Source organism: Spinacia oleracea, chromosome 6, assembly GCF_020520425.1.
Source record: "Spinacia oleracea cultivar Varoflay chromosome 6, BTI_SOV_V1, whole genome shotgun sequence".
Classification (NCBI taxonomy): Eukaryota; Viridiplantae; Streptophyta; class Magnoliopsida; order Caryophyllales; family Amaranthaceae; genus Spinacia; species Spinacia oleracea.
Genome location: NC_079492.1, coordinates 45,062,997 through 45,135,085, shown reverse-complemented (window position 1 = coordinate 45,135,085; position 72,089 = coordinate 45,062,997). Strand labels below are relative to the sequence as shown.

Here is a 72,089-nt window from a genome sequence, read left to right as displayed (position 1 = left end):
AAAATTGCTGATCCAGCCGACTCATATTCTCAATGAGTCCAATCATTTTGAGAACATGTGGACTTACGGGCTCGCCTTTCTTAAGCTTGGTCTCAAGAATTTGCCTATGAGTCTCGAATCTTTCGACTCGAGCCAGATCTTGGAACATGTTCTTCAACTCACTGATGATTGTGAAAGCATCTGAGTTGATGAACGTTTTCTGCAGATCCGCACTCATGGTGGGGAGCATTAGACATTTCACATCCTTGTTGGCATCAATCCAACGATTGAGGGCAGCCTGAGTGACCCCGTCGCCAGGAGCTTCGGGCATCGCCTCATCTAGGACATACTCCTTTTCTTCCTGCATAAGAACTATTTGCAAGTTCCTTTGCCAGTCAAGGAAGTTTTTCCCGTTCAACTTCTCCTTTTCGAGAATTGATCGAATGTTGAATGAATTGTTGTTTGCCATATTAAAAACTACAATTGAAAAGAATAAACAAATAAATAACCATTCACAGTTTCTCTTAATAAACTTAAATTCTAGCATACATGCATAATTCAATGTTTATTAAGCATTTTATTCAAGTTATGTGTTCCGGCAGGTGTGAATAAAATGATTCCAAGATCCTAAAATCATTGAAGAACTAAGCACAGTTTGTCGACTTAATCCTAGAACATCTTAGGTAAGCAAAAGCCTTTTGCTAATAGTCTAGAAACTATTCTTGGTTGATAGGTACGTCTAAGAACTTATTAGGTAAACCTATCGAATTTGCCACGACATAAAAGGACTCCTTACTTATATCGTTGAGTTTCACCAAAACTAACATGTACTCACAATTATTTGTGTACCTTGCCCCTTTAGGACCAATAAGTAACACCTCGCTGAGCGAAAACTATTACTAGATTGATGTAAAGGATATCCAAGCAAGTGTATATTTTGGCATGGCACCTTTTAACTCAATTTTTAAGTTTGGAACTTTAGGCTCTTACTATGTTGGTTAGATTTTAAGTGAACTAAAATCCTTAATCATGCAACATAATCAAGCTTTTGATCTCATGCATTTTAAGACATATTTAAAGCAATAAATAACTTAAAACATGCATAAGATATTTGTGATCTAGTATGGCCCGACTTCATCTTGAAGCTTCGACTTCAAAGTCCGTCTTGAAAATCTCCGTGGGAGGCACCATTTTCTTCAAATAGGATAAGCTATAACTAATTACAACTATTTGATGGTACGCAGACCATTTTGAATTGAAAAATAACTTTGGTACTTTAGACCAATTACATTCAAATTAATGGTACGCAGACCATATTTTCTATCCTATTTGGGCCATACTAGTCACTTCATAACCTGCAAAACAGTACATATACAATATATACCATTCACCCATTCATTATCATGAATGGCCCACATAGCTGGTTAGTAAAACACATTATGCATCACGTAAACATTTGCAGTAATTAGTCAAGGGCACCAATAATCTACCAATTATTCAGTCCTTATTAATTCTAATCGAGTTGTTTTAACCTTAAGGATTTGTAGACCTAATCAAGAGTTTATGACTAAAAAGCGCTCCCACTCAAACCAATAAATTCATATGCTTTACTAATTTTAAACATAAAATTGTATTTCTAGTCTAACCGGAAACATACAAATTTAATTAAAATTTAAAGCTCATATAAATTTATAATTGAATCCAAAAATTTAATTTAATTTCAGTCGCATTTAAATTAATTCATGATTTTAATTTTAGTAAAATAATTAGAATAAATTCCATTTATTATAATTATAATATTCAAAATTAAAATCCAAGAAATTAATTCAAATTATTAATTTTAAAATTAATTAAAATTACGTGAACTGAAATTTTCAAATTAAACATTCAAAACGATCTAATCGTAACGCAAACACCCTACGCGTTGCACGCCCATGGGCCGTACGCACACAGCCATTGCTGGCCATGTGCGCGCAGCCCATGCGCTCGTCGCATAGCTGCTGCTGTCTCATCGCAAGCCTCCGCACAGCGCCCCATCGCACGCGAGCTATCGCTCGCAGTGCGCGCGCGAGATCGCTCGCTGGGCGCGCTGGCTTACTCGCTGTGCGCGCGAGCCATCGCTCGCTGGGGCGCGACATCGCTCGCTGGGCGAGCGACATCGCGCGCGAGCCATCGCTCGCTGGCGCGAGCCATCGCTCGCTGGTGCGCGACATCGCTCGCTGGGCGAGCGACATCGCGCGCTGCGCGCGCGAGCAGTGCTGGGCGCAGCGCTCGTGGCACGCGAGCTTGCGCTCGCTGCGCGCGAGGCTGCGCGCACTTGTGCGAGGCAGCGCGCGTTGTGGCGCAGCTCGCTTGCTGCCCACACGCGACTGCCTTGGCTCGCCCTTCGCCCATGCCCATTCGTTCATTGCTCGTGGCACACGACACAAGGCAGGGCTTCTGCCTTGTGCTCGTGCACTACGCCCTTGCTCATTGCATTCGTGCCGCACGGGCGACGAGCTCCCTTGCTCGTCGTCGCATGCCCGCATTATACAACACCCCTTAAGGGTAACACGAAGCGTCCATTGCTTCGTGCGTGCAAGTTATTTGAACGAATCGCATAAAATTTAAAATTTATATTTAAAATTAATGACAAATTAATAAATATTATTAATTTCATAATTTTAGGGCGAAAAATCGAAAATTTATTATCCAATTGATTTCCGATTGATATGGATTCAAGTCTAGGTCATAAAAATTTAAAATTTATCGTAAATTTACAACTTTTATGGTGGTTTTTAATCATAGGTTTCTAATTAAATTACAATTAATTATGAAAATCAAATTAATTCTAAATTATTCTAATTTTCAACAAATTAATCATAATTACAAATTAGATTGCATAATTAACAAGACTAGGCATTCAAACTTGTTAAACATATGCAGTAGGTCAATCAAAAATTCAAGATTTATCAACAGGAATCGCAAATATTTAATTTAACATCTTAAATTTACGAAATTTTGCATTCGAAAAACTAAAACCTTCGAAAAGTCATAGTTAGGCTTCGAATTTGAGAATTCTGGGTTCGGCAGAAAAATACTGTTTTTGTCAAAATTTTAGAATGCCTTTTACATGCGGAATTGACACAAAAATCACTCAATTCGGATGAGTAATGAAGAAACTGCCGAAAAACTGCGTACGTATAATTAAATAAACGCAATTTGCAATTAATTAACAATTACGAAAATTAATCACCCCTTTTAATTCTTGCAAATTTGTAATATTTAACCATGTTCATGCAATTTAGATTATGAAAATAATAAGGGGCTCGTGATACCACTGTTAGGTTATGATACATATGACATTACATAAATCATGCGGAAACAACCATTAACCCAGGACAACATATTATTTACACATAATCATATAGCATAATTTAGATGCATACTCTTTGTTGCGTGCCCTCCCTAGCTGCGCCCGAACCGAACAAGAACAAGTCTTTTAGGACTCCAAGTGTCGTCCCTCCGTAGATAGTCCACAGCACGTCCGGATCCGCCTTAAGATTGACCAACTAGAATCGCCCTTAAGGTACTAGAAAATTTCGGCACTTTTGAGCAAGATGTGTGTTTGATTTTCTCTCAAAAACTCACTTTTGAATACTTTGAAACTTGTGTATAAATTATGACCCCTAGGCCTTTATTTATAGAGTTATGGAAAAGGAATCGTAATCCTAGTAGGATGCGAATTAATTGGAATTAGAATCCTACATGAATTCTATTTAATTAATTTATCCAATTAGGAATAGAAACTTAATCATACACTGACTCTTGTAGATTCAGGAATCACGCATGAGCACAAACTCACACACACACGGCAGCCTCAAGGGCTGCCCATGCGCGTGCGAGCAGCAGCCCGCGCAGCACGGCCCACGCAGCCGTGGCCCTTGGCGCGCGCTGGGCCTGCCTTGCGGTAGGCCTGGGCGCTGCCTTGGCTGGGCTTGTGGCGCGCATGCTTGCTGGGCGATGGCCCCGGCTTCGTGCTGGGCCTTCGTCCGGCAAGCCTCGTCCGATGCTAATTCGTACGATACGCTTCCGATTAAATTTCCATTTCCGGAATCTATTTCCGATACGAACAATATTTAATATTTCCGATTCCGGAATTAATTTCCGTTTCGAACAAATATTTAATATTTCCGTTTCCGGAATTATTTTCCGATTCCGGTAATATTTCCGATTCTGACAATATTTCCGTTTCCGGTAATATTTCCGATTCTGGTAATATTTCCATTTCCAATAATATTTTCCGATACGTACCATGTTTCCGTTTCCGGCAACATCTACGACTTGGATAATATTCATATTTCCGATACGATCCATATTTCCGTTTCCGGCAATATCATCGTTTCCGGAGTATTCATTTCTTGCCTGTGACGATCTTAGCTCCCACTGAAACCAAGATCCGTCGGTTCCGAATATTCATAGATGGAGTATTTAATGCCATTAAATACTTGATCCGTTTACGTACTATTTGTGTGACCCTACGGGTTCAGTCAAGAGTAAGCTGTGGATTAATATCATTAATTCCACTTGAACTGAAGCGGCCTCTAGCTAGGCATTCAGCTCACTTGATCTCACTGAATTATTAACTTGTTAATTAATACTGAACCGCATTTATTAGACTTAACATAGAATGCATACTTGGACCAAGGGCATTATTTCCTTCATAATATATTTTAGTTGTAGGTCCAATCAATATTGTCCTGCTAATCACATTTATTCTTTAGCAAGCAAATATGATTACTAAAATAATTAACTTATTATCTTCATAATTAATTCCTATTTATATTTAGTAATTGCCGGAAATGTCTAAGGACATAATTCCTTCAGTAAGCCAGTTCGGACATTCAGATCACGAAGGCCTTGCCACTTTATCTTCGAAATTCATTCCTACTCCCAGCTTTTGGCATCTCTGAAGAAAGCCAACATGAAATTTTTCGAGACACCAGAATTTTCTGCTGGAGGCGATAAATGGTATATTTTCTCTGTTCTATAAATATCACACCATATTGTTTTTTACACTATTCATATTAGACATTTGGTCATTTTTTTACCATCAACGCGCTATAATTTCACTGTGAAAAACGAAAAAAATAGAAATTACAACAATATTATACTAGGTATTTTTAATGTAATTAAAAAATATAGTTGGCACACATATTATTGCAATTTGCGACCTTTTATCCACTTTGCATTACATTAGCTGGTTAATATTGTTATTATTTGTTTGGTAATTGAGGACGATGTGCTTCTATCCTAATGGAAATGAGGCAAGAGGTGGGACGGGCTTCGTCTCCTTGTACTTGAGGAGGCAAAAGACTCCTGGTAGTCGAAGCAAAGAAGCTAGTGTTGCGATGAAATTTTTCGTATTGGAACAAAACTCGGATGAATATCTTGTCATTGAAGGTATGCTAGATAATTTTCTCTATTTTCTGAGCACATTATAAACTTGACCGTTTTCGTTTTATCTTTAATAAAATTAATTATATGAAATGAATGCAGATTTGGGAGAAAAGCAATTTGATATCCGGGGAAAAGAATGGGGAATTCCGCAGATTCTGGAGATTAATTATTTTAACGAGTCAGACAACGGATTTGTTGTTGATAACACTTGCACCTTTGGAGCTGAGATTTTTATTACAAGCAGTGAACCTAGTTTCTCTAAGACGTCGCTCGTAAAAACCATTTCTAAACGCCTCTTTGAGTTGTCAATTACACTTGATTCTTCAGCCACGGATAACATAGATTCTATACCCTTCGTCACTAAATTCGATGGTGAAACTTACACCTGGTGCGTATCGATATTTTTTTCTTCCTATCAACCTTTATATTTAGGTAGTGATGATTAAATTTATTTTTTCATATTTATCACATTTGCAGTTAATTTGGAGTTTTCGTATTTATCACTTTATAAAATATACGGAGTAGTTCATAATTACCACCATAATTTTATAACAAATTTCATAATCAGCATTGTTTAACGATCGAAGTTCATTCGTGTGAGCTCCACTTAACCAACTTCTTTAATTTTCCTCCATTTTCATTCATTTTTCAATTAAAAAAGTTTGTTAAATAAGGTTCACACGGACCGAAAATTGTATGAAAGCCATTCAGAAAGGGTGAATTTAAAACATTATAAAATTAAGGTGGTAAGGTGGTAGATAAATATAAAATCCTGAAACTTAAAAGATAATAAATATCAAAATTCCCTTAATACTAAGAGATATTCTGATCCGTCCTAAAATAAGTGAACCCTTGTATTTTAATTTTTGAAGAAAGCTGAATTTATATCAAGATGGATACGCAGAGGGGAACTGACAGTCATATTTCACTATATCTGGAGCTTGATGACGTAAAGAGCAAGCTTTCCAATGGAAGAAAAATGTTTGTTGATTTTGAATTAAGCCTGAAAAATAAAAGAGTTGGAGTCTACGGTAATGAGAAGTCTGGTAAGTGATCGATTTTCAATAATCATTCTTCCTTGTTTATTTTTATTTTATTATATTAATAATAATAATAATAGTTTTACTTTTGTCTCCTTCTTCGATCATCTGTTGCAGCTCTTGACTGGTACCATGCCGGAAAGAACACATCGGGTTTTCCTGAGTTTATTGAAAGAGATGCCTTCATGTCTGATCCGTCAACCAAATATGACTATAAACAAACTGCAAACGTCAAAGTCATTTTCAATACTGTTTACATACTCAACGACGCTGAAGGTTAAGATTTAAGATGGTCGTTCACAATCATCGATCATGCATACGTATGATATGAACCAAGCTAAGGTCGTCTCCTACGTACACAAGGCACGGTTTTCTGATATCGTGTTATATATCCTTTTAATGCTTTCGGTAGTGTTGCATGGTTTTACTTTGCTCTTAAAGTGAGGATTTTACATGTTTTTTTGCTTTGTTTCTATTTGTTTCTGAATTTAAGATCGATCTACGTGTTATCTCAACATTACGATGTAATATGTAACAAAGTTGGACCTTTTTCATAAATTTCAGAGACTTGATTAATTGTTTCTTACCAAGTATTTGCTAATTCTGCTCTGATATATTATTTTTCTAGTGTTTGATGTCCTTTTATTCTTCGGATTTAGGTTACTTGATTGTTTTTAAAGGAAGTATGATGCTTGATTTTATTCATTAGCATAAACGTGTATTTATACAAAGGATTGATACTGCTAAACTAGGTAAACAACCTAAATTATACCCTAAATATATTACACGAATATATGCTTAATTAACATAATTACATAATGAGAATCAATTTGCATATATTCTACCACACCCCCGCAGTTGAAACGGGAGGTTTCCATACGCTGAGATTGTCCCGAAAATCATTAAAGAATACTAGCGGAAGCCCTTTTGTAAAACTATCTGCAATTTGATATCGGGATAGGACATAAAGGACACGGACATGACCTTTTGCAACTTTTTTGCGCACGAAATGAATGTCCATTTCGATATGTTTAGTGCGTTGATGTTGAACATGATTGCCAGAAAGATAAACCGCACTTACATTATCGCAATAGATCGACCAAGGTTGCTTTGTTAACTGGACAGAGAAGCTCCAAAAGTAAATTTCGAAGCCAACAAGTTTCAGAGATGACATTGGCGACTCCTCTATATTCGGCCTCCGCACTGGACTGAAATAAAGTGGCTTGACGTTTCGAGGACCAAGAAATCAAATTGACTCCTAGGAAGACACAATAACCGGACGTAAAGCGTCGCGTATCAGGACAACCACCCCAATCGACATCTGTGTAAGACGTGAGGCTAGTGACCGAAGAAGGATATAAATGTAAGCAAAGGTCCAACTTACCTTTTATATACCGGATCACGCGTTTGAGAGCGTTCATGTGCTCTTGCCGTGTGACAGGCTTAAGTCGTATCACCTAATCAAAAATAAACCTAAGTCCACTAACAAGATAGTAAGGGAAGTAGGGATCGAATCCACAGGGAAACATGCGTTCTTTCTATTACTAAATCTAAGGTCTAGACTACTGCGAACAAGATTTTGGTTGGTTTTGATATTAAAACTACGACGATAATAAAATAGGAATAAATCAGAATTTAAAGGTCTAGGGCATAGGTTAACCAATGAACAACAATCCAGGATGATAAACAATCAATAATAATCAATAAAGAAGTTAATTAGACTAGCATGCTCTCTCGAATCGATACAATCATAGACTTAGAATTAACGGGCTCTCGCTACGTATTAATTCCAATTCTACCTATTGAAACAATCCTAAACATCAAATTGCATCTCTCGAATCTTAACTTGATATTGCTTGACTAATACAATTAAACCTGTGCATATCTAATTGCATAGTAAATGAAACCAATCAATAGGAATTAATCACAATACCAACAATCAACAACATTCAATCATCCCTTTATATTAATTCATGGATCCCAAAACCCTAGAAAATTGACTACTCACACATATTTAATTTTAATTTAAACAAATCAAACATGATTAATGAAAACATAATTAAAATTGAATAACGAAAGAGAGGAATAAGAAATACCAAATTGAAGAACAAATGATAGAAATTTAAAGATTGGAACTTGAATTGAATAAAAGGTAATTAACAAAAGTTTAGAGAGAGAATAAAACTAAGTAATAAACTAAGAGTCTAAAAAAATGCTAAAAATAAGATGTCTAAGGGCTATATTTAGAGTCTTGCCCAAAAAATAGAAGAAAAAATCGGAAACATAAGCTAAAAACCGCGCCCAGGGGTTGTCGTCGCCCGATCGGGCAATGGGCCGCCCGATTGGGCGATCTGCTCGTCAAACTGCACGATCCCGTATCTTAAAAACACCATATCTCCTTCGTTATAAGTCGGAATTAGGCGAGTGACCACTTGTTGGAAAGCTCTTGAAGTCTAGAATCCAACCCAATTTGAATCGTTGCATTTGGAATTGTATAACTTGAGGTATGATCAAAATAGTGGACGACATTCAGTTTTCTACTTCTTTCACTATTCGCTTTGCTTGAAAATTCTCCCAACTCAATGTTTGCGCTCTCGTATGTAGATAATCTCTTGTATTGATTCAAATGAGTAGGAAATGTACAAAAATATGCTAATTCCTACAATGATGAACCTGAAACTACAAACACACTACCAGGAGCACATTAGTACTAAAAATCGCTCCGAAGAGCTCATTTGAGATCAAAAATTACTAAGGGACGGGGGTAAAAACGCTATAAAATATGAACATATCACCGTGGATCATGCATGAATAGACAAATTTGTTGTACATCATAGGCGATGTCCGGTCTTGTGAAAGTGAGATATTGGAGTGCTCCAGCAAGGCTGAGATAGTGAGACGGATCATCCGTGGGAGGACCGGAAAGAGCACTCAACTTAGACTTGGTGTTAACTGGAGTAGAAGATGGCTTACAAGAAGCCATTCCTTCTCTTTCAATGATATCGGTGGTATATTGTTTCTAAGATAAGAAAAGACCTCCCCAGGGACGAGTAACTGTAATGCCCAAGAAGTAGCTTAAAGGACCCAAATCCTGAAGGAAATAATGCCCTTGGTCCAAGTATGCATTCAATGTTAAGTCTAATAAATGCGGTTCAGTATTAATTAACAAGTTAATAATTCAGTGAGATCAAGAGAGCTGAATGCCTAGCTAGAGGCCGCTTCAGTTCAAGTGGAATTAATGATATTAATCCACAGCTTACTCTTGACTGAACCCGTAGGGTCACACAAATAGTACGTAAACGGATCAAGTATTTAATGGCATTAAATACTCCATCTATGGATATTCGGAATCGACGGATCTTGGTTTCAGTGGGAGCTGAGATCATCACAGGCAAGAAATGAATACTCCGGAAACGATGATATTGCCGGAAACGGAAATATGGATCGTATCGGAAATATAAATATTATCCAAGTCATAGATGTTGCCGGAAACGGAAACATGGTACGTATCGGAAAATATTATCGGAAATGGAAATATTGCCGGAAACGGAAATATTGTCAGAATCGGAAATATTATCGGAATCGGAAAATAATTCCGGAAACGGAAATATTAAATATTTGTTCGAAACGGAAATTGATTCCGGAATCGGAAATATTAAATATTGTTCGTATCGGAAATGAATTCCGGAATCGGGAATTTAATCGGAAGCGTATCGTACGAATTAGCATCGGACGAGGCCCGCTAGACGAAGGCCCAGCACGAAGCCAGGCCATCGCCCAGCGAGCCAACACACACCATCGCATGCCAAGCCTCGACCAGGCCCAGCGCAAGGCCAGGCCCAGCCAAGGCCTGGGGCGCGCGCGCGAGAGCACAACAGCAGTGGGCCGAGCGCTGTGCGCCTAGCGTGGGCCGCAAGGCTTGCGCGGGTGTACGGTGCTCGTGCAATGCTTGTGCGAGAATCCTAAAGCAATCGGGATTCGAAATATGATTAAATCCTAAAACTATTAGATAATGTTTATTTAATTAGAGTCCTAGTAGGGTTATAATTAAATAAATTAGTATCCTAATAGGATTCCAAATCCTTTTCCATAACTCTATAAATAGGTGCCTAGGGTCACATATTTACATAGATTATTCAAGTATTCAAAGTGAGTTTTTGAGAGAAAAATTCAGTCACACATTTGCCTAAAAGTGCCGAAAATAATAGTACCTTAAGGGCGATTCTAGTTGGTCAATCTTAAGGCGGATCCGGATGTGCTGTGGACTATCTACGGAGGGACGACACTTGGAGTCCTAAAGACTTGTTCTTGTTCAGTTCGGGCGCAGCTAGGGAAGGCACGCAACAAAGAGTATGCATCTAAACTATGCTAAATGATTATGTGTAAATAATATGTTTTCCTGGCTTTATGGTTTTTCCGCATGATTTATGAATTGTCATATGTATCATAACCTCACAGTGGTATCACCAGCCTCTTATTATTTTCATAATCTAAATTTCATGAACATGGTTAAATATTACAAATTTGCAAGAATTAAAAGGGGTGATTAATTTTCGTAATTGTTAATTAATTGCAAATTGCGTTTATTTAATTATACGTACGCAGTTTTTCGGCAGTTTCTTCGTTACTCATCCAAATCGAGTGATTTTTGTGTCAATTCCGAATGTAAAAGGCATTCTAAAATTTTCGGAGGTTTTAGTTTTTTGAATGCAAAATTTCGTAAATTTAAGATGTTAAATTAAATATTTGCGATTCTTGTTGATAAATCTTGAATTTTTGATTGACCTACTGTATATGTTTAACAAGTTTGAATGCATAGCCTTGTTAATTATGCAATCTAATTTGTAATTATGATTAATTTGTTGAAAATTAGAATAATTTAGAATTAATTTGATTTTCATAATTAATTATAATTTAATTAGATACCTATGATTAAAAACCACCATAAAAATTGTAAATTTATGATAAATTTTAAATTTTTATGACCTAGACTTGAATCCACGTTAATCGGAAATCAATTGAATAATAAATTTTCGATTTTTCGCCCTAAAATTATGAAATTAATATTATTTATTAATTTGTCATTAATTTTAAATATAAATTTTTTAAATTTTATGCGATTCGTTAATATAACTTGCACGCACAAAGCAATGGACGCTACGTGTTACCCTTAAGGGGTGTTGTATAGTGCGGGCATGTGACGGCGAGCAAGGGAGCTCGTCGCCCATGCGGCACGAATGCAATGAGCAAGGCCATGGTACACGAGCACAAGGCAGCATCCCTGCCTTGTGTCGTGGGCTATGAGCAATGGACGAATGGGCGAGGGCGAATGCAAGGCACATCAGTCGCGTGTGGGCAGCAAACGAGCTGCGCCACAACGCGCACTGCCTCGCGCGCAGCGAGCGCAAGCTCGCGTGCCACGAGTGCTACGCCCAGCGTCGATGCCTCGCGCAGCGAGCGCTGGCTCGCATAAAGCGAGCGCTGGCGAGCGAACGGAGCGAGCGATGGTTCGCTTGCATCGAGCGCTGGCGCGCGCGCAGCGAGCACCAGCTCGCGTGGTGCCTTGCGAAGGATAGCAGCAGCAGCGATGCGACGCAGCGCATGGGCTGCGCGCACATGGCCAGCGATGGCTGTGTGCGTGTGGCCCATGGGCGTACGTTGCGTAGGGTGTTGCGTTACGATTAGATCGTTTTGAAATTTTAATTTGAAATTTTCAGTTTACGTAATTTTAATTAATTTTAAAATTAATAATTTAAATTATTTTCTTGGATTTTAATTTTGAATATTGTAATTATAATAAATTTTATTTATTCTAATTATTTTACTAAAATTAAAATCATGAATTAATTTAAATACGACTGAAATTAAATTAAACTTTTTGGATTTAATTATAAATTTATATGAGCTTTAAATTTTAATTAAATTTGTATGTTTCCGGTTAGACTAGAAATACATTTTTATGTTTAAAATTAGTAAAGCATATGAATTTATTGGTTTAAGTGGGAGCGCTTTTAGTCATAAACTCTTGATTAGGTCTACAAATCCTTAAGGTTAAAACAACTTGATTAGAATTAATAAGGACTGAATAATTGGTAGATTATTGGTGCCCTTGATTAATTGCTGCAAATGTTTACGTGATGCATAATGTGTTTTACTAACCAGCTATGTGGGCCATTCATGATAATGAATGGGTGAATGGTATATATTGTATATGTACTGTTTTGCAGGTTATGAAGTGACTAGTATGGCCCAAATAGGATAGAAAATATGGTTTGTGTACCATTAATTTGAATGTAATTGGTCTAAAGTACCAAAGTTGTTTTTCAATTCAAATATGGTCTGCGTGCCATCAAATAGTTGTAATTAGTTTTAGTTATAGCTTATCCTATTTGAAGAAAATGGTGCCTCCCACGGAGATTTTCAAGACGGACTTTGAAGTTAAAGCTTCAAGATGAAGTCGGGCCATACTAGATCACATTTATCTTATGCATGTTTTAAGTTATTTATTGCTTTTAAATATGTCTTAAAATGCATGAGATCAAAAGCTTGATTATGTTGCATGATTTAGGATTTTAGTTCACTTAAAATCTAACCAACATAGTAAGAGCCTTAAGTTCCAAACTTAAAAATTGAGTTAAAAGGTGCCATGCCAAAATATACACTTGCTTGGATATCCTTTACATCAATCTAGTAATAGTTTTCGCTCAGCGAGGTGTTACTTATTGGTCCTAAAGGGGCAAGGTACACAAATAATTGTGAGTACATGTTAGTTTTGGTGAAACTCAACGATATAAGTAAGGAGTCCTTTTATGTCGTGGCAAAATCGATAGGTTTACCTAATAAGTTCTTAGACGTACCTATCAACCAAGAATAGTTTCTAGACTATTAGCAAAAGGCTTTTGCTTACCTAAGATATTTTAGGATTAAGTCGACAAACTGTGCTTAGTTCTTCAATGATTTTAGGATCTTGGAATCATTTTATTCACACCTGCCGGAACACATAACTTGAATAAAATGCTTTATAAACATTGAATTATGCATGTATGCTAGAATTTAAGTTTATTAAGAGAAACTGTGAATGGTTATTTATTTCTTTATTCTTTTCAATTGTAGTTTTAAATATAGCAAACAACAATTCATTCAACATTCGATCAATTGGCGAAAAGGAGAAGTTGAACGGGAAGAACTTCCTTGACTGGCAAAGGAACTTGCAAATAGTTCTTATGCAGGTAGAAAAGGAGTATGTCCTAGAAGAGGCGATGCCCGAAGCCGCAGGCGACGGGGTCACTCAGGCAGCCCTCAATCGTTGGATTGATGCCAACAAGGATGTGAAATGTCTAATGCTCGCCACCATGAGTGCGGATCTGTAGAAAACGCTCATCAACTCAGATGCTTTCACAATCATCAGTGAGTTGAAGAACATGTTCCAAGATCTGGCTCGAGTCGAAAGATTCGAGACTCATAGGCAAATTCTTGAGACCAAGCTTAAGAAAGGTGAGCCCGTAAGTCCACATGTTCTCAAAATGATTGGACTCATTGAGAATATGAGTCGGCTGGATCAGCAATTTTCTCAGGAAATGGCTATAGACACCATCCTCCATTCTCTTCATACCGGGTATGATCAGTTCAAACTGAACTACAGTATGAATAGTTTGGACAAAACGCTCACTGAGCTTCACGGTATGCTGAAGACCGCTGAAAAGACGCTCAAAAGTGATAAGCAGGATGTGCTTATGGTGCGTGGGGGCAAGTTCAAGAAATCTGGAAAGAAGAGGAATGCTAAGAAAGGTGGCAACAAGGCCAGCCCAACTAAGCAAACTGGCGCCAAATCTGTAAAGAGGAAGGTCAGTCAACCCACTTCTGAATCCGAATGCTTCTACTGCAAGAAGAAGGGGCATTGGAAGAGAGATTGCTTGAAGCTAAAGGAAGATCAGAAGAACGGAACAGTCGTTCCATCTTCAGGTATTTTCGTTATAGACTGTATACTTGCTAATTCAACTTCTTGGGTATTAGATACAGGTTGTGGCTCACACTTATGTTCCAATCCACTGGGACTAAGAAGAAGTAGAAAGTTAAGCAAGGGTGAAGTCGACCTACGAGTGGGAAATAGAGCACGGATTGCTGCATTAGCTGTAGGAACTTACTATTTGTCGTTGCCCTCCGGGCTAGTTTTGGAACTGGAAGAATGTTTCCATGTTCCAAGTCTTATTAAAAACATCATTTCAGTTTCTTTCTTAGATGCTAAGGGATTTTCCTTTTTAATAAAAGACAATAGTTGTTCGTTTTATTTTTAAGAGATGTTTTATGGATCTGCTAGATTAGTCAATGGACTTTATTTATTAGATCACGACAAACAAGTATATAACATAAATACCAAAAAAAGGCCAAAAAGGATGATTCAGATCTCACCTATCTGTGGCATTGTCGATTAGGCCATATAAACTTGAAACGCTTAGAAAGACTTCAAAAGGAAGGAATTCTAGAACCATTTGACTTAGAGGATTATGGTAAATGCGAATCATGTTTACTTGGCAAAATGACAAAGCAACCTTTCTCTAAAGTTGGAGAAAGAGCAAATAAACTATTGGGTTTAATCCATACAGATGTATGTGGACCAATGAGTACAAATGCTAGAGGTGGTTTCAGCTACTTTATCACTTTCACTGATGACTTCAGTAGATATAGTTATGTCTACCTAATGAAGCATAAGTCTGAATCCTTTGACAAATTCAAGGAATTTCAGAGTGAAGTAGAGAATCAATTAGGCAAGAAGATTAAGGCACTGCGATCTGATAGAGGCGGTGAATATCTGAGCTATGAATTTGATGACCATCTGAAAGAATGTGGAATTCTATCAAAATTGACTCCTCCTGGAACACCACAATGGAACGGTGTGTCAGAACGGAAAAACAGAACCTTGCTAGACATGGTCAGGTCAATGATGGGTCAGGCCAAACTTCCATTAGAATTTTGGGGACATGCACTAAATACAGCTACACTCACTATAAATAGAGCTCCGTCTAAAGCTGTCGAAAAGACTCCATATGAGTTATGGTTTGGAAAGCCTCCAAATGAGTCTTTTCTTAAGATTTGGGGATGTGAAGTATACGTCAAACGATTAATTTCAGACAAACTTCATCCAAAATCTGATAAATGTATCCTTGTGGGCTATCCAAAGGAAACAAAGGGGTATTACTTCTACAATACATCTGAGAACAAGGTGTTTGTTGCTCGAGATGGTGTCTTTTTGGAGAAAGATCACATTTCCAAAATGACAAGTGGGAGAAAAGTAGACCTCGAAGAAATTCGAGTCGAACAACAAACTCTAGAGAATGCTCAAGATGACATTCAGAATGAAACTCAGAGATCTTTAGAAGAATCTGGTGAGAATCATGGTCAATCTAGAAATGTTACCCCGCGTAGATCGCAAAGATATAGATCTCAACCGGAAAGGTACTTAGGTATTTTGACGAACGAGAGCTATGACGTTCTATTACTTGAAAGTGATGAACCTGCGACTTACAAACAAGCTATGACGAGCCCTAGCTCCAAGCAATGGCAAGAAGCCATGCAATCTGAATTAGACTCCATGTCTGAAAACCAAGTATGGGATTTGGTCGAATTGCCAGATGGCTACCAAGCCATTGGAAGCAAATGGGTTTTCAAACTAAAAAAGGACAAGGATGGGAAACTTGAAGTTTTCAAAGCTAGATTGGTTGCAAAAGGTTACAGGCAAGTCCACGGTGTGGATTACGATGAAACCTTTTCACCAGTTGCAATGCTAAAGTCTATTCGGATAATGTTAGCAATCGCTGCATATTACGATTACGAAATATGGCAGATGGATGTCAAAACTGCTTTCTTAAACGGCGTTTTAACAGAAACTGTGTTTATGACACAGCCTGAAGGTTTTGAGGATCCAAAGAATGCTAAAAAGGTATGCAAGCTAAAGAAGTCAATCTACGGATTGAAGTAGGCATCCAGGAGCTGGAATATACGTTTTGATGAAGCAGTCAGTGACTTTGGTTTCATCAAGAACGCAGACGAATCTTGTGTATACAAGAAGGTCAGTGGGAGCAAAATTTATATGAGCTTTAAATTTTAATTAAATTTGTATGTTTCCGGTTAGACTAGAAATACATTTTTATGTTTAAAATTAGTAAAGCATATGAATTTATTGGTTCAAGTGGGAGCAATTTTAGTCATAAACTCTTGATTAGGTCTACAAATCCTTTAAGGTTAAACAACTTGATTAGAATTAATAAGGACTGAATAATTGGTAGATTATTAGTGCCCTTGATTAATTGCTGCAAATATTTATGTGATGCATACAATGTGTTTTTACTAACCAGCTATGTGGGCCATTCATGATAATGAATGGGTGAATGGTATATATTGTATACGTACTGTTTTGCAGGTTATGAAGTGACTAGTATGGCCCAAATAGGATAGAAAATATGGTCTGCGTACCATTAATTTGAATGTAATTGGTCTAAAGCACCAAATTTGTTTTTCAATTCAAATATGGTCTGCGTACCATCAAATAGTTGTAATTAGTTTAATTATAGCTTATCCTATTTGAAGAAAATGGCGCCTCCCACGGAGATTTTCAAGACGGACTTTAAAGTTGAAGCTTCAAGATGAAGTCGGGCCATACTAGATCACATTTATCTTATGCATGCTTTAAGTTATTTATTGCTTTTAAATATGTCTTAAATATGTATGAGATTGAAGCTTGATTATGTTGCATGATTAAGGATTTTAGTTCACTTAAAATCTAACCAACATAGTAAGAGCCTTAAGTTCCAAACTTAAAAATTGAGTCAAAAGGTGCCATGCCAAAATAACACTTACTTGGATATCCTTTTTTTTCATCGATCTTAGTAATAGGTTTCCGCCATAGCGAGGTGTTACTTATCGATACTAAAGGGGTAAGGTACAAAAATAATTGTGAGTACATGTTAGTTTTGGTGAAACTCAACGATATAAGTAAGGAGTCCTTTTATGTCGTGGCAAAATCGATAGGTTTACCTAATAAGTTCTTAGACGTACCTATCAACCAAGAGTAGTTTCTAGACTATTAGCAAAAGGCTTTTGCTTACCTAAAAGATTTTAGAATTGAGTCTAAATACATAATGTGCTTAATTCTTCAATGGTTTTTAGGGTCTTGGAATCATTTTATTCACACCTGCCGGAACACATAACTTGAATAAAATGCTTAATGAACATTAAATTATGCATGCATGCTAGAATTTAAGTTTATTAAGAGAAACTGTGAATGATTATTTATTTGTTTATTCTTTTCAATTGTAGTTTTACTATGGCAAACAACAATCAAAACATTATCATGGGTTCTGAGCTTATGGTCAAGCTGAACCTAACAAATTTTCTTGAATGAGAAGCTAAGCTAGTTGAAATAGTCAGACTCAATGGACTTGAGTATGTACTGTTACATCCCATGCCAAGCTACTATGCCAAAGACATGCCCCCTGAAAGATTTACCGCCTGGGATGCGGATCTCAAAAAGGTTATGAGTCTCATGCTGAGCAATATCCCTGATGAATGGGCTAGAAGGTTTGTAGCTTACGAACCTTTTACGCTCATCAAAAATCTGAGGGATATCTGTCGTGGAAGCACGGAGGACTGGGACCTGAACGTCCATGAGTTGATTGAATCAATGACTGGTCTAAAGGTTAGTTCTGCCAACAGGTGTTATAGGATGGAAGTCCAAGAAACACATGCTCAGCTCCTTCGCACTAAACACAGGGTAGGCGTCCCTATAAGGTTCCATGTGGAGCTTATGCTTTCATACTGATCGCCTATGTCTACTAGGAACACCAATGAGCGAGAGGATGGCAGTCTCTATCTTGCTCAATTCACTACACAGTGGGTTTGGTCGCTTCAAGCAACTATACCTCTAAGTGAACAAAGAGAAGAAACAGTTGCAGAGTTTGTTCACCTTGTCAGAAAGGCTGAGATAGTACTCGACTGTGAAGCCAAAGATTTACTCAAGGCTAGAGGGAGACACTTCAAGAAAAGTGGAAAGTCCAAGGGCAATGCTGAAAAGCAGGACAAATCCACATCAATTTGTCTTTATTGTGATGGAATTGGCCATTTCAAGAAAGAATGTCCAAAGCTGAAGGAAGATCAGAAGAACGGAACAGTCGTTCCATCTTCAGGTATTTTCGTTATAGACTGTACACTTGTTAATTCAACTTCTTGGGTATTAGATACTGGTTGTGGCTCACACTTATGTTCCAATTCACAGGGACTAAAAAGAAGTAGAAAGTTAAGAAAGGGTGAAGTCGACCTACGAGTGGGAAATGGAGCACGGATTGCTGCATTAGCTGTAGGAACTTATTATTTGTCGTTGCCCTCTGGGCTAGTTTTGGAACTGGAAGAGTGTTTCCATGTTTCAAGTCTTACTAAAAACATCATTTCTGTTTCTTGCTTAGATGCTAAGGGATTTTCCTTTTTAATAAAAGATAATAGTTGTTCATTTTATTTTAAAGAGATGTTTTATGAATCTGCTAGATTAGTGAATGGACTTTATTTATTAGATCACGAGAAACAAGTTTATAACATAAATACCAAAAAGGCCAAAAAGAATGATTCAGATCTCACCTATCTGTGGCATTGTCGATTAGGCCATATTAACTTGAAACGCATGAAAAGACTTCAAAAGGAAGGAATTCTAGAACCATTTTACTTAGAGGATTATGGTAAGTGCGAATCATGTTTACTTGGCAAAATGACAAAGCAACCTTTCTCTAAAGTTGGAGAAAGAGCAACTGAACTATTGGGTTTAATCAATACAGATGTATGTGGACCAATGAGTACAAATGCTAGGGGTGGTTTCAGCTACTTTATCACTTTCACTGATGACTTCAGTAGATATGGTTATGTCTACCTAATGAAACATAAGTCTGAATCCTTTTCAAGGAATTTCGGAGTGAAGTAGAGAATCAATTAGGCAAGAAGATTAAGGCACTGCGGTCTGATAGAGGCGGTGAATATCTGAGCTATGAATTTGATGACCATCTGAAAGAATGTGGAATTCTATCAGAATTGACTCCTCCTGGAACACCACAATGGAACGGTGTGTCGGAACGGAGGAACAGAACTTTGCTAGACAGGGTTAGATCAATGATGGGTCAGGCCGAACTTCCAATAGAATTTTGGGGACATGCACTAAACACAGCCGCACTCACTATAAATAGAGCTCCGTCTAAAGCTGTTGAAAAGACTCCATATGAATTATGGTTTGGAAAGCCTCCAAAAGTGTCTTTTCTTAAGATTTGGGGATGTGAAGTATACGTCAAACGATTAATTTCAGACAAACTTCATCCAAAATCTGACAAATGTATCCTTGTGGGCTATCCAAAGGAAACAAAGGGGTATTACTTCTACAATACATCTGAGAACAAGGTGTTTGTTGCTCGAGATGGTATCTTTTTGGAAAAGGATCACATTTCCAAAATGACAAGTGGCAGAAAAGTAGACCTCGAAGAAATTCGAGTCGAACAACAAACTCTAGAGAATGCTCAAGATGACATCCAGGATGAAACTTAGAGATCTTTAGAAGTTTCTGGTGAGAATCATGGACAGTCTAGAGATGTAACCCCGCGTAGATCGCATAGATATAGATCTCAACTGGAAAGGTACTTAGGTATTTTGACGAACGAGAGCTATGACGTTCTATTACTTGAAAGTGATGAACTTGCGACTTATAAACAAGCTATGACGAGCCCTAGCTCCAAGAAATGGCATGAAGCCATACAATCTGAATTAGACTCCATGTCTGAAAACCAAGTTTGGGATTTGGTCGATTTGCCAGATGGCTACCAAGCCATTGGAAGCAAATGGGTTTTCAAAATGAAAAAGGACAAGGATGGAAAACTTGAAGTTTTCAAAGCTAGATTGGTTGCAAAAGGTTATAGGCAAGTCCACCGTGTGGATTACAATGAAACCTTTTCACCAGTTGCAATGCTAAAGTCTATTCGGATAATGTTAGCAATCGCTGCATATTACGATTACGAAATATGGCAGATGGATGTCAAAACCGCTTTCTTAAACGGCATTTTAACAAAACTATGTTTATGACACAACTTGAAGGTTTTGAGGATCCAAAGAATGCTAAAAAGGTATGCAAGCTAAAGAAATCAATCTACGGATTGAAGCAGGAATCCAGGAGCTGGAATATACGTTTTGATGATGCAGTCAGTGACTTTGGTTTCATCAAGAACGCAGACGAATCTTGTGTATACAAGAAGGTCAGTGGGAGCAAAATTTCTTTTCTAGTATTATATGTCGACAACATATTACTTATCGGAAATGACATTCCTATGTTGAACTCTGTCAAGATTTGGCTTGGGAAATGTTTTTCGATGAAGGATCTAGGAGAAGCACAGTACATATTGGGCATCAAGATTTACAGAGATAGATCTAAAAGGATGATTGGACTTAGTCAAAGCACTTATATCAATAAGGTGCTTGATAGGTTCAAAATGGCAGACTCCAAGCGAGGCTACCTACCCATGTCTCATGGAATGACTCTAAGCAAGACTCAGTGCCCAAAAACACTTGATGAGCGTAGACGAATGAATGGGATTCCATATGCATCATTGATTGGTTCAATAATGTATGCTATGATATGTACACGCCCAGATGTTGCGTATGCACTCAGTGCTACGAGCAGATACCAGTCAGACCCAGGAGAGGCACATTGGACTGCTGCCAAGAACATTCTGAAGTACCTGAAAAGGCACAAAGATGACTTCCTGGTCTATGGTGGAGATGATGAATTAATTGTTAAAGGCTATACGGACGCAAGTTTCCAAACCGACAAAGATGATTTCAGATCACAGTCTGGGTTTGTCTTCTGCCTCAACGGAGGAGCAGTAAGCTGGAAAAGTGCTAAGCAAAGCACCATTGCGGATTCTACAACTGAAGCGGAGTACATTGCTGCACATGAAGCAGCAAAGGAAGCTATATGGCTAAGGAAGTTCATAGGTGAACTTGGTGTAGTCCCCTCCATTAAAGGACCAATAGCCCTGTATTGTGATAATAACGGAGCTATTGCACAAGTAAAAGAGCCTAGACACCACCAAAGAGTCAAGCATGTACTTCGTAGACTTCACCTTCTACGAGAGTTCGTTGAAAGAAAAGAAGTCGAGATAAGCAAGATTGGAACTGATGACAACATATCAGATCCATTAACTAAACCTCTGCCGCAGGCGAAGCACAACTCGCACACTGCAGCTATGGGAATCAAGCATATTGGAGAATGGCTTTGATGTCCTTGTTTAATGTTTTAAAGTTTTAGAGTTTAATACTTTGTAAAACATTATTGGTTAATCATTCACAATAAATGAATAGAATTCATTTTTCCATTTAATTTGTGGTTTATTAAATGATTAGTCCCTTCAATTTGACGAAATATTCAAAATAGACTGTCAGGACCAGTCCTGTGACTAAGAAATGTCTATCAAGTGAACTTGAATGTCAAAAGTTGAAAATGGTCCCTGGTCGGAGTTTTCTATAAGGATAGACGCATAGAAAACGTTAGACGACTAGAATGCAAGATGACTAGTAGTTCTGTTTCTTGAACTATGTGGACATGACAATGCGTAATCATTTGCATAGATACTTACTTTGGGAAGACTAGTATCGGACAGACCTATGAAACTTTACTGTAAGAGATGAAAATCTGTCATAAGTAAATTTCATTAAAATTATTAGACACTAAATCCTCAATACCTGAGTGATTTAAGATTACTTATTTGGGAACTGCTTACTTTGACGTTGATCAACCGTCGCACCGTAAAAGGAGGCTATAAAGGCAACGCTCAGGTAATCACCTATCAAACGAAGTCTAATCTCAATATCGCAAGATTGGGATTGTCCTCCCATAAATCGGGATGAGATGCTTAAAAGTTGTACAAGGCCACTCGGAGAGCTAGAAACTGTAAAATGCATGGCCGTGCTCGGATGAATCATAGGCTATGATTATCTGTTTATTTGATCAGTTGAACTCTGAAACCGAGAAACACCTCTGGACATAATAAGGATGACAACTCTTACCTTATGTTCAAGAGCAAGCATCGATCGACAAAGGAATTAGGAAATGCACACTTGTCCCTAAGGACAAGTGGGAGACTGAAGGAAATAATGCCCTTGGTCCAAGTATGCATAAAATATTAAGTCACTACTACAAAAACTCACATTCACGACCAAACATTACGACCATAAGCGTTTCTCGTCGTAAAAAATCAATATCAACGACGAGATTTAGAAGTGGTCGCGAAAAGTTTCATTAGTTACGACCAGCCTTTAATCTCGATGTAATTATAAATATTCTCGTCGTAAAAAATATGAAAATTCCTCTAAAAATAAAGCGGGATTTTTTCCCGGGTCTGCAATAAAATCTACGACGGCCAAATTTTTAATTACGACAAGTAACTCGTCGTAATTGTGAAAATTATTATTATTTTTTTAGAAAAAGCTCCAAGTTAGCAGAAGAACAAAAAAAAAAAGAATATGAACAAGCAAAACAAAACCCTCGTCTCTTTCGTATCTTCTTTCCTCTCTCCACCAAAATGGCAGCCAAATTCTTGATACCCTAATTCTCACCACTAAACAGTGTGAATTTCTCCCCCAAACCTCAATTTTTTGCTCTATTCGAATAGATCCAGTCATAATTCGTAGTTTGAATTCAGTCATATTGAGTGGGAGATTTCAATTTGCTTTTCAATTAGCGAATTCTGAAGATAGGTGTGAAATTGGCTCTCCTTCGAGGAGTTGGAACCGTTTTAGAGGTATGACTAGTTTTTAATTGTGTTAATTATGCTTTATTTCCTTTTCATTACTATCACCAACCCTCAATCCCAATGAACTAGCAATTTCGAAAATGGGTCTTCTAGTACTACATGAGTTAATCAAATTGGGGATATTCACATTGGCTTGATGTTGTTTTTAGGTAATTTTACTGTATAAGTAGAAAATGATGTTTTGAAATGTATGAATTCTGTTTGCATAATTACTTGGTGCTCATACATAAGTCTCGAGTTGTGTTGTGCTGCTACTTGTTTTGTTTAAGATGTATTTGGTTAGATAATAGAGTGTAGTCTACTTGGCTTAGTGGATGGCCTTTCTTGCAAACATGGCATTGTCTTTGTTTGGCTTGGTGATGTATATAAATATATCTGCTGAGAACTTGCTGAAGTTCGTTCAATTATTCACAAACTGCTCTCTCTTTTTTTATTTTCCTTCAATGTGAATGGTTCTCACAGCTGCAGGGTCGAGGAGAATGGTAATGAATTAGATGTTAATTTAGAAGGAAACTCATATGCCAAAGTCCATGGTTACAACCGTAGACTGTTACAGTAAGATTACATTATTTAATGCATAAAAAGATAATAATGTTAATGTGGCACATTTGGTGGTGCTTAGCTAATTATACTTCACAAGCTATCGAATTATCAATATTGGTGTACTAGCAGCATATTTGATTATCTATATGCAAAGATAATGATGGTTGACTAATGCCAACTTTAAGATTTGTAATTTGTTTAAATTTGGATAAAAACTTGAAGATTTGAAGATAAAAAAGTTGTATTATTCCATTTAATAACATTGCTGGTTGCTGTGCTTATTGCCTGAATAAAATTTGAACCTAGGACTGTTGGTTATTGCTGTCAAAGCTATAAACAAGTCTCCGAGAATAAGAAATGGATTTGGTTATCTATTTAGTTAAAATAGAACAATGCTAGATTAGTCGATCGTCTTTGTTAGTACAAAGAGTTTACAGGAACATACAGTAAATAGTATTTGTATTTCATGGTTTGTGTAGACCATGTCTAGGGCTATAAAATCGGGTCTTAGGTCGGTTACGGTTTGGGTATAATCGGTTCGGGTGTAATCGGATAATATAGTTGTGCGGGGTCATTGTGCTTATGCGGATTGAATGTGTGAATTTTTTCTGGGTCAATTCGGTTTTTAGTTGGATCGGGTTATTTTTTGACATCCCTAACCATGTCTATGTCGAAAGAGCAATTCTTAATCTTGACATAACAACAAATATCATTTTCTAACTCTTTAACTTGAATAATAATAAGTAAATAACTTTTTAAAGCCATTTTCTTGTCAAAGGCTTTTTACATACTAATTAAAGGAATATGTAAATAAATTCCGGAGTTACATTTCTCTTTCACCTGTCTCTCTCTCTTCCTCTCTCCTCTCTCTCTCATGGCGTTTTCTTAAAATTGGTTAAAAGAGGGATTGAATTTACAGAAACAATAATTATTAAATGAACCCAGAAAATTAAAAACAGGGTAATATTCATTTGTGTTTTAGAGCATCAATTGTAACCTAGCTCTTATTTTCCTCCTCTTAGTCTCTTTACTCAACTACCTTACCACCATCTTTTAATAAGGGTTATCCATAAAAAAAACCAAGAAATACATATCTCTTATTTACTATTCTGTACCTCTTAACTAACTTCTTACATGTTTTCCCTTTATAAAAAGAAAATAAAAATTACAAAACATACACAAACCTCCACCTCAACCCCTCTCTTATTTCTAAAAACTACCTCTTAAGGATGGGCTAAAAGTTACCAAATTTTAGCTAAGAGCTAACTATTAAGGAGAGATAAAATTTAAAAGGGGGCTAAGAGTTGTCTAATATATATATATTTTTTGACAGCAACAAATAAGAAAAACACACACTAGGACCCTTTTCTAGCCTTATGGGCCAAATCATGGGCTGATTGAACTATGGATCTGTTAACATGGATACAAACAAAATAAGCTACAGTAATTTAGTTCATACTTTTGAAAGGTTAAAGATATATTTTGTTTGACGGTAATTTATTCGTATTATTTACTTGGATTGTGACTTACTTCTGTGTAGGCCAACCGAAGGTGGAGACGTTGTGGCTGCTTACGGATCACTACTCACTATTTAGTTTGCGGTATAAATTTTGGACTATCCATGTTGTATGTTTATGATTCTCCTTGTTCTCAATTTATGTATGCTTTAATTTGTCTTTCTGTGATATATTTTGTTGTTGATAAAGGGAAGTCTTTGTTTGATGGTTGGTTACTTATGTTTCTTATGGTTTTCTAAAGTATGGTGTTTTCTAGGATGCAATTTGTTTTTATTTGATCGTGTATTTTCAGTGTATTATCTTTCTTTTTATCCAGTTAATAATACATTTCTCTTTTCAGTCATTAGTGAATGGAGATGGTTATACATTATCTATTTAATTACCTTCGTGAATGAATTGTATATATGTTATTTCATATGGAAATCGGTAAGTAAGGACCTGAGCATTAGGGTATTGGAAATTAGAAATTGAAGTTTAATACTTTGTTATTGTGTGTTTTATGTGTTAAGGCTTATGTCTTAGGGTACTTTTCTTGATATGTTGTAGAGTAAAAAAAAATTAAGGGTAATTTAAATTTGTAATTTCAGAAATATGGCGCCTTGTAAGCAATAGATGAAACTTGCTGGAGACGATCGTTTGAATAATGAATATGAAATAGGCGTTGAATATTTTATTAAGTATGCATTTGGAAAGACGGGTGAAAAAGAGAAGATCAAATGTCCATGTGTTAAATGCAAAAACTCATCATTTGGATCTCCAAATATGGTTAGAGATCATTTATTAACTTTTGGCATCATTCAAAGTTATAATTTTTGGTATCATCACGGGGAAAGGGTGGGTGAGGATGCATTTGAGTCACCAACTGTAGGAGATGATGATGGATTAATAGAAAGTGATGGTGAAGATGAGATGGAGACACCGCTAAGGGATTTTTTTCCTAATAATTGTGGTTTTGCTGAAAATGATATGCATGATGGTTCATCGAGTACTAGACGTGAAGATCCTAATGATGAAGCAATGAGATTCTATAGATTATTTGATGATTTTCAGAAACCTTTGTATGAAGGTGTGAGGGGGTCGAAAAAGCGCGAGGCTAATGCGTGACCTTGTCCCTCGTGGGTGTGACGATTCTTTTTATTCAATCAAGTGTAATTGGATTTCCTGTGAGTATACACCCAATTGACTAGTAATATAGGAGTCGCCATTCAGTTTTTAACAACAATGAGAAAAACTGACAAAACCCGGTTATCGTGACATAAAGGGAGTGCAATTATGTTTGACCACGACGGCCGTAGATTCCCTTGTGATCCCTGGTGTGGGGATCTCTCAATATACACCCGCAAGGTAGAGATTGAGGGTTCGGGGGACTGTAACTACCGAGAGGAGTAATTCGCTCGTCGATAACTCCAGAGGCAGGATATCCTTACTAGCTCAGCATAAATAATTGAAGGGACATGCGTTAACTATTAAACTAATCTGAATTGATTTTAGCAATATGCAGCATATAATACTAATTCGATTGTGATTATCTGATTTAAATAGCATTAAGGGACCTAGCATGATAATCCGATTTCCCAAAAATATTATATTTATTAGGCGTGATAGAACAATCATATTAGGTTAGTTTAACAGTTCATAAAAAGGGCGAGGAAAGCAGTTAAATCATCGAAAAGGGACACATTACGACGCACCCTTGAGAGGTGCGTCACGGTTCTCAGAAAACTAACCACTTTGACTTTGCTATTTCTCCTTTTTATTTAACGAATCTCGATTATGGGACAGGATACGTTCTGTTCGATTTATGGATCGATTGCGACAGAACGCGTGAACAGTTTCGCAGCGAGAGGCTTAGGCTAAGGGGTTTAGAGTCAATACTCAGAGTATATTATGTGTTGTTGTGTCACGTCGAAACTAGGGGCCTATTTATAGGGAAGAGTTCGTGGAAAGATAGAATTGCAGAGGTCTAATCCGCAAAGAATTAGGAAAAGAAACGTACCCGGGTATTTTCAGCGCCCAGGCCTGGGCGCCGAAGATTTTGGCGCCCAGAGCCAGGCGTTGAAAATAGGGTCTGGGCAGTTTTGTTTAGTCAGATTCGGATTCCTAAAATCCGAAGAGTTTGAGATTAATTCGAGTCTTTTAGCGCGTATCAATTTTGTGACGGAATGCGTCTGGGCCCGTTATGAACTCTAGGTTCGTTAGGATTTTAATTAATACGTAACTCTTATTTCCGAATCCTTTTAGGAATAGGATTCTCGCAGTTTTCTATCTCATTTAGGATTTATGTTGGAATGCAACACCTAATTCTGACAGGTTTCCTATCTTTTATGATTTGCCACTTTTAGACGCTACCTTTTACGGCAGTTACTATTTTTAGCAGGTTTCCATAAATAGCAGGTTTCGGGTAAAATGAAATAGGGAATCGAGATTCGTTTATTTTATAGGAGATGCGTTGTCAAGTGGAGTTTTTATGCTTTCATCATCGAACCTTTCCCTTGCGGGAATGGGGACAAAAGTAGGTGTCTACAGTTAGCCCCCACTTTGACTGAGTCTTGGAGTAAGACGATGGTCAAAGTATTAGACGGAGTGCGTCACACAAGCCATGGTGTATGTGACCTGTTTTGCGAAGGGTCTCACGAGCCCCCGAGTGATAACATTTGACTTAAGGGTCATCACTTGATGTGTCGACATATCCCTCACGTGTCATTGGGATTTGTCAACTGATAGTATAGAAACTTCCTCACTTGTCATTGGAAGGATCTAAAGATGCGTAGAAACTCCCTCACTTTGTCATTGGGAGTAACTACAGATGTTTTCGAAATTAAAGCTGTAAAGTGTAATTGGGCCTGGCCAAGCCCAACCACGAGGTAAAACGTTTTTTAAAGATTCTCATTTTCAAGGCTAGCTAAACGAGAAAACCCCCTTGTTTTTATAGGATGTAAAACGAAGGAAAATCCAACAAACCAATCCTTTAATTCTTGGAAAAAGGGAAAACCAATAAAAGTTATCGCTGCAGCGACTAAGGACCTGCGCTGTTAGTGACGCAGACCCCGCCCGCTGAAGGTGGGCGAGCCTGTCCTCTGAGGGTGGACCCCCCGTCCGATAGAGGTGGACGAATCTGTTTGATGTTTTTGAAAATAAGGACCTACGCGGTTTGTGACGTAGACCCCACCCGCTGAAGGTGGCGAACCTTGTCCGCTGAGGGTGGACACCCCGTCCGATAGAAGTGGACGAATTTGTTTGATGTTTTTGAAAATAAGGACCTACGCGGTTTGTGACGTAGACCCCGCCCGCTGAAGGTGGCGAACCTTGTCCGCTGAGGGTGGACACCCCGTCCGATAGAAGTGGACGAATCTGTTTTGAAGTTTTATTTTGTTTTATTTTTTGAAAATAAGGACCTACGTGGTTTGCGCCGTAGACCCCGCCGGCTGAAGATGGCGAGCCTATTTTAAATTTGAAGACTTTATTTTTCGAAAACTGAGGACCTGCGCGGCTAGTGACGCAGGCCCTGCCCGCTGAGGGTGGGCGAGCCCATTTTGAATTTCTTATTTTGGCTATGTAGAAGAGCTTTTGGTGATTACAACCTGTTGGTGGGTCGTAATATTTCCTGATTAGATGTGTCCTATAAGTGGGTCCACATTGTGTATTTTTGTTTAACAATATTTTTTGAGATATCCAAACATGTTATGGTGCGTGGCACAGTCTGGGAATGTGATTTTGATTGGCGCTCCCTGTTGGAGTCCACTTTTCGCGAGCCCCCAAGTGTTGGGGCTCGTCGGTTGTTTTTCGCGTCTTGTAATCATGTTTGGGGTCACGCTCGTATGTGCGAGCGACCTCCTATAGTAGTGTGCTATTTTTAGTGAAGCCGTGGAGTGCGACTTTAGCTTTCAGGCGACATCCGGTTTTGGCTTGGCCCGGATTATCCCTTTGACAGACAGACATTTTCTATTTGGAAAACCAATGACTTGACGACACATATTTTTGGTGTTTCGAAGAATGACCATGATATTTAACTTGCTTTTTTTGAAAAGTGTACATGAGCGTTTTCTGAGATGAGTCTAAGTTTCGACCAAGTTTCACTATTATTATTATTTTTTGCTTATTTGGGAGCTAAAGGTGCTTTGGGCTTGATCTTACTTGCAATAGGGCCTCGTGTTTTAGCAACACGGTCTTAAGTCATTTCCTATTCCGTGTTTTTGTGAAATCTGGGCCTTGGGCTGCATTTTCAGCGCCCCAGCTCAGGCGTTAAAAATTCCGGCGCCCAGAGGTGGGCGCTGAAAGTTCTTTCCTGGTAATATTTGATTTTCGGATTTCTAAACACGTTTCCGAATGGGATCAGGATGTTTATTGGGTGCGTTCAGCTATATATAGGGGCTAGGTACGTCCTTATTTTCCACCATTCTCAAATTCTTTCTCTCTTTTTTGCTGTGCTCTAATTATTTACTGCTTTTGCCATGTCGATCCCTACTTTCTCACTCCAACGGACTGTTAGGCGTTGGCTACGAGCCCTTACTCCCACAGAAAAAACTTTGTTAAAAGAATACCACTTAGAGGCACTTTTAGGCTTACAACAAATTAATATTGATTATAATTTTCTGCATGCTGCTCTAAACTTTTGGGACCCCGATCATCATGTTTTTTTCCTTTCGGGGCAATGAAATATGTCCTTTGCCTGATGAATTTGCTGCGATCCTTGGTTATCCTACTAATGCTACTCCTGTTACCCCTGGCACTATTGAAGAGGGTAAAACCACCATAAGGGCTTTCCTAGGGCTAGATGATAACATGTTTGCTGAACTTGTTGTAGACGATAAGGTTAACTTGGCAAAACTTGTAAAACATCATTTTAGGCCTAGTAAGAATATAACCGAACAAAAATTGAACATTCGAGCCCTTGTATTTTGCTTGTTGAATCATTATTTGCTGTCGAATAATAATGGTGAGTTCGGTGACATAAGGCTGATCCCCTTGATTAGCCAGATGGAAAGTTGCTATTCTATTATGCCGTTGGTTGTTGCTGAGACTTTGCTGAGTGCGGATGAGCTGAAGAAGGATGCCAAATCCGAAATTTTTAAGGGAAGCCCCCTATTACTGCAGGTAATCTATTTTTTTCTTTGCGCACACATACGCCGAATAATAATGGTGAGTTCGGTGACATAAGGTGTTAGGTTATGATACATATGACATTACATAGATCATGCGGAAACAACCATTAACCCAGGACAACATATTATTTACACATAATCATATAGCATAATTTAGATGCATACTCTTTGTTGCGTGCCCTCCCTAGCTGCGCCCGAACCGAACAAGAACAAGTCTTTAGGACTCCAAGTGTCGTCCCTCCGTAGATAGTCCACAGCACGTCCGGATCCGCCTTAAGATTGACCAACTAGAATCGCCCTTAAGGTACTAGAAAATTTCGGCACTTTTATGAGCAAGATGTGTGTTTTAATTTTCTCTCAAAAAACTCACTTTTGAATACTTTGAAACTTGTTATAAATTGTGAGCCCTAGCCTCATATTTATAGGGGTATGGAAAGGGAATCGAAATCCTATTCAGATACAAATTAATTAAACCTAGAATCCTACAAGAACTCTAATTTAATTAATTTATCAAATAGAATTAGGAATTTAATCATTAACCGAACTCTGCATGTTTTAGGAAACGTGCACGAACACAAACACTTGCACACACACGCACGGCAGCCACGATGGGCCCCCATGCGTGCGCGCGAGCAGCAGCCCACGCAGCGCCCGCGCGCGCTGCGCGCTGCGCGTGCTGTGCGCGCTGTGCGCGCTGCGCAGCTTGCTGGGCCAGGCCGTGCGCTGGGCCTGGCGTGGCTGTTTGTGCGGCGCGCTTGGCTTGCTGGGCGATGGCCTGGCTTCGTGCTGGGCCTCGTCCGGCAGGCCTCGTCCGCTGCTTATTCGTACGATGCGCTTCCGATTAAATTTTCCGATTCCGGAATTCATTTCCGATACGAACAATATTTAATATTTCCGATTCCGGAATTAATTTCCGTTTCGAACAAATATTTAATATTTCCGTTTCCGGAATTATTTTCCGATTCCGGTAATATTTCCGATTCTGACAATATTTCCGTTTCCGGCAATATTTCCGATTCTGGCAATATTTCCATTTCCGATAATATTTTCCGATACGTACCATGTTTCCGTTTCCGGCAACATCTACGACTTGGATAATATTTATATTTCCGATACGATCCATATTTCCGTTTCCGGCAATATCATCGTTTCCGGAGTATTCATTTCTTGCCTGTGACGATCTTAGCTCCCACTGAAACCAAGATCCGTCGGTTCCGAATATTCATAGATGGAGTATTTAATGCCATTAAATACTTGATCCGTTTACGTACTATTTGTGTGACCCTACGGGTTCAGTCAAGAGTAAGCTGTGGATTAATATCATTAATTCCACTTGAACTGAAGCGGCCTCTAGCTAGGCATTCAGCTCACTTGATCTCACTGAATTATTAACTTGTTAATTAATACTGAACCGCATTTATTAGACTTAACATAGAATGCATACTTGGACCAAGGGCATTATTTCCTTCAGTCTCCCACTTGTCCTTAGGGACAAGTGTGCATTTCCTAATTCCTTTGTCGCTCGATGCTTGCTCTTGAACATAAGGTAAGAGTTGTCATCCTTATTATGTCCAGAGGTGTTCCTCGGTTTCAGAGTTCAACTGATCAAATAAACAGATAATCATAGCCTATGATTCATCCGAGCACGGCCATGCATTTCACAGTTTCTAGCTCTCCGAGTGGCCTTGTACAACTTTTAAGCATCTCATCCCGAACTATGGGAGGACAATCCCTAATCTTGCGATCTTGAGATTAGACTTCGTTTGATAGGTGATTACCTGAGCGTTGCCTTTATAGCCTCCTTTTACGGTGCGACGGTTGGTCAACGTCAAAGCAACCAGTTCTCAAACAAGTAATCTCAAATCACTCAGGTATTGAGGATTTAGTGTCTAATAATTTAATGAAATTTACTTATGACAGATTTTCATCTCTTACAGTAAAGTTTCATAGGTCTTGTCCGATACTAGTCTTCCCAAAGTAAGTATCTATGCAAATGATTATAACATTGCCATGTCCACATAGTTCAAGAAACAGAACTACTAGTCATCTTGCATTCTAATCGTCTAACGTTTTCTATGCGTCCAATTTTATAGAAAACTCCGACTAGGGACCATTTTCAACCTTTGACATTCAAGTTCACTTGATAGACATTTCTTAGTCACAGGACTGGTCCTGACAGTCTATCTTGAATATATCGTCAAATTGAAGGGACTCATCATTTAATAAACCACAAATTAAATGGAAAAATGAATTCTTTTCATTTATTGTGAATGATTAACCAAAAATGTTTTACAAAGATTTAAACTCTAAAACTTTAAAACATTAAACAGAGACATCAAAGCCATTCTCCAATATGCTTGATCCCCATAGCTGCAGTGTGCGAGTTGTGCTTCGCCTGCGGCAGAGGTTTAGTTAATGGATCTGATATGTTGTCATCAGTTCCAATTTTTCTTATCTCGACTTCTTTTCTTTCAACGAACTCTCGTAGAAGGTGAAATCTACGAAGTACATGCTTGACTCTCTGGTGGTGTCTAGGCTCTTTTGCCTGTGCAATAGCTCCGTTATTGTCACAATACAGGGCTATTGGTCCTTTAATGGAGGGGACTACACCAAGTTCACCTATGAACTTCCTTAGCCATATAGCTTCCTTTGCTGCTTCATGTGCAGCAATGTACTCCGCTTCAGTTGTAGAATCCGCAATGGTGCTTTGCTTAGCACTTTTCCAGCTTACTGCTCCTCCGTTGAGGCAGAAGACAAACCCAGACTGTGATCTAAAATCATCTTTGTCGGTTTGGAAACTTGCGTCCGTATAGCCTTTAACAATTAATTCATCATCTCCACCATAGACCAGGAAGTCATCTTTGTGCCTTTTCAGGTACTTCAGAATATTCTTGGCAGCAGTCCAATGCGCCTCTCCTGGGTCTGACTGGTATCTGCTCGTAGCACTGAGTGCGTACGCAACATCTGGGCGTGTACATATCATAGCATACATTATTGAACCAATCAATGATGCATATGGAATCCCATTCATTTGTCTACGCTCATCAAGTGTTTTTGGGCACTGAGTCTTGCTTAGAGTCATTCCATGAGACATGGGTAGGTGGCCTCGCTTGGAGTCCGCCATCTTGAACCTATCAAGCACCTTATTGATATAAGTGCTTTGACTAAGTCCAATCATCTTTTTAGATCTATCTCTGTAAATCTTGATGCCCAATATGTACTGTGCTTCTCCTAGATCCTTCATCGAAAAACATTTCCCAAGCCAAATCTTGACAGAGTTCAACATAGGAATGTCATTTCCGATAAGCAATATGTCGTCGACATATAATACTAGGAAAGCAATTTTGCTCCCACTGACCTTCTTGTATAAACAAGATTCGTCTGCGTTCTTGATGAAACCAAAGTCACTGACTGCTTCATCAAAACGTATATTCCAGCTCCTGGATGCCTGCTTCAATCCGTAGATTGACTTCTTTAGCTTGCATACCTTTTTAGCATTCTTTGGATCCTCAAAACCTTCAGGCTGTGTCATAAACACAGTTTCTGTTAAAACGCCGTTTAAGAAAGCAGTTTTGACATCCATCTGCCATATTTCGTAATCGTAATATGCAGCGATTGCTAACATTATCCGAATAGACTTTAGCATTGCAACTGGTGAAAAGGTTTCATCGTAATCCACACCGTGGACTTGCCTGTAACCTTTTGCGACCAATCTAGCTTTGAAAACTTCAAGTTTCCCATCCTTGTCCTTTTTCAGTTTGAAAACCCATTTGCTTCCAATGGCTTGGTAGCCATCTAGCAAATCGACCAAATCCCATACTTGGTTTTCAGACATGGAGTCTAATTCAGATTGCATGGCTTCTTGCCATTGCTTGGAGCTAGGGCTCGTCATAGCTTGTTTGTAAGTCGCAGGTTCATCACTTTCAAGTAATAGAACGTTATAGCTCTCGTTCGTCAAAATACCTAAGTACCTTTCCGGTTGAGATCTATATCTTTGCGATCTACGCGGGGTAACATTTCTAGATTGACCATGGTTCTCACCAGATTCTTCTAAAGATCTCTGAGTTTTATCCTGAATGTCATCTTGAGCATTCTCTAGAGTTTGTTGTTCGACTCGAATTTCTTCGAGGTCTACTTTTCTCCCACTTGTCATTTTGGAAATATGATCTTTCTCCAAAAAGACACCATCTCGAGCAACAAACACTTTGTTCTCAGATGTATTGTAGAAGTAATACCCCTTTGTTTCCTTTGGATAGCCCACAAGGATACATTTGTCAGATTTTGGATGAAGTTTGTCTGAAATTAATCGTTTGACGTATACTTCACATCCCCAAATCTTAAGAAAAGACACATTTGGAGGCTTTCCAAACCATAATTCGTATGGAGTCTTTTCGACAGCTTTAGACGGAGCTCTATTTATAGTGAGTGCAGCTGTATTTAGTGCATGTCCCCAAAATTCTAATGGAAGTTCGGCCTGACCCATCATTGACCTGACCATGTCTAGCAAGGTTCTGTTCCTCCGTTCCGACACACCGTTCCATTGTGGTGTTCCAGGAGGAGTCAACTCTGATAGAATTCCACATTCTTTCAGATGGTCATCAAATTCATAGCTCAGATATTCACCGCCTCTATCAGACCGCAGTGCCTTAATCTTCTTGCCTAATTGATTCTCTACTTCACTCTGAAATTCCTTGAATTTGTCAAAGGATTCAGACTTATGCTTCATTAGGTAGACATAACCATACCTACTGAAGTCATCAGTGAAAGTGATAAAGTAGCTGAAACCACCTCTAGCATTTGTACTCATTGGTCCACATACATCTGTATGGATTAAACCCAATAGTTCATTTGCTCTTTCTCCAACTTTAGAGAAAGGTTGCTTTGTCATTTTGCCAAGTAAACATGATTCGCATTTACCATAATCCTCTAAGTCAAATGGTTCTTGAATTCCTTCCTTTTGAAGTCTTTCTAAGCGTTTCAAGTTTATATGGCCTAATCGACAATGCCACAGATAGGTGAGATCTGAATCATTCTTTTTGGCCTTTTTGGTATTTATGTTATATACTTGTTTGTCGTGATCTAATAAATAAAGTCCATTGACTAATCTAGCAGATCCATAAAACATCTCTTTAAAATAAAACGAACAACTATTGTCTTTTATTAAAAAGGAAAATCCCTTAGCATCTAAGCAAGAAACTGAAATGATGTTTTTAGTAAGATTGGAACATGGAAACATTCTTCCAGTTCCAAAACTAGCCCGGAGGGCAACGACAAATAGTAAGTTCCTACAGCTAATGCAGCAATCCGTGCTCCATTTCCCACTCGTAGGTCGACTTCACCCTTGCTTAACTTTCTACTTCTTCTTAGTCCCTGTGGATTGGAACATAAGTGTGAGCCACAACCTGTATCTAATACCCAAGAAGTTGAATTAGCAAGTATACAGTCTATAACGAAAATACCTGAAGATGGAACGACTGTTCCGTTCTTCTGATCTTCCTTTAGCTTCAAGCAATCTCTCTTCCAATGCCCCTTCTTCTTGCAGTAGAAGCATTCGGATTCAGAAGTGGGTTGACTGACCTTCCTCTTTGCAGATTTGGCGCCAGTTTGCTTAGTTGGGCTGGCCTTGTTGCCACCTTTCTTAGCATTCCTCTTCTTTCCAGATTTCTTGAACTTGCCCCCACGCACCATAAGCACATCCTGCTTATCACTTTTGAGCGTCTTTTCAGCGGTCTTCAGCATACCGTGAAGCTCAGTGAGCGTTTTGTCCAGACTATTCATACTGTAGTTTAGTTTGAACTGATCATACCCGCTATGAAGAGAATGTAGGATGGTGTCTATAGCCATTTCCTGAGAAAATTGCTGATCCAGCCGACTCATATTCTCAATGAGTCCAATCATTTTGAGAACATGTGGACTTACGGGCTCGCCTTTCTTAAGCTTGGTCTCAAGAATTTGCCTATGAGTCTCGAATCTTTCGACTCGAGCCAGATCTTGGAACATGTTCTTCAACTCACTGATGATTGTGAAAGCATCTGAGTTGATGAACGTTTTCTGCAGATCCGCACTCATGGTGGCGAGCATTAGACATTTCACATCCTTGTTGGCATCAATCCAACGATTGAGGGCTGCCTGAGTGACCCCGTCGCCTGCAGCTTCGGGCATCGCCTCATCCAGGACGTACTCCTTTTCTTCCTGCATAAGAACTATTTGCAAGTTCCTTTGCCAGTCAAGGAAGTTTTTCCCGTTCAACTTCTCCTTTTCGAGAATTGATCGAATGTTGAATGAATTGTTGTTTGCCATATTAAAAACTACAATTGAAAAGAATAAACAAATAAATAACCATTCACAGTTTCTCTTAATAAACTTAAATTCTAGCATACATGCATAATTCAATGTTTATTAAGCATTTTATTCAAATTATGTGTTCCGGCAGGTGTGAATAAAATGATTCCAAGATCCTAAAATCATTGAAGAACTAAGCACAGTTTGTCGACTTAATCCTAGAACATCTTAGGTAAGCAAAAGCCTTTTGCTAATAGTCTAGAATTTATTCTTGGTTGATAGGTACGTCTAAGGACTTATTAGGTAAACCTATCGAATTTTCCAGGACATAAAAGGACTCCTTACTTATATCGTTGAGTTTCACCAAAACTAACATGTACTCACAATTATTTGTGTACCTTGCCCCTTTAGGACCAATAAGTAACACCTCGCTGAGCGAAAACTATTACTAGATTGATGTAAAGGATATCCAAGCAAGTGTATATTTTGGCATGGCACCTTTTAACTCAATTTTTAAGTTTGGAACTTAAGGCTCTTACTATGTTGGTTAGATTTTAAGTGAACTAAAATCCTTAATCATGCAACATAATCAAGCTTTTGATCTCATGCATTTTAAGACATATTTAAAACAATAAATAACTTAAAGCATGCATAAGATAAATGTGATCTAGTATGGCCCGACTTCATCTTGAAGCTTTGACTTCAAAGTCCGTCTTGAAAATCTCCGTGGGAGGCACCATTTTCTTCAAATAGGATAAGCTATAACTAATTACAACTATTTGATGGTTCGCAGACCATATTTGAATTGAAAAACAACTTTGGTACTTTAGACCAATTACATTCAAATTAATGGTACGCAGACCATATTTTCTATCCTATTTGGGCCATACTAGTCACTTCATAACCTGCAAAACAGTACATATACAATATATACCATTCACCCATTCATTATCATGAATGGCCCACATAGCTGGTTAGTAAAACACATTATGCATCACGTAAACATTTGCAGCAATTAATCAAGGGCACCAATAATCTACCAATTATTCAGTCCTTATTAATTCTAATCAAGTTGTTTTAACCTTAAGGATTTGTAGACCTAATCAAGAGTTTATGACTAAAAAACGCTCCCACTTAAACCAATAAATTTATATGCTTTACTAATTTTAAACATAAAAATGTATTTCAAGTCCAACCGGAAACATACAAATTTAATTAAAATTTAAAGCTCATATCAATTTATAATTGAATCCAAAACTTTAATTTAATTTCAGTCGTATTTAAATTAATTCATGATTTTAATTTTAGTAAAATAATTAGAATAAATAAAATTTATTATAATTACAATATTCAAAATTAAAATCCAAGAAAATAATTTAAATTATTAATTTTAAAATTAATTAAAATTACGTGAACTGAAATTTTCAAATTAAACATTCAAAACGATCTTTAATCGTAACGCAAACACCCTACGCGTTGCACGCCCATGGGCCGCACGCACACAGCCATTGCTGGCCATGTGCGCGCAGCCCATGCGCTCGTCGCATAGCTGCTGCATCCCCATCGCAAGCCTCCGCACGCATTGGTGCTCGCTGCGCGCGCCAGCGCTCATCGCATGCGAGCTATCGCTCGCAGTGCGGGCGAGCCATCGCTCGCTGTGCGCGCGAGCCATCGCTCGCTGTGCGCGAGCAATTGCGCGCGATCAACGCTGGGCGCAGCGCTCGTGGCACGCGAGCTTGCGCTCGCTGCGCGCGAGGCTGCGCGCGCTTGCGCGAGGCAGTGCGCGTTGTGGCGCAGCTCGCTTGCTGCCCACACGCGACTGCCTTGGCTCGCCCTTCGCCCATGCCCATTCGTCCATTGCTCATGGCCCACGACACAAGGCAGGGCTGCTGCCTTGTGCTCGTGCACTACGCCCTTGCTCATTGCATTCGTGCCGCACGGGCGACGAGCTCCCTTGCTCGTCGTCGCATGCCCGCATTATACAACACCCCTTAAGGGTAACACGAAGCGTCCATTGCTTTGTGCGTGCAAGTTATATGAACGAATCGCATAAAAAATTTAAAATTTATAAAATTAATGACAAATTAATAAATATTATTAATTTCATAATTTTAGGGCGAAAAAATCGAAAATTTATTATCCAATTGATTTCCGATTGTTATGGATTCAAGTCTAGGTCATAAAAATTTAAAATTTATCATAAATTTACAATTTTTATGGTGGTTTTTAATCATAGGTTTCTAATTAAATTACAATTAATTATGAAAATCAAATTAATTCTAAATTATTCTAATTTTCAACAAATTAATCATAATTACAAATTAGATTGCATAATTAACAAGACTAGGCATTCAAACTTGTTAAACATATGCAGTAGGTCAATCAAAAATTCAAGATTTATCAACAAGAATCGCAAATATTTAATTTAACATCTTAAATTTACGAAATTTTTGCATTCGAAAAACTAAAACCTTCGAAAAGTCATAGTTAGGCTTCGAATTTGAGAATTCTGGGTTCGGCAGAAAAATACTGTTTTTGTCAAAATTTTAGAATGCCTTTTACATGCGGAATTGACACAAAAATCACTCGATTTAGATGAGTAACGAAGAAACTGCCGAAAAACTGCGTACGTATAATTAAATAAACGCAATTTGCAATTAATTAACAATTACGAAAATTAATCACCCCTTTTAATTCTTGCAAATTTGTAATATTTAACCATGTTTATGCAATTTAGATTATGAAAATAATAAGGGGCTCGTGATACCACTGTTAGGTTATGATACATATGACATTACATAGATCATGCGGAAACAATCATTAACCCAGGACAACATATGATTTACACATAATCATATAGCATAATTTAGATGCATACTCTTTGTTGCGTGCCCTCCCTAGCTGCGCCCGAACCGAACAAGAACAAGTCTTTAGGACTCCAAGTGTCGTCCCTCCGTAGATAGTCCACAGCACGTCCGGATCCGCCTTAAGATTGACCAACTAGAATCGCCCTTAAGGTACTAGAAAATTTCGGCACTTTTATGAGCAAGATGTGTGTTTTAATTTTCTCTCAAAAAACTCACTTTTGAATACTTTGAAACTTGTTATAAATTGTGAGCCCTAGCCTCATATTTATAGGGGTATGGAAAGGGAATCGAAATCCTATTCAGATACAAATTAATTAAACCTAGAATCCTACAAGAACTCTAATTTAATTAATTTATCAAATAGAATTAGGAATTTAATCATTAACCGAACTCTGCATGTTTTAGGAAACGTGCACGAACACAAACACTTGCACACACACGCACGGCAGCCACGATGGGCCCCCATGCGTGCGCGCGAGCAGCAGCCCACGCAGCGCCCGCGCGCGCTGCGCGCTGCGCGTGCTGTGCGCGCTGTGCGCGCTGCGCAGCCTGCTGGGCCTGGCCTTGCGCTGGGCCTGGCGTGGCTGTTTGTGCGGCGCGCTTGGCTTGCTGGGCGATGGCCTGGCTTCGTGCTGGGCCTCGTCCGGCAGGCCTCGTCCGATGCTTATTCGTACGATGCGCTTCCGATTAAATTTTCCGATTCCGGAATTCATTTCCGATACGAACAATATTTAATATTTCCGATTCCGGAATTAATTTCCGTTTCGAACAAATATTTAATATTTCCGTTTCCGGAATTATTTTCCGATTCCGGTAATATTTCCGATTCTGACAATATTTCCGTTTCCGGCAATATTTCCGATTCTGGCAATATTTCCATTTCCGATAATATTTTCCGATACGTATCATGTTTCCGTTTCCGGCAACATCTACGACTTGGATAATATTTATATTTCCGATACGATCCATATTTCCGTTTCCGGCAATATCATCGTTTCCGGAGTATTCATTTCTTGCCTGTGACGATCTTAGCTCCCACTGAAACCAAGATCCGTCGGTTCCGAATATTCATAGATGGAGTATTTAATGCCATTAAATACTTGATCCGTTTACGTACTATTTGTGTGACCCTACGGGTTCAGTCAAGAGTAAGCTGTGGATTAATATCATTAATTCCACTTGAACTGAAGCGGCCTCTAGCTAGGCATTCAGCTCACTTGATCTCACTGAATTATTAACTTGTTAATTAATACTGAACCGCATTTATTAGACTTAACATAGAATGCATACTTGGACCAAGGGCATTATTTCCTTCATAAGGCTGGGCGCTGGAATATTCGGCGCCTGGTCCTGGGCGTTGAAACTGCGCCCCAGGAACCTTTTTTCTTTCTTTTCATTCTTTTGATTCAATCGTACCTGTTTTTGCAGATTTGGCTTGCGGAACGGCTTAGACTTTTGGAAGCTCTTGCCGATCCTAAACATTATCGCCCTATAGCTTTGGGTAACCGAAAATACTTGCACCAAGGCCAGGACGAGGCCGAATGGACCTCCTTTTTTACTTATGGCATTTGTTCTATTAAATGGGTGGTACCATGGTGGGGTTTGACTACTATGACAGGGGGGTCTGATGTATCGGTTTATATTTCTTTGTTGGGGCTGTCTTGTCCCATTTATATTTTCCCTTACCGAGTCATGCATCAATATGGTTTAAGGCAGACTATCCCCTTTTCTGATACGGTACCACCTAAGGTAGCGACTTTTGCACAAACACGGGTCTTAGCGTGGGCTAGGTATTATGATGGTCTCCCGCGTTGGGCTGTAGCTACAAATGGGTTTGTGGGTCTTTCTGAAAACTATAAGTTGTGGATGAGTTTTGATGACAAGGATGTGAGGACCGAGGCTCGTAATGGGGAGCCGGTTGAGCTTTTGATACCTCGTATTCGTGTTAAGTATGAGGGTCCTGATTCTGCCAGACCTCGTACCTATAGTTTTAAGACTGTGAAAGCTCGTCCTGATCGAAAGCGAAAGGAATTTATTCCCCGTTCCAGTGTCAGGCCTAAAAAGATGCCTAACATGAAGGGGCCTGCTGTTGTTAAAAGAAATGCAAGCTCTCGCGGAGATCGTCGCCGGAACAATGTATGGGTTAGGAAGGCTCGGCCGCCTGTAGAAACAGTGGCTAGTCCAGTTGATGATAGTAATCCTTCTCCCACCACTGTTTGTGCCCTTGAGGCTGAGCGGGCTATAACTGAGAATATTTCTAAAGCTTTGGCATCTTTGGAAGTTAGTGTCCAGGAGCCAGTTCTTATGGAGATTGATATTGGGGCAGCGTAGAACACTATGGGGGTAGATCCTGCGAACATTGCTCTCTTCAAGACTTTATTTGATGATCCGGAAGAACTAGAGTAGTGTAGTTCTTTGCTAGGGTGTAGTTGCCCTCTATTTATTTCAGTTGTGTTTGTTTTTATTCCTAGCACTTTGTTTTCCTTCTTATTATATTTTAATAAAGGCGTATTTTTAGTTTTCATTCAATTTTGTTTACATGTCTAACACTTTTTTAAACAAAGAATATAATTTTCTTATTATTATTTGGACCGAATCCTTGGTAAGGATTGCCTACGTATCTTGTCAGAATCAGGTCGCGCGTAGTTCTTAGCTTTAGAATAAGCTCTAGTATGCCGGATTTCGGTAGATATGTCCTGAAGTGGAAACATATTACTTAATCGGTCAAATGAGTGAAGTATTTGCCATTTTCATCTGCCGTTTTCCATAGGTTGCTTAAAATTCGACCAATTTGTTGGTAAACCTATTTGGATACGTACTGTACCCCCCAAGTGTTCGTTATTTTTCCGTTGTGTGCGGAAAAAATGACGAGCACTTTTCGGAAAAAAAGGGAAACTTTTGGCAGGCAGAGAGTTTCAACGCCCAGGCTGGGGCGTCAGAAATTTCGGCGCCCAGCCCTGGGCGCTGAAAATAACTTGGGCGGTGAATTTTGACGTTTTTGCTTCACATGTTCTTGCGTTTACTTCTATTTCGTTTTTTGTGCCTTGATATTTTGCTTCGTAGTTAAAGTTAATTTTGAGGCTATTTTGGAGGTTTTTTTGACTGTTAGCGTGAAACGCATTTTGTCCAGATTGATTTTTTCTATTGGTGACTCAAAACAGTTTCGAAAATGGAGTTAGGGTGCGGAACTTATGAAGATCTTTGTGGAGGGTATGATGGAATCTATGTGAAACCGCTGTTGGTGGATTCTATATTTTATGAATTTATTTTTTTGGTAACATTTGCATTTGTTTTAAATTTTTGATTTCTTTTTGATTTTGGGTTGCATGGATTGGCTCTTATGATGACATTGGTTGGCTTTTTAGGTTTTGAGGATGGGATAGTGTGGTTTATTTTGTGGGTTTCGGGAACTGGTTCACATGGCATTATTTCAAGACCGAGTGGGCTTTGTTTGTTGGGCCTATAGTGGGCCGCTTCTTTATTATTATATATTTTTTTTATTTTGCAAGTACATTTGGTGTTTATTTAATGTTAGGCTAAAATTTTTAGGAAAAATATTACGCCTTTATTGATTTGGAAAGTAAGGAAAACACACTGAAATAAAACTGACCCATATTCTAAAGGGCCTTAGGACCATCTAAAGTCTCTATTATTTTTTTCTATCAATCTAAAGAACTACTAGGCGCTTTTTACTAATGGTGCTCTATGTGGCTCAAGCCTGGGGTTTAGTCTCATAAAACTTTGGTCCTTCACCGGTACTCATCTTGAATTCCATTCCTTTTGCGTTGACCCACTGATATGTCTTCACCCATCCGTTCCCGACCTCTTGTGGTGTTGATGCAGGAGAGATTAACCGGGTTGGATCGAAACCTTCATCTTGTAAAGCTAGGGTAGTCATCACAGTCTCGTTCTCCATAGTCATCACAGTCTCGTTAAACAATGTCCATAGAGCCTGGTTGTCCAATATTTCAGCTGTTTTAGTCTTGGTGAGGTGGGGTGCCTCATCCAAGGTGTGGCAATCATTTCAAATCCGGGTTTTAGCAAGCCATCCTGAACGAAGGGTTCAGGGAAATCACAGCATGGGTGTTCTTCTCCTTCCCGAACAAACATCCCGTTAAGGGTCCTTTGATATGGGGGAAGGAGGGTGGTTTGTTTGGCTTTGTTAAGGCGTAGCCTAGATAGGCGGTCAGCAATATCTTCCTCCGTTGGTTCATAACCTAAGCCAAAGGGAGTAGATTTGTCGGGAAAAGGATGGAATGTGCATTCCTTCTTCCTTATGCCCAATGGGGTTCCTGGGAAATAACCTTGAGCTAACAGCATTCTAGGGATGACTCGGGATGCATGCGGGTCTAGGAATGCTGGATCATAATCTTCGATGAACTGGATTGTTTCTTCCATTTGAAACCCATAAAGGTCATCTGCAGTTTCGGCCGTTCCAACCATAGTACAACTGACGTCGAGAGGAGGGGCGCGGATTTCTAGTATTACCCCGTTATGGTTAAGTTTAACCATTTGGTGCAAGGTAGAAGCCACACCTCCTAAGTCATGGAGCCAAGGTCGCCACAAGAGGAGGTTGAAAGTGGGCTTGATGTCGATTATTTGAAACTCCGTGGTGCGTGCCACAGGCCCGGTTTGTATGGCAAGGTTGATTTTTCCCAATACAGGCCTTCGGGAGTTATCATAAGCTCGTACCCCTTGCGTGGAGGTTTGGAAGTCGTCGTTTCCCAGCCCCAAGCAATGGGCGGTTCGCAATGGGCAGACATTAACCGCCGAACCATTATCTACGAGCGCTAGGGGGATGTTTTGTCCTTTGCATCCAACCACTAAGTAAAGGGCTTTATTGTGAGCACCCCCCTCTCTGGGTAAATCTTTATCAGTGAAAACTATGGCCTTTTCTTCGGCATCTCTCGTGACATGGCTAACCAATGAGTCAGGTGTGATATCTGTGGGTACTCAGATGAGGTCAAGTGAGCGAATAAGCTTTTCGCGATGTTCTTTTGAAGTACACATAAGATCCCAGATGGTAATCTCAGCCTTGGTTCTTTTCAGTTGTTTCAGGAGAGGATTTTCAATGACTTCCGCGACGGTGGCGTGCCGCCCGTTCTCAGGAGTTTGCCTAACCGGGATGTCGTCCATAGGAGGTGGGTGAATATCCGGTTGGTATATCCTTCCGGATCGGGTGAGGTTGTCGACCTCGGGCTCCTGAGGGGTGGTGTCAATGAGAGCATTCCCGGGCCAAGTTTCAGTGAAGAGGTCCTGGCCCGAGACTTGAGATAGGTAAATATCTTCGGCATCATCGTTCCACACACCGCATACTTCCCCCTCGATTCGATCCATAGGTACCACAGCGAGTGGTGCACCTTGAGGTGTAATATACACCGTAGGGTCGAAATTCTCTGGTTGGTCGAGAGAGATGTGACAAGAGCCGAGTGAGCTCTTGTTGTTGTTGGGTTTGCCAACGTTAGGGAGAGGTATTACTTCATCCTCTATCATGTCCTGGATCGTATGTTTTAGATGCCAGCAGTTTTCAGTGTCATGCCCATTTCCTTGATGGAATTTGCAGTAAGTACCTTCGACCCAATATTTGTTTTTGACAGGAGGGTCACGGGTGGGGCCTATAGGTCTCAACTTTCCTTGATTGGTTAGTCTTTCAAAGGCTTGTACCAAAGTTGACCCGAGTGGGGCAAACTTTCGGTCTCGGACCCATCTTATGGGGTATCTTCGGGCGGGAGCCTCTTCTACAGCATGGACTTCTTGGGCTTGGGGTGTGTTACCCCGATTATAGGTGTTGGTCTTATATGCAGGTTTGCTCTGTATGGTTTTGGCGAGGTCGTCCTCGATTTTTATTCCCACATCATAAACCCTTTTGAAAGTGTCGAGTCCCAGGTACCTAAGGTGTTGTCTGTAAGCCGGGTCTAAGTTGTCAATGAATTTTTGGACCAATTCTGTTTCGGGAGGCCTATTGATTAGTTGGGCCGCCTGGTCCTTCCATCTAGCAAAGTAGGTTGTGAAACCCTCATTTTTCTTTTGGAAGAGAACTTCCAGCTCGCGCATGGTGACTTGGAAATCCATGTTCGACGAGTATTGCTTGATGAAGACATTGACAAAGTCTTCCCAAGTGGGGAAGAGCTTAGGGTCCTGGTGATAGTACCATTTGAGCGGCACAGGTTCCAAGGACAAAGGAAAGGCAGGTAGGTACATGGACTTGTCCACGCCTTTCAAGTTCATGGTTTTCACAAAGCTTAGTAGATGATCACGGGGGTTATCCGTGGCCTTGAACTTTGGTAAGTCAGATGAACTGAACTTTTATGGTAATTTGCCAGAAAAAGGTCCAAGCTCGAGGGAGAAGTATTTGCTCCCCATGGTTTGCTGTAGGACCATTTTTTCGATCCTCTTCTCGTTTTCGAGGTCATTTTTGGCTTGCGCAGCCGCTAAGGCTTCGTTTTCCAATTTTCAGTTGGCCCATGAGTTGGGTCATTTGGACCATCTTGTCTCGCAAATCTTCGATGGACATGTTTGGAGGTGCGAATCGAGGTTGGGGAAGCGGAGATCCTTGAAATGAGGGACGACGGACGGGGCTTGGAGTTACTAGACCTGGTGTTGGTGATGTATCTTTGAGACGCACTAGCCGTTGATTCCCTGATCGGCACCAAGTGGCAGGACCAGTCCTAGGCATAAGATAAGCTAAAGTTTAGGTTCCCAAAGTTTCAAGCATTACTTAGTCTAGACTTCGACTCTCTAAATTGGTTTTTCACTTTTTCGCTCTTTCCTCTGTCGGTACACTTTTTGGGGTTTTTTTTTGTTTTGGTCATTCTTTGGATTTTCGAAACACTTGCCTGTGTGACATACATAGTTGTTAGCATGTTCGGTTTTGGTGCCGAGCATTTCCGTCGTAGGAGGCCTAACGACGACACAAAGAGTTATTGACTTTTCGCGAGTCGCCTTTTGAAATCGAGTGCTTTTCTTACGCCCTTGTAGTAATTCCTTTTTCATGGATATTTTTTGCTACGTATTTTCTTTTTTGCTTGGGCACCGAGGCTGCTGCGCCTGACCAGAAAGCCAAGCAGCAACTTCAGCGCCCAGCAGTGGGCGTGAGAAATTTTGGCGCCCAGCCAGGGGCGTTGAAAATGCGTCCCTGGCTGGTTCTCGTTTTCTGTTTTCTGTTTATGCGACTTCGATTTGCGTGCTTGCCTAATAACGTCCTTTACGCGTAACAACGTTTGTGGGATTCGTTACAGGCCATCCCGAGCGTCGCTTATTTTGTGGCGATCATTCGGGTTTGCGGAACACGTGTTTCGGTATAACTCTTTGGCAAATTAGTCTATGAATGTTTGGGCAATTTTTAAGGTCATTGGTTTTCTAGGATAGTTTGTCACACACAATCACATATTTCGCTACACATAACTACATTACAAAAAAGGATTTGAAAATTAAATATGCCACGTAGTTTATGATAGGCTTCTATGGGTAGTTTATTTGTGCCTGGCTCGGTACCGCTTCTATCGTAGATCCAACACATGCCCCGGTCGAGGTAGTGTCTTCAACAGACGAATTTTGCTCAAGAGGCCAACTCGCAAGTGCAAGCCAAGGGGGCAGGCAGGCGAGAGGGACCTAATGGGCGAGCGATTGGGTTCGGGATAGGTGTACTACCTGTGCAAGTACCGAGTGGGAAACATGCGCGGCGTATGCACCCCCCTATTGGCGAAAAAAAGGTATGCTTAGTCCCAACTCCCGAGGGAGCCGAGATTCGTTATGATGTTCTGCCTGTTCACATTAATATGCTGATTTTCAGGTCGTCCCAACTTGATGGGGAAATAAACGCGGGGTAGGATCGTTTCACTCTTCGGCTATTTTGATTACCTACAAGCACGAGTATTTCCTTCACTATCCCCAGTGGAGTCGCCACTGTGAGGGGGTCGAAAAAGCGCGAGGCTAATGCGTGACCTTGTCCCTCGTGGGTGTGACGATTCTTTTTATTCAATCAAGTGTAATTGGATTTCCTGTGAGTATACACCCAATTGACTAGTAATATAGGAGTCGCCATTCAGTTTTTAACAACAATGAGAAAAACTGACAAAACCCGGTTATCGTGACATAAAGGGAGTGCAATTATGTTTGACGACGACGGCCGTAGGTTCCCTTGTGATTCCTGGTGTGGGGATCTCACAATATACACCCGCAAGGTAGAGATTGAGGGTTCGGGGGACTGTAACTACCGAGAGGAGTAATTCGCTCGTCGATAACTCCAGAGGCAGGATATCCTTACTAGCTCAGCATAAATAATTGAAGGGACATGCATTAACTATTAAACTAATCTGAATTGATTTTAGCAATATGCAGCATATAATACTAATTCGATCGTGATTATCTGATTTAAATAGCATTAAGGGACCTAGCATGATAATCCGATTTCCCAAAAATATTATATTTATTAGGCGTGATAGAACAATCATATTAGGTTAGTTTAACATTTCATAAAAAGGGCGAGGAAAGCAGTTAAATCATCGAAAAGGGACACATTACGACGCACGCTTGAGAGGTGCGTCACGGTTCTCAGGAAACTAACCACTTTGACTTGCTATTTCTCCTTTTTATTTAACGAATCTCGATTATGGGACAGGATACGTTCTGTTCGATTTATGGATCGATTGCGACAGAACGCGTGAACAGTTTTGCAGCGAGAGGCTTAGGCTAAGGGGTTTAGAGTCAATACTCAGAGTATATTATGTGTTGTTGTGTCACATCGAAACTAGGGGCCTATTTATAGGGAAGAGTTCGTGGAAAGATAGAATTGCAGAGGTCTAATCCGCAAAGAATTAGGAAAAGAAACGTACCCGGGTATTTTCAGCGCCCAGGCCTGGGCGCCGAAGATTTCGGCGCCCAGAGCCAGGCGTTGAAAATAGGGTCTGGGCAGTTTTGTTTAGTCAGATTCGGATTCCTAAAATCCGTAGAGTTTGAGATTAATTCGAGTCTTTTAGCGCGTATCAATTTTGTGACGGAATGCGTCTGGGCCCGTTATGAACTCTAGGTTCGTTAGGATTTTAATTAATACGTAACTCTTATTTCCGAATCCTTTTAGGAATAGGATTCTCGTAGTTTTCTATCTCATTTAGGATTTATGTTGGAATGCAACACCTAATTCTGACAGGTTTCTATCTTTTATGATTTGCCACTTTTAGACGCTACCTTTTACGGCAGTTACTATTTTTAGCAGGTTTCCATAAATAGAAGGTTTCGGGTGAAATGAAATAGGGAATCGAGATTCGTTTATTTTATAGGAGATGCGTTGTCAAGTGGAGTTTTTATGCTTTCATCATCGAACCTTTCCCTTGCGGGAAAGGAGACAAAAGTAGGTGTCTACAGAAGGCTCCATCTCCTCGACATTGTCTGCAATTGTTAATTTGCTTCACATTAAAACTCTTGGGAGGTGGAGTAACGAGTCATTCACTATGCTTTTGAACTTTTTGAAAACCCAGTTGTTGCCAAAAGAGTCATCCCTTCCTGATTGTTTTAATGATGCAAAATAATTTGTTAAAGATTTAGGTCTCTCATATGAAAAGATAGATGCATGTGTTAATGATTGTATGCTATTTTGGAAAGATGATGAACAATTAGAACATTGTAAAGTTTGCAAGGCTGCTAGGTGGAAACAAGGTAAGCATAGTGGAGAAACTAGAACCAGGGAAAATGGTAAGAGAATACCTCAAAAGGTACTTCGATATTTTCCACTAAAGCCTAGACTTCAACGTTTGTTTATGTGTTCAAAGACGGCTTCTGATATGAGATGGCATAATGAAAGGCAAGCTGAAATTGGTGTGCTTAACCACCCTTCTGATGGGAAAGCATGGCAAGATTTTGATGAAAACCATCCATCATTTTCTTCAGAACCTCGTAATGTTAAGTTAGGGCTTATAAGTGATGGATTTAACCCGTTTTCTAATATTGCAAACCCATATAGCATTTGGCCTGTTATGTTAGTTCCATATAATTTACCTCCCTGGGTTTGTATGAAACAATCTAGCATGATGTTGTCAATGCTTGTACCCGGCCCAAAAGGACCAGGTGATGCAATAGATGTCTATTTACAGCCTTTCATAGAAGAGTTGAAAGAGTTATGGGAAGTGGGCGTTGAAACCTATGATGCTTCCAAATGTGAAAATTTTAAAATGCATGCTGCTTTGCTTACAACAATTAATGATTTTCCTGCTTATGGCATTTTATCTGGATGGAGTACAAAAGGAAAGCTGGCTTGTCCTTGTTGTCACAAAAAAACAGCTTATTTGAGGTTGAAAAATTGCTGTAAGCATGTGTATATGCGTCATCGACGTTTTCTTCACATTAAGCACTCATGGAGAAAGAAGAAAGATGTATTTGGAAAGAAATAAAAAGGAGAGCCACCAAAACCATTGTCAGGAGAGGAAGTTCTTCAGCAAGCGAAAGATGTTAAAGGTTTTTGTTTGTCAAAAGATCCTACTAAGAGAACCAAGGTATGTCACAAGACTAGAGGGGATAATTGGAACAAACTAAGTATTTTTTTGAGTTGCCTTACTGGAAAACACTTCTGTTACGACATAGTTTAGATGTAATGCACATTGAAAAGAACATATGTGATATTATTTTGGGAACCATCATGAATATTAAAGGAAAGACAAAAGACACAACTAACTCTCGTCTTGACATGGAGGAATTAGGTATAATGTCAAAGCTTCATCCAATAAAAAAGGGTGATAAGACTGAAATACCTCATGCGCCGTACACCTTAACTAAGAGTCAAAAGGAGATATTGTGTCGATTTTTGAAGGATCTAGAAGTTCCTGATGGATTTTCTGCTAATATTTCTCGATGTGTTAATGTGAAAGATAGTAAGATTTCTGGATTAAAGAGTCATGATTCCCACGTTCTGTTACAAAGCATACTTCCTCTAGTGATACGTGGTCTTTTAGTTAAGGATGTTGCAGAGCCTTTGATTGAGTTGTGCCAATTCTTCAGCGTATTATGTGCTAAATCGGTAAAAGTTAAACATTTAGAAGAAATTAAAGCCCAAATTCCTTTGACACTTTCCAAGTTAGAAGCATGGATGCCTCCTTCTTGTTTTGATGTGATGTTGCATTTAAGTGTGCACTTAGCTGATGAGGTAATACTTGGTGGGCCTGTTCAATTTCGTTGGATGTATAACGATATTTTCATAATCTTAAATTATATGTGCGTAATAAAGCTCGTCCAGAGGGTTCAATAGCAGAGGGTTATCTGGTGGATGAGTGTATGACTTTGTGCTCAAGGTACTTGGATGAAATTGAAACAAGGTTTAATCGTCTTGAGCGAAACGATGATGGTGATAAAGATGATTCGAAAAAGCTTTCTATTTTTTCTCATGCCGGACGACCACTGGGAGCTCGAAAGAACACCAACCTAGATGTTTATGAAAGAGAGCAAGCTCACATTTATGCTCTAAAAATTGCAGCGAAGTCGAACCATTCCTCCAGTATGTATTCTATACATATATATTTATTTATTTTGGGTTTTGTGTTTGTTTAATAACTTCCTCAATGTTAAATGTAGAGAATATGCTGAAATTATAGCAACCGAAGGAGTTGATATCTGACCAGAAGAACAAGATGCAAAATTTGTACTTTGGTTTAGAAAAAGAGTGAGTGTACATTTGCAAAATGTTATATAAGAATTACTTTTTCATATAAACTATTTATGATAATCATTATATTAGTATTTATCAGTTTGAAAAGTTGCATGAAGAAAACAATTGTCCTTTTGGGGATGAGTTCTTGTCTTTAGCTCGTGGTCCTATTCAATATGTTCAAGCTTTTAGTGATTATATAACTAATGGATTCAGGTTTCACACATCTAAACGTGACAAAAATTTGAGAACACAGAATAGTGGAGTTGTGGTATTGGTTGACACAGGTGATGGACACGAAACTTTAGACTTTTATGGAGTGTTGACGGAAGTGATCAGGTTGGAGTATTTGGGGGGAAATTATGTTGTGTTTTTTCGCTGTGATTGGTTTGATGTGCTTGATTCTAGAAGAGGAATTCATGTGGATAAATTTGGTTATGTTAGTGTAGACACCCAAAGGCTCCTAAAAACAAATGAACCATTTGTTTTAGCTAGTCAAGTATCACAAGTCTTTTATGCAACAGATGTTGTGAAACAAGGTAGTTGGCGTGTTTCTGTTAAGACAAAATCTCGTGCTACATATGATATGTCAATGGAGAAAGATAGCTCACAACACATGGAAATTTTGGATGATACAGATGATGCATATCAAGAACTAGAATCTTTTGGATTAGATTTTGCTGTACATGCACCGACATATACACATAATGGAATGAGTGTTGAAGATAGGATTGATGTGGAACCTGAGATCGTTGATACACCTACCTTAGTCAAGAAACGGAAAAGAATTTCTAAGAAAAACTAGTTACTTTTTGGTGTTGTTTGGTGCTTGTATGTTAAGTAGAGTTTATTCAAATTCACCATTATTGTGACAATTTTCTCTCTATTTTCTTTGTGTTTCTTTTCATCTCTGCCTTTTGATTTTTTTCCTTTCTTACCAGAATATTCTATCATGTTATTTGTTTAGGAAATGCTAGTGTTATAATTTTGTTAACTAACTTGCTAGTGTCCTTTTTATTGTTAAAGTGGCTTGTTCATCTAAATGGCACCAATTGGAAGAAAGGCTACATTTCTTCCACCAGGGAGACTTGGTTTAAGTCGTAGTGTAGGTTCGAAAGTTTCTTTTTCTTTCTGGAGTATTAGCTAAAGCACCCTCAAAAACTACGACAAGCAATGATAATCCAGATGCAAATGTTCCTACTATGGTAAGTGAAGTGAACCAAGGAACTATCAATGAAGCATCCATGGAAGAGGATATGTCACATGAAATTCTCCTACAATCTCTTCGTGAGGACGTCGGGAATGATGAAAGTGATATTATACAAAGATCCATAAATAATGCATCCATTTCTGACTTCCTTGAGCAGCAAAATGCTTTACAAGATGCCTTAACGACCCAAGAGGAAGGTATTATGTTAACTTTAAACATGTAATTAGTAAAATTTTATTATTGTTAATAATTATTTTATGGTATGTTAAGTATCTGCTTATGTTACTTTTGGTGTTTAGTTTTGAGCTTCATTATGAGGGGAAGTCGTTGGTGTAGTCCACTTCTTTTCTTTGACAATTCTGATAAACTTTGTCAGATTTTATTATTTGTTTTGTGCCTTGTTAATATATTGCTTAGCAAAAAAATAATTGTTTTATTGAAGAAATTTGTTTACTTTATGTTTGTGAAGCACATAACCCTACATTAAGGAAGAGAAACAGAAAACCGGATGCGAAGCCAAGAGGTGTCAACAAGTGCAAGAAAGTAGCAAATCTTAAAGACGGGGAAAAGTTGGAGGTTGAGTTTTATATGAATGGTGCAGTTGGTGATAACCATAAAGATTTGACAAGGCACATGGGAAAACTTGTTCGAGATCGTACTATATGTCCAGTAAGAGTGCATACATGGGATGAGATTGATAATAGTGCAAAGGAGCATATGTGGCAATCCGTTTTGGTAATGTTATATAATATTCTTTATAATTTATCTTATTAATTCATGTATAATATTTTGAATTAGTAAGATACATTTTTTAATTATTCATGCTGAACACATTTATTGAATAATTGACTTTTGCTAATATTAATGCAGAACAAGTTTGTTGGTAAAGGCTTTGATTTGGATCGTAAAACAACTATTGACCATCTGAAAAGGTTATGGCAAAATTGGAGAGGAATTTTGAATCAAAACTCAATTATTCGGAAAGGTGGTCTGGAAAATGCATTGAATGAAACGCCTAATGATTTAACACCTGCTGATTGGAAATGGTTGGTGGAGGAACATTTTTCAAGTGAAGCCTTTAAGGTAAGTTCCTTATGATAGTCTTTAATATTTTTTAGGAAAGGGCATCAGTGTTATTCAAAATTTATTCCATGTTTTGTACATTCAGAAGTTGAGTTCTAGAAACTCTGGCAATCGAGGCAACTTAACAATGCTACATCACACTGGAAGCACACCTTTTAGACAAGTTATTTGGGAAGAGATGGTAAGATTCTTAACCTATACATAGGTTTTCCTTTGGTGAACTATTTGACAATTTAACTTTGTATATGAAGGGTGGAAAGGAAGGAAAAGATCTGCCTCCGATATCTGCTGTTTTTAAGAAAACCAGAGAGGGAAAGTCCGGCAATTTAAAAGAAAATGATGCTACCAAATTGGTATTCCATCCTTTTCAAACTATTCACAACTAGTAAGTGTAGTGTAATGTAGAGTCTACTTGTAATTTAATTTGTTGGTTTCTTTGTAGGATGAGATAGTAAGTGTCGAAAAGGAGAACCCTTCTCTTTCACAATTTGAAGTTGTTGAAAAATGCTTTGGGCCACAAGATCGTGGTGGTGTGGTTTGTTTTGGCTTTGGAATAAGACCCAAAGATGTACGAGGACCTTTACCTACTGGAGCAATGAGAAACAAAAAGAAAATGATGATCTTCGAAAACACATGGATGAAATGGAAAAAGTTCGTCAAGAAGATCTTGAGAAGATGAGTGCTTTAGAAGAGAAATTCAACTTGTTCCTAGCAGCCTATATGAAACAACCTAGCTTTGGTGACCAAGAAATTCCTGATGATAGTTAAAGATTTAGGTACGAAAAATTCTAATTGTACCCATTATATTTACCATTTATTTTCAGTTTTACTCTTGATAGTTCCAAAAGTCAATTATGATGGAAAAAGGGGAATATCAGCTAGTAATCATTTTAAATCGTAAATTTTCTAAAATAGTTATAAACTCTCCTATGATATTATTTTTTATCATTTAATTGCATGCACTCTGACCTATTATAGTATCATGTGTAGTTCAAATTACTAGTAAGTAGTAACTTACATGATATAGAAAAAAGGTAGAGAAGCATATACTTGTCAAATATCATCCGTTCATGTCCATGAAGGTGAAACCTATATACTTCTGTTTGTGCGCTTCTCCTGAGTTGTTCCTATACCTGATTTTGGAAAAAAAGTTCTTGCTAAATTTTTTTTTAAACATCTTAATCAGTTACCTTCTTGAATACGCTTAGGTTTGTGAAGTTCTGTACCCTCATTTATTTTATTCCTTGGTGTTCAATGCTTGATCTCGTTGCTTCGTCTTAGATGGTAATTAAATTTATGTTCTTGTTAATATGAAAAATTGGTATGCCATCCTTTAAGATAAATATCTCCGTGTAGAATTGGATAATACATGTTCTAGGTTTAATTGGACGCAGTGAATAAAGAAGTAAAGTGTATTTGATCACTCTTTATTAATTTTTCTTGCTCTAATCGTAGTCATTTGTTATATTTTCTAATATTTAAATCATATTCATTTGTTTTTTTTGTCCATCTTGATCATTCCTATTTTACGTATGAATGCAGGTAGTTGATGACTATATATTATAGCATTATATTCAGCATATATATAATTGTTCAAGGCTTAACGGAGAGGGCTTAATGTGGAGATTGGTTGTGTCCTCCATCTAACTGTAGCTTGTAATATTTTTGCCATACTCTAATTTTAGCTTACAAATGTAATGGGGCTTGTGTTTTTGTATTAGTAAACAAAATATATCATTTTGTTGGGTAACGTACTGTTATGAACATATAATTGTTAAATGAAAATTACAATATTTGAGGTCATTATATTATGGTGTATTATATTGTAATATTTGGTTTCACAGGTTTTTAGATTTATTAATATATCTGGTACATAAAATAGAATCATGGGACCCAAAATAATGGTCGCAAGAAAATTAATTAGCTTCATTCTTGTCTTTAATTGCAAATCTTTTTACGACGAGAAATACGGTCGTAGTTATAAAGTTGTAGGTCGTAAAAGATAAGTCTTTTAACCACTAAAAACAATAGTTGTGACGAGAAATCTCGTCGTAGATAAAATTAATTACGACGAGATTATATTCTCGTTGTAAAAAATTACTTGCGACGACCATACCAATCTCGTCGTAAAAGTGTCCAATACCTTTCGCGACGGAGCCTATAGCGACGGCTTGCGACCATACAGATTTCTCGTCGTAAAAGGCCTTTTACGACCAAAATGGGTCTTTTTACCACCGAATTACTTGTCGTTGATGAGAGTTTTTCTTGTAGTGAGTCTAATAAATGCGGTTCAGTATTAATTAACAAGTTAATAATTCAGTGACATCAAGTGAGCTGAATGCCTAGCTAGAGGCCGCTTCAGTTCAAGTGGAATTAATTATATTAATCCACAGCTTACTCTTGACTGAACCCGTAGGGTCACACAAATAGTACGTAAACGGATCAAGTCTCCATTAAATACTCCATCTATGGATATTCGGAATCGACGGATCTTGGTTCCAGTGGGAGCTGAGATCGTCAAAGGCAAGAAATGAATACACCGAAAACGATGATATTGCCGGAAACGGAAATATGGATCGTATCGGAAATATATAAATATTATCCAAGTCGTAGATGTTGCCGGAAACGGAAACATGGTACGCATCGGAAAATATTAATGGAAATGGAAATATTGCCGGAATCGGAAATATTGCCGGAAGCGCAAATATTGTCAGAATCCGAAATATTATCGGAATCGGAAAATAATTCCGGAAACGGAAATATTAAATATTTGTTCGAAACGGAAATTAATTCTGGAATCGGAAATATTAAATATTGTTCGTATCGGAAATGAATTCCGGAATCGGGAATTTAATCGGAAGCGCATCGTACGAATTAGCATCGGACGAGGCTTGCTAGTCGAAGGCAGGCCCGCGCCCAGCAAGCTAAGCGCCCAACACGAAGCTGCCAGAGCCTCGCCAGGCCCAGCCAAGGCCAGGCCCAGCAAGGCCATGAGGCGCGCGCAAGCTGATGCTCGTGGGCTGCGAGCAGCGCCTGCTCGTGTGGGCCGTAAGGCCTGCGCGGGTTTGTGCTATGCTCGTAGTCGTGCACGCTCGTGTTCGTAACGAATCCTAATCCTATCGGAATTCGTGCATTGATTAAATCCTAATCCTAAAAGATTAAATTTATTATTGAGAGTTCTATTAGGATTCTAATTAGTAAATCCAAATCCTAGTAGGATTATAATTCCTTTCCATAAACTCTATAAATAAGGGCCTAGGGTCACATATTTAACAGACGATTTTTGAAGTATTCAAAGGTAAGATTTTCAAGCAAAAATCAGCCAAACACTTGCAACCCAAATAGCCGAAAATCCTAGTAACCATAAGGGCGATTCTAGTTGGTCAAGCTTAAGGCGGAACCGGACGTGCTGTGGACTATCTACGGAGGGACGACACTTGGATTCCTAAAGACTTGTTCTTGTTCGGTTCGGGCGTAGCTAGGGAGGGCACGCTACAAAGTGTATGCATCTGAATTATGCTAGATGATTATGTGTTAATAATATGTTTCCTGGCTTTATGGTTTTTCCGCATGATTTATGTTTAGTCATATGTATCATAACCTAACAATCGATCCCTCGACGATAAACAAATAGTGATCAATGTGATCTGCTTTTCACAAAACCAATATTAGCTACAAAATCCGCAAAATGCTGATACCAAGCCCGAGGAGCTTGTTTCAAGTCGCTGAGAGATTTCTTCAGAAGGCACACATAATCAGGATGAACAGGATCCCGAAAACCTAGAACCTGGTATATATAGACAGTTTTCATCAAGATTACCGTGAAGAAAGGCATTTTTGACGTCTAACTGGTGAAGGCACCATCCTTTAGATAGAGAAATGCTGAGAACAATACGAATAGTGGCAGGTGTTTTGGGCAAATTCTACTTAGAGACGAACTTGCCTTGATGATGGTGCTAACAATCGATTGAGCAAGATAATTTAGAGTAACGAGAGTAAGTCGTAGAAGCATGAAATGAAAGTATTATTATTGGAGAGTATTTCGTGTATGAAAACTAATCTGGCTAAGGCATTTTATAGGCTTTACATAATGTAACGTATAGACATTAAATGTACATAATTGGGCATTTAAGTAGGTAATTAGGGCTGCTGGTAACGGCTAGTAACCGTCGCCTTTCTCTTAGCCGTTGGGAGCAAGATGGAAGGGTGCTTTGTCACGCCTTGCTGGCAGCCACGTGTGCTCCACTTGGCATATCCGACCATGTCATCAAGAGGGTATTTTCCCCCATAACAATTGTCCCCAAAACCCATTTTGAATTTTATTCCGGGAAGTTCAAAAGGAGAAATGGGTTTTCCTTGATTACGAGAAAAGGGAGGAAATTGCCTCTTGCTCCCCCCAGTACTGACGGCGTTAAAGCAATGATGGTTTCGAAGAGTCCAACCGCCCAACTGCTTCCATAAATACACCCGTCCATCAACCACTTCCACACACTTCCTCATTCTCTTTCTTCTCAATTCCGAAGAAAGCAACCGGTGCCTTTCTCTCTCTCCTTCTCAGGTAACTGTTCTTCTTCCATCTTCTTCCCTTCTTCCTTCAATTATATTTATGTCTCAAAGGATGGGAACAAAATCCACTCGCGCAAAGAACAAGAAAGTCGTGGTAGAGTGCGATTTAGATGAGGGGCCGATTTTTAGCCCTACCAACATTTTGGACAAGAAAAATGCTCGGCCGGCCACTTGGGGGAAACAAGATGTGGCGGCGCTCAGGGAAGAGTGTGGCTTCCCTTCGTCGGCGGTGATTCGTTTGCCGCAGCCCCATGAACGGGCCGATTGGGTATCGAACGTTTGGGTGTGCTTCTACGAGTACCCCTTCAAGATAGGGTACACCTACCCCTTCACGCCACTGGTGCGGGGAGTCTTGAAAACCTTGGCGGTGCCGCCGGCGCAACTGATGGCGCAGGTTTGGCGAGTAATGCATCTGGTTGACAATCTGGCCGGTCAATTGGACATGGAATTCCGGATTGAGGACCTGGTTTATACTTACAAGGTCCAAAATTATGGGGCTGGTAGGTATTTGTTGCATGTTAAGGACGACAGAGAGGCTCTCCTGGGTGCGGATAAGTCGAACGACCGCGGGTGGATGGGTCGGCTCTTCTTTGTGGAGTTGGCTAGTTTGGGGCCCAACTCCGACTTCTTGACGGGGGAATGGATGGCTAGAGGTATTTTTTGTTGTTTTTGTGTTTTCAGGGTTTGTTGATTTGACTTTGTCTCACTTGTTTGTTTTTATAGGTGCGTCCTTCAACACTGTTGGAGTCGGTGCTGAGGCAGTGGAAAAAACTGATATACTCTTGGGGGTTCCTTTGAAGGACAGGGCTTTTTGCGGCATCAAGTTCGGACGCGAGGAACTCTCTCAGGAAGATGTTAACACAGGCCCTGCAATCTGCTTTGGCTACTCTCCATCATGTCATAACAATAGAAGATCAGTTAGTGAGAATGAAAAGTGACATGAAAAAAGCTAAGCAGGAGGTCGGTCGACTTGGTGGCGTGGCCAAGGAGGCGACGACCAAGGCCGAGATGCTGGAGGCGGAGCATGCAAAGGGGGCTGCTGAGATTGCTGCGTTGAATGCCGAGAAGGAGGCGCTGGCTGTTGAGGTTGACGAACTAAAGAAGTCTCTTTTCAAAGTCAAGGCGAGGATTTTCGAGTGTGTTGGCTATTACACTTGGAAAATGAAGGCTGAGATGATGGAAGACTTTAAGGCGGGCAGGCATGTGAACTGGACTCCAGAGGAAGATATTTCCCGGTTCAACGCTGCATTCCCCGAGGAGTATGCCCCCTGGTGCCGTTAGCGATGAAGAGGACATTGAGGAGGGTGCAACTGCAACCAGCCCCAATGCCGAGACGATGGCGGCACCAGGCGATGGCAAACAAGGGGAGAATGCAGGTCCAGCAGATCCTCAGGAGTAGCTCTGTCCCCACTCCCTAAAAAAAAGTTTAAATTTTTATGGTTACTTGTGTTTTTAAACAATGGTTTTTGGTGGTTGGCCTTTGAAGAGGTCAAAAAATATTGTGGCTGTGTTTTGTCTTAGTGGCGGCAGCCTTTTGTATGTTTTGGACTTGTCCAAGGGGGCAAGTCATGTAGATATTTGTACACTTTTTAATTCTAAGTTTGGTTTGTGTGAACTGCTTGTGTTGGAAAAAATTTGCTTGGTATGTGTTTGTTTTGCAGGTAATTTTTTATGTGCGTACCTCGGGTTTGACTTTGGCGACACCTCCAGCTTGTCAGGAGAGATGCTGCAAAGTGAGAGATGTGGACTGTAGAATAATGTAAATCTGTATTCCAATGTGTGAGGGGGTCGAAAAAGCACGAGGCTAATGCGTGACCTCGTCCCTCGTGGGTGTGACGATTCTTTTTATTCAATCAAGTGTAATTGGATTTCCTGTGAGTTTACACCCAATTGACTAGTGATATAGGAGTCGCCATTCAGTTTTTAACGACAATGAGAAAAACTGACAAAACCAGGTTATCGTGACATAGGGAGTGCAATTATGTTTGACCACGACGGCCGTAGGTTCCCTTGTGATCCCTGGTGTGGGGATCTCTAAACATACACCCGCAAGATAGAGATTGAGGGTTCGGGGGACTGTAACTACCGAGAGGAGTACTTCACTCGTCGATAACTCCAGAGGCAGGATATCCTTACTAGCTCAGCATAAATAATTGAAGGGACATGCGTTAACTATTAAACTAATCTGAGTTGATTTTGATAGGTTATGATACATATGACAATTCATAAATCATGCGGAAACAACCATTAAGCCAGGAATACATATTATTTACACATAATCATTTACATAGTTTAGATGCATACTCTTTGTTGCGTGCCTTCCCTAGCTGCGCCCGAACCGAACAAGAACAAGTCTTTAGGACTCCAAGTGTCGTCCCTCCGTAGATAGTCCACAGCACGTCCCGATCCGCCTTAAGATCGACCAACTAGAATCGCCCTTAAGGTACTATTATTTTCGGCACTTTTAGGCAAATGTGTGACTGAATTTTTCTCTCAAAAACTCACTTTGAATACTTGAAAACTCGTTATAAATTGTGAACCCAGGCCACATATTTATAGGGGTATGGAAAGAGAATTGGAATCCTACTAGGATACGAATTAATTAAATTAGAATCCTAGTGAAACTCTTATTTAATTAATTTATCAAATAGGATTAGGAATTTAATCATTAAACGAATCCTGTACGTTTTAGGTTTCGTATGTGAACACAAACACACACGCACGCACAGCAGCCCACGAGGGGCGCCATGCGCGCGCGCGCACAGCCCGAGCAACGCAGCCCACGACTGCCGCAGCCTTGGACGCGTGCTGGGCCTGCCTTGCGGTGGGCCTGGCGCAGCCTTGGGCTGGCGTGTTGTGGCGCGCGTTTCCCTTGCTGGACGTGGGTCTGGCTTCGTGCTGGGCCTTCGTCTAGCAAGCTCGTCCGATGCTAATTTGTACGACGCGCTTCCGGTTAATTTTCCGATTCCGGAATTCATTTCCGATACGAACAATATTTAACATTTCTGATTCCGGAATTAATTTCCGTTTCGAACAAATATTTAATATTTCCGTTTCCGGAATTATTTTCCGATTCCGATAATATTTCCGATTCAGACAATATTTCCATTTCCGGCAATATTTCCGATTCCGGCAATATTTCTATTTCCGATAATATTTTCCGATACGTACCATGTTTCCGTTTCCGGCAACATCTACGACTTGGATAATATTTATATTTCCGATACGATCCATATTTCCGTTTCCGGCAATATCATCGTTTCCGGAGTATTCTTTTCTTGCCTGTGACGATCTCAGCTCCCACTGAAACCAAGATCCGTCGATTCCGAATATCCATAGATGGAGTATTTAATGCCATTAAATACTTGATCCGTTTACGTACTATTTGTGTGACCCTACGGGTTCAGTCAAGAGTAAGCTGTGGATTAATATCATTAATTCCACTTGAACTGAAGCGGCCTCTAGCTAGGCATTCAGCTCACTTGATCTCACTGAATTATTAACTTGTTAATTAATACTGAACCGCATTTATTAGACTTTAACATTGAATGCATACTTGGACCAAGGGCATTATTTCCTTCAGTCTCCCACTTGTCCTTAGGGACAAGTGTGCATTTCCTAATTCCTTTGTCGCTCGATGCTTGCTCTTGAACATAAGGTAAGAGTTGTCATCCTTATTATGTCCAGAGGTGTTCCTCGATTTCAGAGTTCAACTGATCAAATAAACAGATAATCATAGCCTATGATTCATCCGAGCACGGCCATGCATTTCACAGTTTCTAGCTCTCCGAGTGGCCTTGTACAACTTTTAAGCATCTCATCCCGATTTATGGGAGGACAATCCCAATCTTGCGATCTTGAGATTAGACTTCGTTTGATAGGTGATTACCTGAGCGTTGCCTTTATAGCCTCCTTTTACGGTGCGACGGTTGGTCAACGTCAAAGCAACTAGTTCTCAAACAAGTAATCTCAAATCACTCAGGTATTGAGGATTTAGTGTCTAATAATTTTAATGAAATTTACTTATGACAGATTTTCATCTCTTACAGTAAAGTTTCATAGGTCTTGTCCGATACTAGTCTTCCCAAAGTAAGTATCTATGCAAATGATTATGACATTGCCATGTCCACATAGTTCAAGAAACAGAACTACTAGTCATCTTGCATTCTAATCGTCTAACGTTTTCTATGCGTCCAATTTTATAGAAAACTCCGACTAGGGACCATTTTCAACCTTTGACATTCAAGTTCACTTGATAGACATTTCTTAGTCACAGGACTTGTCCTGACAGTCTATCTTGAATATATCGTCAAATTGAAGGGACTCATCATTTAATACTAAACCAAGATTAAATGGAATATGAAAATTCATTTCATATATGATAAATGTTCAACCCCAATGTTTTACAACCATGGGCCTCGAACCCATCTTTAAAACATTTCATGGAATTCAAAGCTATGCTAGATTTCCAGTGCTACAATGTGAGTGTTGCTTTCTCACTTGTTGCATAGGTTTAGTTATCATGCTTTGCCAATCTTAATATCTTTTTCATCGAATGATATTCGAGATAGGATGATAAGATCTTTTGAGTTTGTTTATTATGTGATCTAGTCTTTCTTACTTCGATAGTGGTTCTACGCATTTTGCAATGAAGAGCCATCAAGTTAGCAGACATGTGATCCACCAAAGTTCAATGAAGAACTCATTAATATAAACAACTCTGTTTTATTGCTTCTTAGGCAATAAGTACTTTTACTTCAACTGTTTAGGTTGCTAGTGATGCTTTGTTTGGATTTACTTATCCAAGCAGTTCACAGACATGTGGAAGACTTTCCAGCTGTATCTTAGAACATAGAAATTAATATTTTAATTTCCCACGCAACAACTCATGGTCTCCAACCCATGTTGCCATTTCAAAACACGATGCTCTATAGCTCGTCCTTATCAATGGTTAACTCCAAGGGAATCTTGCTTGATCCTTTGCCAGTGTTTATGCGTGTAGCATCAATATTTAGCATATCTTTATTTCCTTGAATCAAGAACTATTCCTATGTACCTTTTTAAGTACCATAAGTTTTTCTTGATCTCAATCTAGTTGATCTTTACTTAGATCAATAGAGATTGGTATATGTTCGTCATGCCTAAAGTCATACGATACGTTTTTGGCGATCCTCATATTATATCATACATGATAAATTCTTTTGCAGAATAATTCCCAATTGAATTCTATTCATGTAACTTTAGCTTATCTAGTTTCAGTAGATACTAAATTCAGCTAAATTCTTTGACATATAATATAGGTTAAGAATCTCATTTAGACTCTTTGATGTTTAACTTAGTAAATGCTTATACATAGTTCAAACATCCTTTACTTAGATTTATTTACATGGGTCAAATATCTCCAATGGAGACTTTCGTGTTTGATTTAGTAAATGCCATTACTTAATCCAAAACAATATCATAAGATCTTTGTAAATAGATCTTAATACCCAGTATGTACTAAGTTTCGCCATGGTCCATCATTGATGAATAATTTCAAATCTAAGTCATTAGCATTTGAATGTTATTTCACAATAGAGAGATATGTGTGTAATACACATAGGACCAATTAAGTTTTAAGTACTCCCACTAAACTTCTTATATATCTATAAGAATCATGTATATTTTATGAAACTAAAATACTTATTAGCTTCATTAAAATATAATTCCAATTCCCAATTGCTTATAAACTAGCTTTCTCTTTCAAGCATTTATTTGGATCCACAAATCCTATGACATACCATGTACATAGTTTATTCCAACATTTGATTGAGGAATACGTTTTTTCATCCAATTGCTATATGTACCAATATGCAATCATTGCTTGAATTATAGACTTGAGCATTACGATTATGCATGAGGTTTCAACACAATTCACACCATGAATTTGCTTGTAACCTTTAGCAACTAATCTAGCTTTGTGTGTGAACACAATTCCATGTTTGATGGTTTTTATCCTTAAAACAAACTTGCAACCAATAGGTGTGAAACTATTCTTGCAAATCAACAAAATTTCAATTTTGTCATCAAAACATTGAGTATGTTTTATGGCCTTTAACCAATTAAACATATAGTCTATATATGGCCTCCAACCATTTTAGGGAATCTATATTTCGTCATAGCTTTCTTACAAGTCACAAACTCATTAATCTATATGATAATAGTTTGACCGCAAGTTGTAGGTTTCTTCACTATTTAATAGAAGAATCTCATAGTTTCATTGACCTGATCTCTATGTTTCTTCACTATCTAATAGAAGAATCTCATAGTTTCAGTGACTTGAATTCTATGCCTACTTGGGTATAGAACATCAAACAATAGAATATCAACAGGCACTTTGAGAGTCCTTTGAATATTCTATTCTCTTTGAAGCACTTGTAAAGTCTTCTAAGAGATGTCTATTCTTTAAAGCCACTTCTAAAGTCCTTAAAGAATAAGTTCGGATTTTCTGAAGCACTTCGAAAAGCCTCCGGAATGTCCGTTTATGTTTGTTGTTCGCCTCGAAAACTTTCGAGGTCTATTTTCTCCCACTTGTCATTTTGGAAACGAATCTCCAAAAGGACATCTTTTCGAGCAAACAAACATTATGTTCTCAAAAATTCGTGGTAGAAACAATACCCTTGTGTCTCATTTGAATAAATCACAATGAAACATATATCTATACTTGGGGCCTTAGTTTGTTGAATAACAAACACTAAGCTCCCACTGAGTTTAGGAACTCTTTAGATATATTATGAAAAGATATTTTGAAATTACTTTTCAATAGCTTTGACGAATTTGGTTTAGTTTGGTGGTAGTTGAGCATTTTGTTTTAGAAATTATAGGAAAAGTCTTTATGATCCCTCATTTATCGAATCAAGTACTAATTGACTTCGATTACTCCAACTAAGATATGCCATATCTTATGGACCTAGATTGTGAAATTACAACACACAATCATTGATGATCATATTTGGTCTCAAGTAATCATCAACATGATCTAACCTAGATCTTTATGATTTCTTGCCAAGTGGATTTTATACTTCTGAATCTTTGAACTAGCCAAACAGATTCAACTTATATCACATTTGAGTAAATAAACCTATATTCACTCAAATCCATGTGAAATAATAAAGTCATAAAATCTTTCTTTAGCTTTGAACTCTATTGTCTAGGCGTTCTAATAATAGTTCATATTCTTTGTTACTTTCAACAAGTAAGACTAGCTTGTCTTAAGTTGATCTAGAAATCAACCAACTTTCAAAAGTCGATAAAAATAGAGCTTTTGAATGTTAACTTGTTGATATGGTCTAAGCAACAATGCCAAAGATTAGTGGAACTCAAATCAAGGGGTTGATTTGAACCTAGTAAAGTTCTTTAAAGAGTTGTTTGTTTTAATCAAGCATATTGACTCAACCTGTAATTGACCATTTCATTCAAATAAACAAACAAACATTGTTTTTGTTTTTCTTGAATGTGAGTCTTTCTGTGTTTGAAAACAGAAATTTAGGTATGTTGATTATGGAACAAAATAGCCATTAAGTTCCAGCCTTTGAAAGGACTTAAAACAAACTTAGATGACCCTACAATTAATGTAGCAATGCCATGCTTCATTTCCCACTTGTAGGTCATTAGTGTATCCTAGCTTCCATTGTTTGAGTTATTACCGAAGTAAGAACCTCAAGCGGTATATGATACCAAGGAAGTTTGATTGCTAGGTCACTTCTCTTTAAACATAAACTTATAGGTAGAAACGGAATCGTAAATTCCTTTCATTTGTTCCTCGTTTTCCTATTTCTTGTACCCTTTCTTATAGTCTTAAGAATTGAATTCTTTAGTGTTGACTTTTATACTTTGTTAGACATGTCCAATGTCACCCCAAAAAGGTTCTTACCATTTAATTTATGTTGAATATTAAGTTTCAACTAGATGATCTTACCAGAAGCTTCTAAAGTTCTCTAAGCATCGATCTATTCGAATGTCTAGGGACTAGACTCATTCGAGAATTAAATGGACAAAGATATTAGGTTGTTAACCATTGGTAAAGCTGAGCGTATTAAACTCAATGCTTTATGATCTCAAAACTACAGTGTATTTTGAATTCACAAGCACCAATTGGTTTGCCATTCGACTTTGATGTTCGAAAACAACCATAAAAGTCGCTATAAGAAACGTACATTTTAAATTGCTCACTTTCTCTCATTTCCATGAATCGTTCTTGGATTCACTACCAATCGAGGAAATTTACTGTTACCTTTCTAAAAGGATTTACTGCAGTGCAAGATATTTAATTATAAACAATAATTAAAACATACATTGAAGCATGCAAAGTCTAAACATTTATCATGAGTAATAACTTGAAAATTAAAGCAATCATGCAATTTCAACAAGTTATTAGCATTTTATTCGAATTTATTGTTCCGGCAGGTGTGAATAAAATGATTCCAAGATCCTAAAATCATTGAAGAATTAAGCACAGTTTGTCGACTTAATCCTAAAACATCTTAGGTAAGCAAAAGCCTTTTGCTAATAGTCTAGAAACTATTCTTGGTTGATAGGTACGTCTAAGAACTTATTAGGTAAACCTATCGATTTTGCCACGACATAAAAGGACTCCTTACTTATATCGTTGAGTTTCACCAAAACTAACATGTACTCACAATTATTTGTGTACCTTGCCCCTTTAGGACCAATAAGTAACACCTCGCTGAGCGAAAACTATTACTAGATTGATGTAAAGGATATCCAAGCAAGTGTATATTTTGGCATGGCACCTTTTAACTCAATTTTTAAGTTTCGAACTTAAGGCTCTTACTATGTTGGTTAGATTTTAAGTGAACTAAAATCCTTAATCATGCAACATAATCAAGCTTTTGATCTCATGCATTTTAAGACATATTTAAAAGCAATAAATAACTTAAAACATGCATAAGATAAATGTGATCTAGTATGGCCCGACTTCATCTTGAAGCTTTAACTTCAAAGTCCGTCTTGAAAATCTCCGTGGGAGGCACCATTTTCTTCAAATAGGATAAGCTATAATTAAAACTAATTACAACTATTTGATGGTACGCAGACCATATTTGAATTGAAAAACAACTTTGGTACTTTAGACCAATTACATTCAAATTAATGGTACGCAGACCATATTTTCTATCCTATTTGGGCCATACTCGTCACTTCTTAACCTGCAAAACAGTACATATACAATATATACCATTCACCCATTCATTATCATGAATGGCCCACATAGCTGGTTAGTAAAACACATTATGCATCACGTAAACATTTGCAGCAATTAATCAAGGGCACCAATAATCTACCAATTATTCAGTCCTTATTAATTCTAATCAAGTTGTTTTAACCTTAAGGATTTGTAGACCTAATCAAGAGTTTATGACTAAAAGGGCTCCCACTTAAACCAATAAATTCATATGCTTTACTAATTTTAAACATAAAAATGTATTTCTAGTTTAACCGGAAACATACAAATTTAATTAAAATTTAAAGCTCATATAAATTTATAATTGAATCCAAAAAGTTTAATTTAATTTCAGTCGTATTTAAATTAATTCTTGATTTTAATTTTAGTAAAATAATTAGAATAAATAAAATTTATTATAATTACAATATTCAAAATTAAAATCCAAGAAAATAATTTAAATTATGAATTTTAAAATTAATTAAAATTACGTAAACTGAAAATTTCAAATTAAAATTTCAAAACGATCTAATCGTAACGCAAACACCCTACGCAACGTACGCCCATGGGCCACACGCACACAGCCATCACTGGTGCCGTTAGCGATGAAGAGGACATTGAGGAGGGTGCAACTGCAACCAGCCCCAATGCCGAGACGATGGCGGCACCAGGCGATGGCAAACAAGGGGAGAATGCAGGTCCAGCAGATCCTCAGGAGTAGCTCTGTCCACACTCCCTTAAAAAAAGTTTAAATTTTTATGGTTACTTGTGTTTTTAAACAATGGTTTTTGGTGGTTGGCCTTTGAAGAGGTCAAAAAATATTGTGGCTGTGTTTTGTCTTAGTGGCGGCAGCCTTTTGTATGTTTTGGACTTGTCCAAGGGGGCAAGTCATGTAGATATTTGTACACTTTTTAATTCTAAGTTTGGTTTGTGTGAACTGCTTGTGTTGGAAAAAATTTGCTTGGTATGTGTTTGTTTTGCAGGTAATTTTTTATGTGCGTACCTCGGGTTTGACTTTGGCGACACCTCCAGCTTGTCAGGAGAGATGCTGCAAAGTGAGAGATGTGGACTGTAGAATAATGTAAATCTGTATTCCAATGTGTGAGGGGGTCGAAAAAGCACGAGGCTAATGCGTGACCTCGTCCCTCGTGGGTGTGACGATTCTTTTTATTCAATCAAGTGTAATTGGATTTCCTGTGAGTTTACACCCAATTGACTAGTGATATAGGAGTCGCCATTCAGTTTTTAACGACAATGAGAAAAACTGACAAAACCAGGTTATCGTGACATAAAGGGAGTGCAATTATGTTTGACCACGACGGCCGTAGGTTCCCTTGTGATCCCTGGTGTGGGGATCTCTAAACATACACCCGCAAGGTAGAGATTGAGGGTTCGGGGGACTGTAACTACCGAGAGGAGTACTTCACTCGTCGATAACTCCAGAGGCAGGATATCCTTACTAGCTCAGCATAAATAATTGAAGGGACATGCGTTAACTATTAAACTAATCTGAGTTGATTTTGATAGGTTATGATACATATGACAATTCATAAATCATGCGGAAACAACCATTAAGCCAGGAATACATATTATTTACACATAATCATTTAGCATAGTTTAGATGCATACTCTTTGTTGCGTGCCTTCCCTAGCTGCGCCCGAACCGAACAAGAACAAGTCTTTAGGACTCCAAGTGTCGTCCCTCCGTAGATAGTCCACAGCACGTCCCGATCCGCCTTAAGATAGACCAACTAGAATCACCCTTAAGGTACTATTATTTTCGGCACTTTTAGGCAAATGTGTGACTGAATTTTTCTCTCAAAAACTCACTTTGAATACTTGAAAACTCGTTATAAATTGTGAACCCAGGCCACATATTTATAGGGGTATGGAAAGAGAATTGGAATCCTACTAGGATACGAATTAATTAAATTAGAATCCTAGTGAAACTCTTATTTAATTAATTTATCAAATAGGATTAGGAATTTAATCATTAAACGAATCCTGTACGTTTTAGGTTTCGTATGTGAACACAAACACACACGCACGCACAGCAGCCCACGAGGGGCGCCATGCGTGCGCGCGCACAGCCCGAGCAACGCAGCCCACGACTGCCGCAGCCTTGGACGCGTGCTGGGCCTGCCTTGCGGTGGGCCTGGCGCAGCCTTGGGCTGGCGTGTTGTGGCGCGCGTTTCCCTTGCTGGACGTGGGCCTGGCTTCGTGCTGGGCCTTCGTCTAGCAAGCTCGTCTGATGCTAATTCGTACGACGCGCTTCCGATTAATTTTCCGATTCCGGAATTCATTTCCGATACGAACAATATTTAACATTTCCGATTCCGGAATTAATTTCCGTTTCGAACAAATATTTAATATTTCCGTTTCCGGAATTATTTTCCGATTCCGATAATATTTCCGATTCAGACAATATTTCCATTTCCGGCAATATTTCCGATTCCGGCAATATTTCTATTTCCGATAATATTTTCCGATACGTACCATGTTTCCGTTTCCGGCAACATCTACGACTTGGATAATATTTATATTTCCGATACGATCCATATTTCCGTTTCCGGCAATATCATCGTTTCCGGAGTATTCTTTTCTTGCCTGTGACGATCTCTGCTCCCACTGAAACCAAGATCCGTCGATTCCGAATATCCATAGATGGAGTATTTAATGCCATTAAATACTTGATCCGTTTACGTACTATTTGTGTGACCCTACGGGTTCAGTCAAGAGTAAGCTGTGGATTAATATCATTAATTCCACTTGAACTGAAGCGGCCTCTAGCTAGGCATTCAGCTCACTTGATCTCACTGAATTATTAACTTGTTAATTAATACTGAACCGCATTTATTAGACTTTAACATTGAATGCATACTTGGACCAAGGGCATTATTTCCTTCAGATTTTAGCAATATGCAACGTATAATACTAATTCGATCGTGATATCTGATTTAAATAGCATTAAGGGACCTAGCATGATAATCCGATTTCCCGAAAATATTATATTTGTTACGCGTGATAGAACAATCAGATTTAGTTAGTTTAACAGTTTATAAAAAGGGCGAGGAAAGCAGTTAAATCATCGAAAAGGGACACATTACGACGCACCCTTGAGAGGTGCGTCACGATTCTCAGAAAACTAACCACTTTGACTTTGCTATTTCTCCTTTTTATTTAACGAATCTCAATTATGGGATAGGATACGTTCTGTTCGATTTATGGATCGATTGCGACAGAACGCGTGAACAATTTCGCAGCGTGAGGCTTAGGCTAAGGGTTGGAGTCACGTCGAATTTGGGGCTGTATTTATAGGGAAGAGTTCGTGGCAAGATAGGATTGCAGAGTTCTAATCCACAAAGAATTAGGAAAAAACACGTACCCAGGTATTTCCAGCGCCCAGTCCTGGGCGCCGAAGATTTCGGCGCCCAGAGCCAGGCGTTGAAAATAGGGTCTGGGCTGTTTTCTTAGTAAGATTCGGATTCCTGAAATCCGTAGTGTTTGAGACTTAATCGAGTCTTTTAGTGCGTATTAATCTTGTGACGGGATGCGTCTGGGCCCGTTACGAACTCTAGGCTCGTTAGGATTTTAATTAATACGTAACTCTTATTTCCGAATCATATTAGGAATAGGATTCTCGTAGTTTTCTATCTCATTTAGGATTTATGTTGGAATGCAACACCTAATTCTGACAGGTTTCTATCCTTTATGATTTGCCACTTTTAGAAGCTACCTTTTACGGCAGTTACTATTTTTAGCAGGTTTCCATAAATAGCAGTTTCGGGTGAAATGAAAAGGGGAATTGAGATTCGTTTATTTTATAGGAGATGCGTTGTCAAGTGGAGATTTATGCTTTCATCATCGAAACTTTCCCTTTCGGGAATGGGGACAAAAGTAGGTGTCTACAGTTAGCCCCCACTTTGACTGAGTCTTGAAGTAAGACGATGGTCAAAGTATTGGACGGAGTGCGTCACACAAGCCATGGTGTATGTGACCTATTTTGCAAGGGTCTCACGAGCCCCCGAGTGATAACATTTGACTTAAGGGTCATCACTTGAAATGTCGACATATCCCTCACGTGTCATTGGGATTAGTCAACTGATAGTATAGAAACTTCCTCACTTTGTCATTGGAAGGATCTAAAGGTGCATAGAAACTCCCTCACCTTGTCATTGGGAGTAGCTACAGATGTTTTCGAAATCAAAGCTATAAAGTGTAATCGGGCCTGGCCAAGCCCAATCACGAGGTAAAAGTGTTTTTTAAAGATTCTCATTTTCAGGGCTAGCTAAACGAGAAAACCCCCTTGTTTTTATGGGACGTAAAACGAAGGAAAATCCAGCACATCGCTCTTTTTTTGGAAAAAACGGAAAACCAATCCTTTTAATTTTTGGAAAAGGGAAAACCAGAAAAGTTATCGCTGCAGCGACTAAGGACCTGCACGGTTAGTGATGCAGACCCCGCCGGCTAAAGATGGCGAGCCTGTCCGCTAAGGGTGGACACCCCGTCCGATAGAAGTGGACGAATCTGTTTTGAAGTTAGTTTGCTTTTTTTTGAAAATAAGGACCTACGTGGTTTGTGACGTAGACCCCGCCGGTTAAAGATGGCGAACCTGTCCGATAAGGGTGGACACCCCGTCCGATAGAAGTGGACGAATCTATTTTGAAATTTGTTTGTGCTTTTTGAAAATAAGGACCTACGTGGTTTGTGACGTAGACCCCGCCGGCTGAAGATGACGAGCCTATTTTAAATTGAAGACTTTATTTTTTCGAAAACTGAG

The 72,089-nt window shown here is 38.9% G+C and overlaps 3 protein-coding genes across 3 annotated transcripts; all 3 read left to right on the top strand.

The window, feature by feature from the left end:
* The first annotated feature begins 4,861 nt into the window (after positions 1–4,861).
* On the top strand, positions 4,862–5,899 carry LOC110780352 (uncharacterized). The gene is made up of 4 exons (XM_021984757.2): positions 4,862–4,989; positions 5,255–5,421; positions 5,518–5,806; positions 5,896–5,899. Exons 1-4 carry the CDS (start codon positions 4,943–4,945, stop codon positions 5,897–5,899), a joined length of 507 nt encoding a protein of 168 aa, XP_021840449.2. The 5' UTR covers positions 4,862–4,942.
* Positions 5,900–25,959: 20,060 nt separating this feature from the next.
* Positions 25,960–49,983, top strand: LOC130463109 (uncharacterized). The gene is made up of 2 exons (XM_056832153.1): positions 25,960–26,413; positions 49,136–49,983. Exons 1-2 carry the CDS (start codon positions 25,960–25,962, stop codon positions 49,981–49,983), a joined length of 1,302 nt encoding a protein of 433 aa, XP_056688131.1.
* A 2,449-nt stretch (positions 49,984–52,432) lies between these two features.
* LOC110777082 (uncharacterized) lies at positions 52,433–54,202 on the top strand. Its single transcript, XM_056832152.1, has 7 exons — positions 52,433–52,637; positions 52,740–52,811; positions 52,910–53,175; positions 53,311–53,523; positions 53,609–53,704; positions 53,775–53,876; positions 53,966–54,202. Exons 1-7 carry the CDS (start codon positions 52,433–52,435, stop codon positions 54,200–54,202), a joined length of 1,191 nt encoding a protein of 396 aa, XP_056688130.1.
* The last annotated feature ends 17,887 nt before the right edge of the window (positions 54,203–72,089 follow it).

Bases quoted from the DNA above. Each gene is read 5' to 3' on its own strand.
- LOC110780352 (XM_021984757.2), top strand. From the start codon at position 4,943: ATGAAATTTTTCGAGACACCAGAATTTTCTGCTGGAGGCGATAAATG. The intron at 4,990-5,254 runs GTATATTTTCTC...TTGGTAATTGAG, and splicing joins TCTGCTGGAGGCGATAAATG to GACGATGTGCTTCTATCCTA. The intron at 5,422-5,517 runs GTATGCTAGATA...AAATGAATGCAG, and splicing joins TGAATATCTTGTCATTGAAG to ATTTGGGAGAAAAGCAATTT.
- LOC130463109 (XM_056832153.1), top strand. From the start codon at position 25,960: ATGAAACTTGCTGGAGACGATCGTTTGAATAATGAATATGAAATAGGC. The intron at 26,414-49,135 runs GTGTGAGGGGGT...AATTTGTTAAAG, and splicing joins TCAGAAACCTTTGTATGAAG to ATTTAGGTCTCTCATATGAA.
- LOC110777082 (XM_056832152.1), top strand. From the start codon at position 52,433: ATGGTAAGTGAAGTGAACCAAGGAACTATCAATGAAGCATCCATGGAA. The intron at 53,705-53,774 runs GTAAGATTCTTA...TTGTATATGAAG, and splicing joins AAGTTATTTGGGAAGAGATG to GGTGGAAAGGAAGGAAAAGA. The intron at 53,877-53,965 runs GTATTCCATCCT...GTTTCTTTGTAG, and splicing joins AAAATGATGCTACCAAATTG to GATGAGATAGTAAGTGTCGA.